The 61,525-nt window shown below is 43.7% G+C and overlaps 1 protein-coding gene across 1 annotated transcript; it reads left to right on the top strand.

Annotated features, from left to right (window-relative positions):
• Positions 1–2,872: 2,872 nt before the first annotated feature.
• ANXA13 (annexin A13) lies at positions 2,873–59,521 on the top strand. The gene is given in 12 exon segments (XM_055348720.2): positions 2,873–2,966; positions 4,418–4,540; positions 27,544–27,619; positions 37,564–37,658; positions 41,743–41,913; positions 44,592–44,625; positions 44,732–44,811; positions 46,544–46,612; positions 47,025–47,126; positions 51,432–51,507; positions 55,644–55,756; positions 59,015–59,521. Coding segments are annotated over 12 exon segments (1,074 nt in total). The 5' UTR covers positions 2,873–2,951; the 3' UTR covers positions 59,135–59,521.
• Positions 59,522–61,525: the final 2,004 nt, after the last annotated feature.

The raw sequence follows: 61,525 nt of genomic DNA, 5'->3' as shown, positions 1-61,525 counted from the left end.
AAGCCCTTTCTTCATTTAAAGCAAAGCACACACACACACACGTGTGCACACACACACATACTCTTATGTGCACACACACACACAGGTTACTCTTTATTCTAGTGTCCTGCTTATCTTCTCCATAGCCCATATGACAATTTATAATTATTTATTTGTTTGTTTCTTGTATAGAAATTTGACTGCAAGTTCTAGGAAGGGAAAATCCATATCCATCCTGTCCGTCTTTCCAACAATTAGCACATCCAAGGCACTCAACAGATAGTAGTTTAAAGAACAAAATAATAACTATATAAAATCAGAATTTAATAAACCTATACAAAATTTTAATTCTATGTTACATAGGAAATTAGCTTTAAATAAAAGTGGCATCTTAGACCAATAGTGGAAAAGTGCATTATCCAGTAACTGTCTAGGATTGACTGAATAACAAAAACTAAGCTGACTCCCTTTGATATAGTTTGGATGTTGGTCTCCTCCCTATCTCCTGTTGAAATGTAATTCTCAATACTGGATGTTGGACCTGGCAGGAGGTGTTGAGTCATGGGGGTGGATCCCTCATGAATGGCTCGGTGCCATCCCTTTGGTGATAAGAGAGCTCTTGCTCTGCGTTCACACATGATCTGGTTGTTGAGAAATGTGTGGCACCTCTGCACTTCCTCTCTTGCTCCTGCTCTTGCCATGAGACATACTGGTTCTCCATCACTTTCCTCCATAATTGTAAGCTCCCTGAGGCCCTCCAGAAAGGAAGCAGCATGCTTCCTATACAGCCTGCAGAACCATATGCCAAAATAAAACCACTTTTCCTTATAAATTACCCAGCCTCTGGTTCTTTCTTTATAGCCATGAAAGAACAGCCTAACACACCCTTCCTTCCTTAATGTATATCAAAATCAATTCCAGATGAATCAAAGATATAAGCCTTTAAAAATTAAGCCATTAAAAGAACTTGGAGGAACACTTATGCAAGAAGATTTAAGCATCTTAATGCAGAAATGGTTTTTCTAAGCAAGTCAAAGAATAAAAGACTGATATATTTGAATACATCAGAGCTAATACTTTCTTCACATATATACCCTCAAAACAAACAAAGACAAAAGATAACAAACTGGGGAAAAATAATTGTTACACTTCACAAAGGCCTAGATTTTATTACAAATAAAGTGTTTTACAAACAAATAATGAAAATACTAATAACTCAAAAGAAAAATAAAGACCACAAACAAGCAAACCACAGAAAAAAAATACACGAATGGCTTTAAAGAAATGGGGTATACAATTTCCAGGATATCAAATGAAAGAAATGTAAATTTAATAAAACACCGTGTTTTTATCTTTGAAGGTGGCAGAAATGACAAAGTTTGACAATATTTAGTGTTAGCCAATATGTAGGGAAAATCACACTGGTATATTCATATAGTGGGAGTGAAATTTTCATTTTTTTAAAGTAAGCCTCGTGGATCAGCTGGTCTTTAAGAGTGGTCCAGCATTTTATGTCAGTGTGGAGGACAACTTGGCAACAGCTATCAGAATTTTCAGTGCACATAGTCTTTAGCCAGCAATTCTATTCTAAGATTTTATTCTACAGATAAGAAAGCACAACAAAGATGTGTATGAGATATTCATGCAAAAGACCAAAAACAATCTAAATGACCTTCAATGGTGGACTGATGAAATACAGTTTGGTTCATATCCATAACAGTTGACTACATAGCCACTGAAAAAAAATGTGCCAGTGTCATATATCTCTTTAGTATATGAAATATACAACCCATGAGACCACTATATTAAGTGAAATAAGCAAGGCACAAAAAGACAAATATCACATGTTCTCCCTTATAACAAATATCACATGTTCTCCCTTATATGTGGGAGCTAAAAAATTGATCACATGAAGGTAGAGAGTGGATAGATGGAGAAAAGAGACTGGAAAGAGTGAGTTGTGGGGGAAGAGGAAAAGTTGGTTAAAGGGTACAAACGCACACTAAGATGGAAGGAATAAATTCAATGTTGGATAATAGAGTACGGTGGCTGTACTCAACAGAAATCTATTGTACTCAGGCAAACACTCTCAATACCCTGACTTGATCACTACTCATTATATGCATGTAACAAAATGTCTTATGTACCACATAAGTTTGTACAAATAAAAAAAGAAACATGTTGTAATAACCTCAGAAAAAAAAGGAAAGACAAGAAATATGCAAGGCATGGAACAGAATACATTGTACAAACACATTTGGTGAGGAAGAAAAGACAAGTTGGATCAAGATAAACAGAGAGGTAGGTAACTAGACAGACAGACAGATGGACATAGCTGAATATGCGTGGACCACTTCAGGAAGGACTCACAGAAAACCTCTGGGGGAAGGAAAAAGGAAGTCAGTAGGCCGACTTTTCACGGGACCTTTATGTATTATTAGAAACAAATTTACCATCTGCACATATTATTTTTAAATTCAAAATGCAGTAAAATTTTTAAAATGATCTAGTGTAATGCAATGTAGCCTTCAAAAAATTCTCTGTAATAATAATAATAACAATGTTAGCAAAAAATAGTAAGATTTTTCTATTTGGTTAATGCTTTCATTATTAAAAGGCATAGTATTTTAAATGAACACCAGAATATGAAAGAATAACTCAACAATTCAGAAGTGAGGCAGGTTTAGTCTTTTAGGTGGGAAGAAGCTATTCAACTTTAAAAGCCTAAACTTTATTTATTAAGAAGTATATTATTTTAAAAACGTGGGTACCAAGGAAACCTGGGCAGTCTAAGTTTATCTGTAGCTAGAGCCACTCCCTACCCATCCCCAACAATGTATTCAAATTCAGTGCCAAAAGTTACTTATTAAACACAAGAGATATTATGTCCGGGGGAAAACTGTTGTAAACTTTGCCTGTAGGAGGACTGATCTCTTAATGAAATACAGAAAAACCATCTCAGAAAAAGGAAAATGGGCAATCGTCATGTAAGTACTCATTGCCTTTGGGAATTGGTTTTAATTTTGGTTAGCATGTGGAAGAATTTAAACTATAAAATCATGACTGATACTTGTATACTTTATCACTATGGTTACCCTTTAATATTGGTTTTAGCAACAGCATACCATGCTTTTAAAATGCATTGAGGCCGGGTGCGGTGGCTCACGCCTGTACTCCCAGCACTTTGCAAGGCCAGAGTGGGCGGATTACTTGAGGTCAGGAGTTTGAGGTCAGCCTGGCCAACATGGTGAAACACTGTCTCTACTAAAAAAATTTTTAAAAAAAAGTTAGCTAGGTGTGGTGGCACATGCCTGTAGTCCCAGCTACTCAGGAGGCTGAGGCAGGAGAATCATTTGAACCTGGGAGGCGGAGGTTGCAATAAGCCGAGATTGCACCACTGCACTCCAGCCTGGACTACAAGAGTGAAACTCCATCTCAAAAAAAAAAAAAAAAAGCACTGGGGATATATTATTCCCTCATTGGCCAAAAATCTCTTAAGAGGGGCTAAAGAGAAAGAAGTATGTAAAATAAGGCAGTAAATAGTGCCTTGCAGAGAGCAAATGGTTAATATGTATCTGTAGAATGTATAACTAAGGCTGTTAGTTTGTAGCAAATTTGTATAAAACTTCATAAACTAAGCCCATTCAGAGTTATGTGGGAAAGATAGGTTCATGTTGCAAATATTAATAGACCAAGGTAAATACTCATGTAAGTCCACACAACTTGGATTGCAAGGTGAAAATATTCCATTATTATTTCTAAACATCCAGATATTTGCAAATATCCATGGAATGGACTTAATATTTTACATTTCTTTTGAAATGTTTAGGCTCCTGAATAGTGTGTCTATAAATAGTTAATGACTAAAAACTGACTAAAACACTACCTTTTGGAACCAACTACACACAGGACAGATCAGAGTTGAATCTTGAATATTTTTTACACTGAAGTATATCTAAAGTTATTCCAATACAAATCTTAATAAGGTTTTGTGTACCTGCTGTAAATTTCCACAGCAAGAATGATGTATTTCATGCACACTATGAGCAGAGAATAAAACTCCAAAACTTTCTGTAAACTGTTACTTTGTCTATAAGGTTTTTCCTTCGCTATATATTCAAGCTGCACTCAGATGTTTACAAACTTACAAATATATTCTTAGGAAAGGCGTTGTTTTTCAAATCATCTACAAATAGCATTTTCATACCAGCAGAGATTAGGAGCCATCCCTTCAGTGTATCTTTCAGAGAAACTGAAGCCTATTTTTCAGTTTTCTATCAGCCTATATTTCTGATAGATGCAGAGGACCCCAGGAATAATCAATGGACCCTGCATTCACAGCTTAGGAGGATAATTTTGTCTTTTGAAAGTCAATCTAGGGGGCAGCTGGCCTTTAGGAGTGGACCAGCATTTTTATGTATTTTTTTTTAATCCTCAGAGCCAGTCGTACACCCTCTCAGAAGGTAGTCAACAGTTGCCTAAAGGGGACTCCCAACCCTCGACAGTCGTGCAGCCTCTCAGCCACCCATCACGGAATGGAGAGCCAGAGGCCCCACAGCCTGTAAGCACTTTATTTTCCCCCCAAATCATAGGTATGACCCCTGCTCTGTCATGGGGCCAATATGAGCCCCCAGTGATCTGTCATGTTGGACCCTCCACCAGCCACCAGCCATCATCAGGTGTGACTTCCAAGCAGGGAAATCTTTCCCTGCAAAAAGTTTGTTACTGTATTTATAGGTAATGTAAAAATGAACTCTTCTAGGGGCTTAGTTTCTGTTCCTAACAGTGTCTCATTAATAACTCCTTGAAATCAAGCACATGAGGCTACACCAGGACCACTATGACATTTCAGAAAATAGTAAAGGAATTCAACATGTGCACAAAGAATGAATACATGTAAAAAAGTAAATACAAAATCTTTTTAAAGAACAAAAAACTATCCCAGTAATGGCTTAATTTATTTGCATTAGAAAGTTACTTGAATATGTACAAACAAAACTAGAATGCTGGTGGTTTTGAAACAGCTACACAACCAAAACAAATATATAAATTAAATGATAATGTTATAATTCAATGCTGTTTAAATGTATGTCATCAACATAGTGTAATAGACAATGTTATTTTGTTGCGATTCAATGGCTGTGCTCAACATGAAATGGTCCCAATGGCTATAATGCTGGGCTTTTTTTTTTTTTTGAGTTTTACTTGGTTTTTGTTTTGTTTTGGTTTGTTTTCTGAATCTCAGCAAATCTAAAATATGATGCGGTATGTGACTTCTGAGTTCTTTTATTGTATTTCTGTATTGAACCTACTGAGACACTTTTGTTTGTAAGCCTCCTTGTAATGCCGTGGGACCTTCTCTCGGCTCACACACATGGTGTTTCTATTAAATCTCCCTCTCTTCACTCTTCTTTCATCATTAGCCTGCAATAATTGAAGTATGGCTGTTTGGCATACAAACAATCGTAAATACAAACACAAATGCAGACATTTAAATCATGAGCCAGGACTTGATCATCTTGATGATCTAGGATGCTTTATATTAATTTTTAAGTTATTATCAGCATGAAATACAAAAGACTCCTAGAAAAGTTTTTATTCCCCCGAGAATATGTCCACAGACCAGGGCCCATAGATAATTGACAACTATTATTGCAGAGCCAGTAGAATATTGGCCAGGAAATTGCATTTTTCAAGGTACTATCATCTGAAATCCTAACCAATCCTGAAACGAAAATTACTTTTGTGCTATCCTCAATTCTTTTGCCACTATTAATGATTTTTTTGAACCAAAGACCTAGTGTTTGTAACTAACCTATGTGGAGCAGCAGTAACCAAGATACTGGGTCATTATCATTTGCCAAATCACACAATGTTCAAAGAATTTCCTTATCCTGGAGGCCATGTCCTTGTGTCCAGTGAGCTTTGCAGATAGAGTGTACACAGAGAGAAAGATCAGATCAGTGGAAAAATCTGCTTAGGTTTAGCTAGATGACTCTTCTATTGTCTGGGTTTTCACAAGAATCACTATCTAGGGACAAATACATAAGTGAGATCAATATTAAGATTACTTTACCATGGGAGTGTGGCTATAGGATATGCACAGAATGACAGAGGGAGGGAGACCTAGTAGAGCCATTGATAAATGTGGAAATAATCACAAACTCAAATGGACTCATGATTTCTGGGAAATTACTTGCAAGGCTAATGAACAGGCAATAGAAAGGACTACAGCCCTGCTACTCAAAGTATGGTCCCTGGATTTGTAGCAGCATCCACATTGCGTGGGCACTTGTTAGAAATGCAGATGCTCAGCCCACTCAGATCTATTGAATCATAGTCTGCATTTTAACAGACTCTTCAAGTGATTTTCAGGCACATTAAAATCTTAGAAGCACTGGACTATGGAACGCGTTGTCAAACTTGCCTGCATTGAGATCACCTGAGGAGTTCTAAAAGCCACCGATGCCTGGGTCCCAGCCCTAGAGTCTGAATTAATTGGTCTGGTGGTTGTCCTGCGTATCAGGGTTTGTAAGTGCTTCCCAGGTGGCTCTAATGTGCAGCAGAGTTTTAGAAACACTGAAGTGTAGAATATGGCTAACCTTACAAGAAGAGCTCTGCACACTGGGGACAAAGGCAGATGGTCATTGCACGTGCTCCTAACTGAAAACCGATTTGTAAATGTTAGAACATCTGTTCAGTGGTCTGCCACGTTGTTTGTGAACATGCCAAGTTTATGACTTGCTTGTGCCAATATTTAGCCAACATAAATATTGTCTCCAGTGGAGAACAGTTTGGGACTTGTGGCAGGTGAACACCAGGCAAGCTCAGATAAAGGTGGACCAAGAACGTCCGAAAGCTGCGTGACAAGTGGGGAAATAGATCCAGATTCCTGAGAAAAGAAGAGAGGCTCTGGAGGCAGGTGAAATATGGCTGAGAATTTGAAATTAAAATAAGTATGGTCTTAACCAAGGGTGTGCATTAAACTGTGATCCCAAATCCAGAAGACCCACGATCAAGCCCTAGCAGAAACCAGTCTAGATCATTTCAAAAGACTTAAATAAATAAATAAGATCCTTATTTATTTATTTATTTAAGATCATCTTAAATAAATAAGATCAGGAAATATTACTTTTTTTTGAGACAGGGTCTTGCTCTGTTGCCCAGGCTGGAGTGCAGTGGCACAATTATGGCTCACTGCAGCCTCAACCTCCCTGGTTCAAGCAATCCTTGTACCTCAGACCTCCAAGTAGGTGGGACTACAGGCATGTGCCATCATGCCCAGCTAATTTTTTTAAAGACAGGTCATCCTATGTTGCCCAGGCTGGTCCCAAACTCCTGGGCTCAAGCGATCCTCCCACCTCAGCCTCCCAAAGTTCTGGGATTACAGGTGTGAGCCACTGCACTTGACCTCAGGAAATCTATTATCCCAGAAAGTTAGTCCTTCAGAATGCCACTGCAAAAGTGTAGGAGGAAGTGAAAAGGGCCTTTGATGTCAAAGCATGACATGCACCAATGCATACCTTCTTCATTTAAAGACAAGTCTCTGAAGGGTAGCTACATTTTAGGTACAATTATGCAATCTTGGCCTTTTGGATGTTTTGTCTATGGTGGATACAAAAAAAAAAGCAAACCAGCCATTATAAGGAGGTGGTAAGAAGTCGGCAGAGGACAGATACACTGATAGAAGGAAGAACATGTTAAATGAAACCTCAACACAAGAATTCTAGAGCCCCGGGAGTCTGGGGCCACTTGGTGCAGGGGAGAGAATGCTGCATGTCCCAGCAGTGTAAGCCCACCTCCCAGTGCTACAGCCACAGCAACAGGAACCAAAACTAAAACTCCCAGTGGTGATGGTTGTAACTGGAAGTTTAAACGAGACCTTCTGAAATGTTAATGATAATAACTGACATTTATAAAGTGCTTACTAGACTGTGAGCTGTTTTGAGGGTGTGAACAGTGACCCTGGAAGTTTGAGTCCTTCACGCCACCAAGCACTTCACATGTGTTACGTCATTTGGTCTTCACAACAATCCTATCAGGGAGATACTATTATTAGTCCCCTTTTAAATATGGGGAAAGTAAGGCAAAGAGAGTTTAGGTAAATTGTTCCTAGTTGGACAGCTAGTAAGAGGTCAAGCACAGATTTGGACTTAGGCACAAATTTTTAACACTATGCCTTGGGTTCAATAAAGCTTCTTTTTACACCAAATAGAAGATTAACCTATTGGGATTTCTGAAACTGTTGAACTGAATCATCACCTCGTCATCTCTTTAGCCACTTCCCTGAGCTTTCTCCATCCCCTGCCCCCCAAGCTGGATTGGATGCTCTTCCTTAAGGCTTCCATAGTTCTCTCTGCATAACTATTACTCCACTCTCATGTGGTTTTAGAACCATCTGGGTTTTTTGTTTTTGTTTTGTGTTTTGAGACAGGATCTCGCTTTGTTGCAAAGGCTGGAGTGCAGTGTCACAATCACTGCTCACTGCAGCCTCAGCCTCTCGGGGTTCTCCTACCTCAGCACCCCATAGCCCCAAGTAGCTGGGACCACAGGCGAGCATGACAACGCCCAGCTACTTTTTAATTTTTTGTAGAGATGGGGGGTCTTCCTATGTTGCTCAGGCTGGTCTAGAACTCCGGGGCTCAAGAATCCTCCAACCTCAGCCTCCCAAAGTGCTGGGATTACAGGTGCGAGCCACTGCGCCCAACAGAACCACCTGTTTTGTATACCTGCCTCACACTGGACTGATGGTTTCCTGAAGGTAGAATTGTATTTTGTTCACCTATATATCCCTGTCACTAACACAATGCCTGCAGCATGGTAGATGCTTAATAAAATTTGGATAAATTCATCAATGCATTCATTACATTTTCTAAATAAATCTTAAACAAATCAGTGTTTTGCCCAGTTGGAGTTCAAATTCTTATATCTATTTACATTCCCAGACCAATTCATGTGCAAGGCCCTGCCATCTGTATATTTTTAAACTCCCCAAATGATTCTAATGTATCCAAAGTTGAGAGCCATGAGTCTAACGTCAGGTATTCTAGCGCAGTAGTTTTCAAATGAGGTCTCCCAGGCCTGCATCATTGGTATAATCCAGGATCTTGTTAGGAATGCAAATTCTGGAGCCCCACCCCAGATCTACAGAATCAAAAACTCTGGAGATGGGATCCAGCAATCTGCATCTGAACAAGCCTTCCACGTGAAACTGATATGTGCTCAAGTTTGAGAATGACAGTTGAAGCATAAGCCTTTCCCATGCCCAGGCTGGGGCTGTGCCTCAGCATTGACTATGGGGAACTCCCACCATTCAACCTACAGAGATGCCCAGATGATGGCATTGAAACCTGGGTTAGCACCACACCTTCCTCCCCAGGCTTCTCACCCTGAATGCAGCCTGTAGAACTCCCCCATTCTGCTCCTTTCCCCACCCCACTCAGGCTTCCCTCTCTCCCTGCTGCCATGTAAGATGTGACTTTGCTCCTCCTTCACCTTCTGCCATAACTGTGAAGCCTCCCCAACCATGTGGAACTGTGAGTCCATGAAACTTCTTTCCTTTATAAATTACCCAGTCTGGGGTATGTCTTTATTAGCAGCTTGAAAATGAGCTAATACAGACAGCAATAATTGGATTTAGGAAATACTCTAAATCCAGGATGATTTCATTTTGAGATCCTTAACTAATTACATCTACAAAGACTCTCTTTCCAAATAAGGTGAATTCTGCAGCTGTGAGTAGACATGAGTTGGGTGAGGGGGTGGGGGTGATACTGTTCAACCTACGACACTAAGGAAATTATATTTTATTTCCTTAGGCTAGCAGTGATTTTAAACTTCAGCACATTAGAGTTCCTTGGAAGGCTTTCTTAAATGGAGAGTTGGGTCCAATCCCCAGAATGTTGATTCAGTAAATCTAAGATGGAGCCCGAGAGTCTGCATTTCTGAGTTCCCTGGTGATGTCGGTACTGCTGGTCTAGGAACTACACTTTGAGAACTGCTGCCTTAGGCATAGGGAAGCCCAAGTCAGAATCAGACAAGGGAGTAACCACTTGAGTGCTGCTTTTAGCTAGACCATGCTGGAAGCTAGTGGAGAAGGGCTTGGAGAGAAACATGACCAGAGGCAAGTCAAGCACTTGGGAAGCAGTGGCCCTGGAGAGAAATGAAGACCCTCTGCCACCCTCCGCCCTCATCGGCTAAAATAGCAACAATGGAATTGGGGAGAAGGTAGATCTGAGTCAAACGAACATAACTTGCTAAGTGGATGTGGGAGGTGAGGGAAAGGAAGATGACAGAGTGACTCCAGGTGTCTTGTCTAGTTTGTGTGCACAGGTGGATGGTGGCACATCCCAGGGATGTAAGGCAGTGACAGATTGAATTTGGTTTGGGGATCTATAGAGTTTGAGATATCTTTGCGAAGTATGAGTTCACAGTTGTTTCTGTTTGTTTGTTGGACAATTAGTATGTGTTTGATCGAAAGTAGCACACCACAGGACTCACTTTGGCTTAAATAACAAAGACATTTAATTGTCAATTCTAACAGGAGCTCTGAATTAAGCTGATTCCAGTGTTGGTTCAGCAGTTCAGTACATCATTAGGGACCCAAGCTATGTCTGCCTTTCTGTCAGACATACTCTGGATGTATTAGCAATGTCTCCCCGCCTAGGTGCAAGATAACTGTCATGTGTTCAAGTTAATGATCTCTCAAGATAGTCACAAGCAAGAAGGAAGCAGATAGAGGGAAAAAATACCTTCTTCCTTATGTACAACTCCCCTATCAGGGAGGAAAATCTTTCTGCAAAGCTCCAAGCAGCAGACATCCCTTTCTATCTCACTGGCCAGAACTGGTCAAAAGCCCAACCCAAGACTGGCAAAGAGGAAGAGGAGAGCCTTGAATCATAATTCATCCCTGAGGCTGAACAAATCATCTTCTCAGTTCTCTCTCTCTTCTTTCTATGTGTTGGCCTCTTTCTCTCCTACTGAAAATAAGCTTTTTGTTTTCCTGGTATGGGAAGCAAAAGGGGCTGGTGAGAGGGAGGCATGGCCATAGATAGTTCAGGCACCAAGAGAACTCCATGGCCTCACATAGCTCCAGATTAGCAGCCTCAAGGAAAATCTCTTCTTTCTTTAAGTATCTATAAGATGTCAGGGAAGAATTCCAGTTGGCTTGGGTCATGGACCTACCCTGTGAATAATCATAGTAAGTAAGGTTGGCCTTATCTTTATCATCACCGCTTTCTTATAACTATTATATTTATTAATATACTACTGCTATTACTACTACCACTACTGATACTAATACTACTAGATGGACTGAAATAGAAAGAGGATGCAAACTTGAAAATCAGATAGAAAGGGAGAAAATAATTCTCTTTCCAAATAATGGGGACTTGGATGGTTGTAGTAGGAATGAAAAGGAAGATAAAATGTTAAAGATAATTTTAAAGAAATAATAGACTAAAAATTAATTAATTAACTAAAAGAATTAATATTTTTGGATCCAATGCATAAACTCTTCTACCAAGGGAAAGAATAACATTCATTGTTTTGATACTGATTGAGACAGAAATTTGCTCAAAGCAAATTTAGCTATTTTACCTTGTTTCCTTTTCAGCAAATCAGAACTTGTCCACATACTGTTGACTGCATCCTGCTACACAGCACATTTGATGCCATGAAGGCCCCGCTCAGCCCCCAATATTCTCACTTTTCAATTCCATCTGCCCACTTATCATTGACTCTTGAGGATTCCAGAGTACACTTGCTACCTTTTTTCCTGCAAGTAATGAATCCCATGTTCATACTCTCATTGAATTGGCAAAAGACGACCTTTGGCAATATAAGAAGGAAATGGATCATTCTTTTCTAATGAGAAACGTGCTTCATTTTTCATAACTCCTGAAAGCATGGTTCTTTTCACGGTTGAGAAATAGCCATCATCTCCCCACAACCACTTTATCCTCCAAGTTCTCTTTTGTTGATGCAATACAGTGGTAATTGGATATCTGGAAGTTTAGCACTCTTCAGAGGTCTCCAACTCCCCAAACAATCTGTGGACAACCTCAAAGCAGACAGTCATTTTCCCCAGGACACAAAATCTTGTTTCCAGATAATGAATGTTATTCTGCCTCTACTAGAAACTCCAAGTTCTCCAGCCCAACACAGCACTCAAGGGCCCCTAAGAATGAGTCAACAGAGAGATGTCACTTGGGCACGTCGCCCTGCCGGTGTAGGCTGGGATGTTCACAACAATCTTGATGCAGACAAAGAAGCAGGAGGTGACAACAGGTTTCTCACTTTGAACTGATCTCAGCTCACACCTTCCTCCTAGTTACCTTATCTCAGCACTCATCTTTCAGATTTGTCATCTGGGTTTCTTTGCAAAAAAATTAAAGAAAGTAAGACATCATGGTCCATTTCTATTCCTCCCTTTTAAGTTACCACAGCAATTTGCCCTTGGTGACTGGAGGCCTTGCTTTAGTCAGTACCTGTGTGCCGTTTACCACCAGAGGCTTGGCCTTCTCCACACTTATTAAAGAGACCCGTTGACAGAATTGTTACAACCATTCAGCCAGGGTTGTGGACCCTTGGCACATTAGTCCTTGGCACTGCTGACATTTGGGCCCAGGTAATTATTTGTGTGTGTGTGGGCGGGGGGAGGGGGGCTGTCTGTTCTGTGCATTACTGCAGGATGTTTAGCAGAATCCTGGCCTCTATCACTAGATATTCCAGTAATACTCCCCTACTCGTGCCAACTGAAAATGTCTCCAGACATTGCCAATTGCCTCCTGGGAGACAAAAATCGCTCCTGGTTTATTGAGAACCACCGCTTAAATGGGAAAACAAGGCTCCAGGGCAGATGTCCTCAGAATGTCTTTATGTCACTGGATCTCCACCAGAAATCACCATTCCTGCCCTTCTGGCCCAGGCACGTCCCTACACTGATTTCTTCTCTTATAACAGAGAAAAGTCAGCTTCTCTTGAAGATTGACCCTTATCCTCCTGTTGATGACAGCAGCAGCCAAGAGGCAGCAGTTTTTCTCAAAACTGTTAGCCCATGAGTAACAACTTCTTCTTTTTAAAAAATTCTTCATTTCTGTAGGTTTTGGGGGAACAGGTGGTATTTGGTTACATGAGTAAGTTCTTCAGTGGCCATTTGTGAGATTTTGGTGCACCCATCACCCGAGCAGTATACCCTGAACCCTATTTGTAGTTTTTTATTCCTTACCCTCTCCCACCCTTTCCCCCAAGTCCCAAAAATCCATTGTATCATTCTTATGCCTTTCCGTCCTCATAGCTTAGCTCCCACTTATGAGTGAGAACATATGATGTTTGGTTTTCTGTTCCTGAGTTACTTCACTTAGAATAGTATTCTCCGATCCCATCCAGGTTGCTGCAAATGCCATTAATTCATTCCTTTTTATGGATGAGTAGTAGTCTATTGTATATATATATACCACAGCTTCTTTATCCACTCATTGATTGATGGGCATTTGGGTTGGTTCCACACTTTTACAATCGCGAATTGTGCTGCTATTAATATGCATGTGCAAGTATCTTTTTCATATAATGACTCCTTTTCCTCTAGGTAGATACCCAGTAGTGAGATTGCTGGATCAAATAGTAGTTCTTATACCAGAGTGAGAAGGGTTTCACTGCAGAAACCCTCAGTAAAAAGGCTGCTGGGCTGCTGGGCTGCTGGATTTCCTGCCTAGATGAGCAGTGCTCCCCTGGAAAGACACAGGCTGGAACCTTCAGGAGCTGATTGGCTCACCTCTCCTCTGTTTGGGTGTAGCCCCCAAAAGGGCTACCCCACTTGGACTCCCTATACCACAGTTCAGTGCATGGCAGGATGACCACATTGTTTACACTCCTGAGGATACCATCAGTACCTTCAGGTACAATGGTGCCCACCAGTTTAAGGCACAACATATTGAAGGGCCTTCAAGTCAGGTCTCCTAACTCCTACCCAGCCCTGCAGTCACCTTTGATAAGTAAATATCACATCAACACGTGTAACCCAGACAGCATAGCCTAAGGAAGCTTGTCTTTCTGGAAAATGACCTAACTATACCAATCTTCATTAAAAGGTGCTGAAATGCCAACATGGAAGCAATCCCAAATGTAATAGAAAGGTCATGTTTTAATCTAAAGAACTGAACTCATTTTTCAGAACATACAGTCAACATATGCAAGCAAATCATGTTGAGCTGTGATCCAAATGGATGTTTTTCTAGTTTTAGTTTTAGTTGTTAAATGATACAAATATTTCTGCCCCTTTAGAGTGATAGCCAAACACTTAGTCATCATGTAAGTCACTGTAATACTGCATCTTGGAAAGGAGGTATCAACAGCAATGAACAACTCTGTAACATTCTAGCACCCTACTAAGGTGGGCAGAGCTCAAGTTTCCTAACACACTTTCCCAACAGCTCTCTGATCAACCCCCACAGATTAATAAACTTCTAATGTGGGAAGAGGTTCTAGGCATGAAGGAATTACCTTGCTTTTAGTCGGTGTGAGATCCTGGAGAATCCTAATGAAAACAGCAATAACTACATGATGAAATACCAAATATTCTTATTCAAACTGTGCTTAAATATACCCAACAGGGTATACTGCCAAATATATTTTTTTCTGTTGGGTAGTTTTACGACTTAATGAAACCAATATGTCACTAATCACCCAAGATTCATGCTTCAGATGTGAATGGCCCCTCTATTTTGTTTCAAATTGCTCATCAATCTCTACTAACCATGTCTGTGGAAACGTCACCAAGATATTTTCTGGCTCTGAATTCATGAGTGTTAAAAGTAAAATAATTTGCATTCATACTAACTGGCTTCAAAGTGCAAATGAGTAACCAGTTAGAGGTAAAAGAACATTGTTCTGAGAGAGATAGGAGATGGGTGTTTCCATAAGGTGACCCTGAGCAGGTGACTTAACAACCAGGCTTCAGTTTCTTTATTTGTAAATGAGGGGATTGGATACATTCAATGTCTCCCAAACTTCAGATTTAAGTACAACCTTCATGATTGTTGCCAAATATATGGGTTACCTCTTCTACTAATTATTCTATTAATTATTTTTAAATATGCACTTTTTAATATAAATTAATCTTAAAAGGAAATTTTATACTGATACCATAAATGGAAAATTAATATCAGTTGACATAAATATAGATAACTAAATGAAAGCAAAAAGAATGTATTAAATTCTAACTAAATTTGATGTTGCCAGCTGAAGGGTAAGGTCCTATTCTCTGACTAAAAAAGGACCTGTCTACATGGTCTACATGGGATACAGCGGGAGTCCACAAAGTAAATAATGAGGCTCTGTGGGCCACAGAACCTCTGGTGCAAGTAGGTAACTCTGCCACTGTAGCGTGAAAGAAGCCACAGGCCAAATGTAAATGAATGGGTTGGCTGTGTTCCAATAAAATTTTATTTACAAAAATAAGTAATGGGCCAGATATGGTCCTCAGTCTGCAGTTTGCCAATCCCTGGATTAGATGAGTGTGAAAGATCCACTATCACTAAGCAAAGACTTAATCAGAAGAGTTGGGAGAGAATTTTAAAAGGAGTTCCTTTCCTAGTTGGAGGTCCAATGGCTTTAATGCTTTCAGTGTTCCATGTCTCCCATTTGGAAAAACCTGGGTTCAATTTTCACTTTAAGATTTCATGCTAAACCTCTTCCCTTTATCTTTAGCATCTTGGATAAGGTCAAGGATTTCTTTCTTGTGTAAACCTTCAGCACATTTCTAAGTTGTCTTCCTCCTTTACTGGGATATCAACAGTGGAAGTTTCTAATTTTTCTCAGACTAACGGTTCTCAACCCTGGCTGTTAGAATTGTCTGGGGAGTTTTAGAAATATTTATACCTGATATATCCCTGTACCTCAGAGATTCTGATTTCGTAGAATCAGACTGGGATCCCAAATGATTTTGAGTGCAATCAGGGTTGAAAGGCTACTAATCTATATCTTGGCCAGGTCACTTTCCTCAGAGTCCATTATTTTCTCCATTTGGTATTAAATTCTAAGAGCCCCAAACTCTATTTAGCTCAAACTGTTTCACACCCGAAGGTCTTAGGACTTCACTTTCATTTGTGATTCCTGTTATTTCTCCAACTGAGGTCTGATTGAGCCCTCCCAGACACCTTGGTTAAATTTACTGTTCTTTTCATTCTCTCTGCTTCATCACCTTAGAAAGCTTGACACTATTCTCAGCTCAAGATTTCTATCCAGATAAGTTTCCTGTTCCATTCTTCTGTCCCCACTACTGCCACTGATTCTGACATTAATACAAACTGGGAGCAAGACCAGGATGCAAAGGAAAGGCATTCAGTGTATTCTGTAACATACAAAGGAAGAAGATTCCTCCTCCCATGGAAAAGAAGATAACATTTACCAAGTACCTACAATGTGTCAAGCATTGTGCTAGGTGCTGGGGATATGAGAGTAAACATGACATAACCTAGCCTCCAAAAGTCTTACAGTCTAGGGAAGGAAATAGACTAATAAAAAGTATGATAATATATCTGTAAAAAGATCTGATAGAAGACTCTAGAGTGGAGGGTAGAACAAAACAGAAAATCAGTGGTGTGCTAGAATATGTCTCACCACCAGCTCTCTAGGAGAAAACAAAAGCCTAATTTGTGGTGCTTGCCAATTTCCATGGTGTAAATACTTTCACCGTGACTGATTTCAGGTTACCAGCATGATCTCACCAAGCAGAGCTGGGAAGAGATCACACAATTTGTTCTTGCCAGCTTGCAAAGTCAGCTCCAGCTAGCAGGGCCAACCATCCTGGTTTACCTGGAACTGTCCCAGTTTTAGTAAAGACCCACATTCCAGGGAACCCCTATGTCCTGGGCAATCAAACAGTTTAGCTTCAGCACACCACTGGAAGAATTCGATTCTTCCCAAGAGGATCAGGAATGGTTTCAGAAAGGGGAGGCTTCAGCTCATTTGCTTAAGTAGAAACACTCTCCACTGTTGCCAATGGAATCAATGGCTCTGTGCTGTCGATCTCAAGTTTCTTTGGTCCTCCAAGGACTCAGGAAGTTGCACGGAGGAATCCACTTGCAGCATCTCCCCTTTTTCCTCCCCCTGCCTCCCACCGATGGGCCCCTTGGGAATCAAACAACTCAGCAATCCATTTGCATAGATTCTGTCAAGCAGGGAGAAGTGATATTTTACCTATAAATATATTTGGCAATTTATCCAGCTGGAAAGCAGGCACCCATCAGAAGTAAGCATATTGGAAACCTTGGCCATCCCACTGGCTTCATGTCTTTTCAGTCTTCAAAATGTGTCTGCTAAAATTCAGCCCCCTCGTACACTGTAGTCCTTTAGCTATGATCCCTCCTCTACTTGAAGGGAAAGATACTTTAGGAAAGGGAGAACTGGAAGATTGGGTGTGAAATGAGGAGGGAAGGAGAAGGAAGAAGCTTCCTAACGGCCTTTGAAGGGCAGAAGGGCCACTTCCTCCCCTGCCAGCCCTGAGTCATCATAATGAAACCTCCCTGTCCAGCGCTCTGACATTGTCTTATTTAATCTTCCTGAGATTCTTCAGGGTGGGCAGGTATTAGTCCCAGTTTACAAATGAGAGGCAGAAAACATGATTCCATTAGCATCGGAAAGAATATTGCGAGCAGAATTTGACCATAGTGCCTCTCCTACATACACACTTTGCTCACTGGGAGATGGCTGTCTGTTTTGCCTTGCAAATAGTGGTGACTTCATTTTTCATTTTACTTTCTATTTTCTCATCATCAAGAATATTTACTGATCCTACAGCTATGCAAGGGGTTCTTGGCTTCTCTGGTCACTGGACAAGTCTCAGGTCTCATCTAGTGTTTCTGTAAAAGACTATCATTCTAAGAGTTGAACTGAGCTTTTCTTTCTTTCTTTTCTTTCTTTCTTTCTTTCTTTCTTTCTTTCTTTCTTTCTTTCTTTCTTTCTTTCTTTCCTTTCTTTCTTTTTCTTTCTTTCTTTTTGAGACAGGGTCTCACTCTGTCACCCAGGCTGGAGTGCAGTAGCGCAACCACGGCTCACTGCAACCTCAACTTCCTGGCCTCAAGTGATTCTCCTGCTTCAGCCTCAGCCTCCCAAGTAGCTGGGACTACTGGCACACACCACCATGCCAAGCTAAATGTTTAAAATTTTTTGTAGAGACAGGGTCTTATTATGTTGCCCAGGCTGGTCTTGAACTCCTGGTCTCAAGCAATCCTCCCGCCTTGGCCTCCCAAAGTGCTGGAATTACTGGCATGAGCCACCCTACCTGGCCCAGCTTTTCTATTATTAAATTAAAAATAATAACTATTATTTAGACAATAACCCCAAAAATCCATTAATGAGAAGTCAATAGTAGAGTTTCTGAATCCAGACTGCATGGGTTTGAATCCCTGTCTCATCATACTTGTGTGTCTTGGTTTTTCTCATCTGCAAAATAGGAGGTAATAATACCTACCCCATAGGGTTGTTGGGAGAATTAAATGAGTTGTTATTTGTAAACTGTCTGGACCCATGGCTGGCACATATTAAGTGCTCTATATTTTGCTGTCATTCTCAATTTTGAGTTTTCCTCCCATACATCTCTCTTAGAACTTTAGCCCCTGCTACTCTTTATCTATGAGTACAAAGTGATTTCTAATTTAGGACAAGCTTTTGTAAACAGTCATTTTGAGCTTGTTATAGTAAACTTCCAATTTTAAAGGCACTACACAAAGCACCATGCAAAGGGCTCACTCAACACTCAGCAGAAATCAGGTCAAGATGGAAGAAAGGAATAAAAATAACACTCAGCACTCGCCACGTGTTGAATATCCTGCCAAGCGCTCTTGATACATATTCTCCTAACAACCCATACGAGGTGGGTACTATTATTACCATCTTTCAGATGGGAAAACAGCCTTGGAAAAGATACGGAGGAAAAAACAGCCTCGTGCCTGGTTCAAAGGTAGATGTCTGTGAGAGAGGAGGCAGAACTTATGTGACCTCAAAGAAGAACCTTCCCCAAACTGGACTCAGTTTCCTTAAATCTGTAGTATTCTTAAGATCTATACAAGGCAAGTTTACAATGGAATATTATTCAGCCTCAAAAAAGAAGGAAATTCTGCCATTTGTGACAACTTGAACAAACCTGGGGAACATTATGCTAAGTGAAATAAGCCAGAAAAATAAATACTGCATGATTCTACTTACATGAGGTACCTAAAATAGTCAAACTCATAGAAGTAAAGAATAGAACTGTACTTACCAGGGACCAGAGGGAGGGAAAATGAAGCACTGTTCAACTGGTACAAAGTTTTGGTTACGCAAGATGAATTCGTTCTAGAGATCTGGAGTACAGCAAACTATACCCTATACTTTATTACACACTTAAAAAATTGTTAAGGTCAATTGTTAAGGTCAAGTGCAGTGGCTCATGCCTGTAATCCTAATACTTATGGAGGCCAAGACTGAAGGATCGCATGAGGCTGGAGGATTGCTTGAGGCCAGGAGTTCAAGACCAGCCTGGGCAACATAGTGAGTCCCTCTTGCTACAAAAATTTTTAAATATAAAGTATTATTTGTTTAATGGGTTGATGTCAAGTTAAATGTTCTTAACACACACACACACACACACACACACACACACACATGCACGGGGACACAAGGAAATGTTCATAGCTGATGAAATACTTATTACCTTGATGGTGGTGATGATGTTATGAGTGTATGCCTATGTCCAAATTCGCCAAATTGTATAATTAAATATACAATATATTTTACAGCAATTATACCTCAGTAAAGATGTTTAAAATATTTTTCAGGAATTTTGGAAAAAAAAAACTACACAAGGCAAGCTTAATCAGAATCACCAATATTGGTGCAAGGTGCCATTAACCAACAGTGGCAATGGTAACAGCTTAAACCGAGGAGAATCAGGTGTGTCTGAGGCTCTCTCCAGCACACCCTTCACCTGCCTCCATTTTGCTCCTGCTTAACAAGCCCAGGCCACTACCTGGTTCTAATCTTGGCCCTGGTATTTAATCTCATTTCATGCCAGCTCAAACAGCAGCTCTCTGTATATCAGTGTACAGTGAGCCCTCTGCCCTCTGCTCCCTGGCTCTTCCTGGGGGCCCTCCTGGCTCACAGCCCAGATACTAAGCAACCATTGTCAAATATTTACTGAGCAGAGTGCAGCCAGCCAAGGCTTCTGAGGAACTGCACTGGAAATATTAAACAGTCCAAATGCCACTCCCATTGCATTTTGATAATACTTTCAGAGTTTACAAATGACCCTTACATCCTATGTCACCCAGCATCCCACCTCCTACGTGCCACCACCTGAGTGCTTACCGTAATCCAGCACTGTGCTACTACATCCCAAACACGAATGCATCTACACCGCACACCACCCCATGCGCAGGTGCATCTCCACTTTAAAGATGAGACAACTAAGGCTCAGAGATGTGAATCAGCTTGCCCAAGGTGGTACAACCAGCAAAGGGCAAAACAGCAATTGAACAGAGTAGGTCTGACTCCCAAGTCCACACTATGTGGACTATTATGTCATGATTAGATGCAATCATGTTAGCACATTGATAGGTCATAGTAAGCACGCAAGTACACAGACTCCCAAAGCATCAGGCTGTGGTCTCTCCCTGGCATGTCTTTCTTCTACCTCCCCTCTCTCTTTTATTTAATTGCTTGTCTAATTCCTACTGCCCTTTGAGAACCAGCACAAATGTCAACTCCTCCTTAAAAATTCCTTTCTCCTCTCAGCTATTTGTACCCAAAAGTGCTTACTGTATCATAATGTAATTGTCATGTGTCATTTACATGTTTATTTCCCTGGGAACAGGGACTATGCTTCATAAATCATGGAGTCCACCTCAACTGGGGTAGTGCTTAACATACAATAGATTTTCAGTACTTGTTTGTTCAAGGAAGATAAGGGAGGAAAAATAAGGAGAAGAAAGAAGAAGAAAAAGAGAAAGAGAAAGAGAGGAAAAAATAATTCAGAGTCTAATTTGCCTGTAACATATTTCTTAATTAATTCACATGCCTCTCATGAGACAATCTATTCTTATTGTCCAGCCTTGAAGCTATTCAAGTAGAAAATCAGGACACAAGGACTGACAAGTATGAATGTACTTAAATGAGTGTATTTCTGGCTGTGTTCTGGAAGATGCTGGTTACTATATAATACTTACAGCAACCAATTTGCAAATCACATCCCTCAGCAAACTCCTTCACACACTCCATCCCCAGAGTTTGCTGCAACCTGGAAGATGTTCCTAGAATGTTCCATTTCTATTATAAGAGTTAAGATTTCCTTGAATTGGACTGGGACAGAAGGCATTTGATCGGGCGTCTGTTTTTCCATTCTGGTTCTTCTGGCTGAGGGTATCAGAATCTGGATTCAAAAGAGCTGACCTCCCTCCTGGGCAATCTGCTCTGTTGCAGCAGGAACATCCCTGAGTCATTTCTCAACGTAGGTGTTTTCTGCATTCTTTCAGCCAAGGTGACACCGCTTCCTAGGATCAGAGCATCTCAGTTTATTTTCTATGCTTCCTCCTTTGAGAAAAATGGATCATTCATGTCCTTGTTTTAGAGGAGGGAACACAGGAACGTAGATACACAGAGAAGGACATGTAGACCTACTAGAAGGAAGAAAAAACCAAAGTGGAAGTCCCCCCAGCACCAGGGCTGCCTTGTTCATGAACCAGGCAGTGCCTTTCATAGAGCTGACAGCACTTGCTTCCATTTTGGACCTGAGGTCCAGGCATGATGGCCAGCACCTCAACAGAAAGGTATCCCAGGGAGAGTCTCACACCCCATGAGGTGTGAATTTTCACACTCGTCAAATGAGACAGTTAACAAGGTGTGATGTTGGGACATCATGCCAGGCCACCTGGACTCCGCAGTGTGACTGCCCGGTGTAAAATACATGTCTGGAACTTCAGATCCAAGCTGCAGGTGACCAATGAGAAATTGATCTTTAGAGTGCCATTTACAAGGTGAAAGCTCCTCAAGCAGGAAAGGGGTTTGAAATATTCTGGAAAGTTTATTGCTGATTTGCCTTCAACAAATATCAATAGTTTGCATTTACAAAGTCCATGCTGTCAGCCAGGCTTGTTTTAGATGCTTGGCATGAATAACTTTAATTCCTCCAGGAACCTTACGTGGTAGGAACTATTATTATCCCCATTTACCATTGTTAGGTTCTAAGTGAGATACGAAAAAAGTCGGTGGGGTGGCGGGCAGCTGGAAAAACACTCGAGGAATCGCAGGGAGTTTCAACATGGCTTTACTCTTTCTCTGGGCGCAAGCGAGCCTGGGTGCGAGCCTGGGCGTGAGCCCCAAGCCAGAGGTACAGCGTTAGCAGCGTAATTGTACCTTTTACAGACAACAGTGGCTCCAAGCCAAGCACGAGCGCATCTGAGTGGTTACTTAATGCGCCTCACGTGGCGTGGTTACGTAACGTGTGGAGTTGTGCATCTGCACTCCAAACCTGCTGAGACACGCCGCGTCAGAAAGCCGCCTCGGCCTACTCCCGACTAGAGCGCAGCCATCTCCCTCACAACCATGAAGAAAGTACAGCACAGAGAGGTTCTCTAACTTGCCCGAAGTCACACAGCTAATAAGCAGTTGTGCTGGGACTCGAATTCACTCTGACAATAAAGCCACATTCTTCAACTTTACTATTATATTTTCAGTGGCCACCTATTATAAATATGATGTTGCTTGGGCATTATAAGATAAATATTTGACAAGTATGGGAGATATCTATCCATCTGGGATCAACATATGTGAATTAGAAACCTATATATCTACATATGGTACATATGTTTGTGTATGTATCTTCATATACATACCTTCCAAACCTGTTAAATCTAAATATGTGGAATTGAAATCTGCTTGGATATCACTTTTATGAAATCTTATAAATATCATAAGGCAAAAAGCCAAGAAATGACCCAAAGAGACAGGGGAAGGACTAACATTTATCTAGCTCCCTGTTTTCTGGCATTTGAAAAGTTATTTCACGTAAACCTCAAGCCTTGCAACACAGAGACTGCTCCCGTTTTACAGATGAGGAAATGGTAGCTTAGAGGTTAATGGCCCAAGTTCACACAGCTGCTAAGAGGAAGATCCTCATTCAAACCAGGATTCCTGCGGGCTCAAAGCCCAGACCTCTAAAATCATTATTATTGACGTTTAATATCTTGTGCTGTTTTTATCTGTCTCCTGAGTGTCAGTGCAAGCACTGTCAAAAAATAAACAAATTGAAAGAAAACAAAACAAGGAATGTTGCCCTGGCTCTACAATGTCTCCTAGTTGAAAACAAGTGGAATATCCGTGTGGTCTCCTAAAGCCTCACAAGCTTGTCAGACCCCATCCTGGGGTACCCTGCAGCCCATTCTGTATCTGACTTGCATTCTCACTGTATGCAGAAGTTCTGCTCAGTTGCTTCAGGTTTCAAAAACTAAATCTCTGGATAGGCAAACAGGCCTGAGGCCCATCGTCAGCTGTCTATCCCATTAACAATGAACAATGGACGTGGAATGTCCGCTCCATATACATTCCCGAGAAGAAGTCCGGTACCCAGCTCCTGGGAACAAGCCATAGGACAGCCGTTCCATCAGCACTGAGCATCGCTGATGAATACAGCCATTGTGGAGGCAGCCCCCACCACAATGAGGGGACAACGCCAAACAGACTGTTTTCTTTTTCTCTTTTTCTTTTAAAATCACATCACATGATTCTTTCACTTCGACATCAAATATCCTGCTGTTACAAGGAACAAGCCTGAATTATCTTCTCAAGCAGATTAGGAAAGATAACCGTGGCTAACAGTGGTTCCTACAGGGAGTCAGGCCACTGGGACCTCAACCTGCCCTGCTGATGGTGGCGCCTCTGATAGAGAGTCCTACCCCACATTATTTGTTAAGGTGGCTCACACCTGTAATCCTAGCATGTTGGGAGGCCGAGGTGGGTGGATCGCTTGAGCTCAGGAGTTTGAGACCAGCCTGGGCAACAGGTGAGACCCCATCTCTACCAAAAATACAAAAATTAGCCAGGCGTAGTGGCACATGCCTGTAATCCCAGCTACTTGGGTGGCTGAGGCAGGAGAATCACTTGAACCCGGGAGGCAGAGGCTGCAGGGAACCGAAACTGCAACACTACACTCTACCTTGGGCAACAGAGTGAGACCCTGTCTCAAAAAAATTTTTTGAAAAAGGAAAAAAGGAAAAATTAAGTCCCAATATTATCTTCATTCATAGCACATGACTCAACACTCTCCTGCTGCACCTCCCAGATATCAGAGATACTTGGGATCAAATGACACTTATTTACTAGGTTTTTTGGTCTTGGGCATGTTGAGAGCATTCTTTTGTCTCACCCCTCAGCTCCTACAACTCTGTGATATTTGTATCATGGAATGGCCTCCCTAAAACGGGAAGGGGATGAGGGGCAGGCATGTCATTTAGATCTGCCAGAATCAGAAAATCTGGTTCTAGCCTTGGCTCCCACTCAACCACTGCCTGGCCAGGTGATCTTAGACAAGTCTCCACACGGTCTCTGCAAGCCCTCACAGCTTCTTTGTGCAAATGAGAAAAAGGTGACCCTTGAGGGGAAGCAGTCCTGCCAGCACCAGGCTTGGCAAGCATGCCCCCAGCTCAGTTCTGCCCCAGTCCCTCAGCCAGGGCCTCAGGCAGGGCATAACCCACACAGCCATTTGCAGAGCCCTACGTCTCTGTTTCAGCGCATTAGTTGTAAAGTGGGACAGATCATGTGTCCCACAAAATTCTCTGCACTGATGAGGCTAACAGGACATAGAGAACAGCTCATGAATTAGCCGAGTGATAGGAGATTTCTGTTTCCCTGATTCAATTCTACCTCACTTCCTGGGCACTCCATAATACTTCGGATGAAAAGCAAAGAAGCCATTACTATTTTGAAGTTGCTACTTCCACACTCAGAGGACCAGCTCCTTCAGAATTTGATCAAAAGTAGGGTGGCCTTTATAAGTGTGCAGCCTCTGCAACTGCATAGGGCCCCATGCTCAGAAGGGCCCTGTGCTTGGCTTAATACTCTGATGTTACCATATTGAAATTCTTGGTAATCTTTGAGGAAGGAGCCCTGCACTTTCATTTTGTACTAAGCCCAGCAAATTATGTAGCTGGTCCTGCCAACAAGCCTACAAAAGCACCAAATAGCTTTCTTACATCTCACAAAAGATTTGGATAAGGAAAACAGGAGGTATCATTCTGCAACTCCAGAGTCATCCGACCCCTCTGTCAGATCATGGAAGCTCTAGTTATAGAATGCGAGGCAGTATTGTGCGCTGCACAGAGCACAGGCTTTAGGAGGCAAATTGAGCTGGGTTCAGTCCTGCATCCTGCCAGGCCTCAAACAAATTATCTAACCTGCCTGAACCCAGGTTTCCTTACCTGGAAGGCACACTAGTAATGCCCACTTTTCCCTATGCATAATGAAGAAAGGTCTATAAACTGCCTGGCACATAGCAGGTGTACAACAATGTCAGTCCCCTTTCTGGCTTGTTTCAGGAACAGATGCTGCAAGATGGGGCATGCCCTCATGTTCCAAAAGGCAGGGAGGTTATAGGTGGCCCTGATGTTCCTTTCGGCTCTAGGAGTCTATGATTCTCCATTAACTAAAGCCTCAAGCCAGCTCACCTTCAGCCCACAGATATTAGCCAGGACACTTTGGATCGCAAGGATGGAAACCCAACTCATATTAACTTAGACCAAGGAAGTTTGCTAGCTAATGAAACTGGGAAGCCCAAGGACACAGGCGCTGCTGTGTCTGAGGATTTGTACAATGTGATTCTTTCTCTCTCTGCCTTTATGTAGTGGACAAAATGGCCACTAAGAGCCCTAGACTCACACACTTTCACTGTAGCAGACTCAGCAGGAGGCAGACGTGTATCTCTCTCAGTATCTATATATCAACCAAGAGAAAGACTCTAATTGACTCTAATCCTGCTTGGATTACATCTTCACTCCTGAACCAATCCTGATTGCCAGAGTCACAGGACATGTGCCTACATTGGTGACCAAGGGCAGGACAAAGGGGCTCAAGCCTCATGACTGACAGCCCCAGTGAGGCCACACAATGGGGGAAGGGGAAATAAGGAAAATAAGGATGCCACGCAGAGAAAGGCAACATACCCACTGAGCTGCATGTGGTTGACTGTTCACTTCCACTGGGTGCCAAAGGATATGAAAGCAGGGAGAGTTGAACTGCGGTGCTACTGCCAGTAGCACTTAAACCAGCCTTCACTGAAGGATGGAAAATATATGGACATGCCGGGCGCGGTGGCTCACGCCTGTAATCCCAGCACTTTGGGAGGCCAAGGCAGGAAGATTGCCTGAGCTCAGGGGTTCAAGACCAGCCTGGGAAACATGGCAAAACCCCGTCTCTACTAAAAATACAAAAAATTAGCCAGGCGTGGTGGCGTGCACCTATAATCCAAGCTATGAGGAGGCTGAGGCATGAAAATCACTTGAACCCAGGAGGTGGAGGTTGTAGTGAGCTGAGATCGCACCACTTCACTCCAGCCTGGTTGACAGAGAGAGACTGTGTCTCAAAAAAGAAAAGAAAATATATGGACACATATCACTTAGGAAAAGCTCCATGAGAAAAGGCAAAGACAGGAAACTCAGGGTGTGTTCCTAGCTACCAGCTGCATAACTACAATTAACCTCACAGGTTAATTGCAGTTTTTAATAGTTATGTGTTTATATTTATGGTTACCTTCCATTTATGCAAGCAATACTGGGTTTCCATTTTTGTGCTCACAAAAATTTCCTTTTTAAGATAACTTTAAGTAAAAACAAATGTCAATTGAAAAGAAAATAATAAGCAAATAATAATTATAAGCAAACAATAATTTGCTTATTATTTAGACATAGGTAACTGTGGATGCAATAGTGCATGTATTGTGCCAATGACTGAAGTATGGGAAACAGCTCAGTACACTATATAAACAGGACTTTACCTTCCCAAGGAGCACTAAAACCAAAACTGTGCTTTTACTGGTTCCTACAGTATCTCCAACAAACCAAATATGTATCTCTCATTGTATGGATGGCAAAGATCCAAGTCACCATATGAACCTGTAATAAGGTCCTAGAACCCTCAGCCTCTGACCTATTCCTTAGACATAGCTGTGTCTCGTGACAAAGCGGGAGAACCAGCACTCCAGTACACTGGCTTACAGTATTATTCTTTGTTTCAGAGGCAGACACACAAAGGTGGGGTTGATATGAAAATCTCTCATTGCAGAGCTGGCCAGGATGATTGTCCTTGAGAACAGAGGGGCCCATTCTCCTGGTCATCCAAGGCCAGCTGGCCCCAAGGAGTACCAGGACCTCTCTGGGGCCAGAGTCTCCCCAGCTGATTTCCGCATGTACCAGTGTGTGAAGTGACAGCTGGTCCCTAGTTAGGATGACTATTTGGTCCTCCAGTTTACTACTGATTTTAGCCAGAGATCATTTAGGAATGCCTATATTGTCATCTCACCTTTTCAATTATTTTCTCCAGGCTAAAGCGAGCAGTCCTCAGGGTTTTGATGTGGATCGAGATGCCAAAAAGCTGAACAAAGCCTGCAAAGGAATGGGTATGAGAGATATTTTGTTGCTAATTTGCTTCTGAAGTTGATTAAACTTGGTCTCATGTCCAACTTCCCCATGATGTTAGGAAGCTGACATCTCACTATCTTGTGTATTCCAAGCTAACGCAAGTCAATCACTTCCACTAACCTCTTTATTAAAGTTCACAAAATTACAGTAGGATCCTATTACTTTTCAGGATTCTATATAACAGCTTGGATATTGTGACGTTTAATTTGAACTTGAGGTGAGAGAAACTTCATGAGAAGCGCAGTTCATGCAATCCTGGTGTATTAGTCTGTTCTCACGCTGCTAATAAAGACATACCCGAGGTGGGGTAATTTATAAAGAAAAAGAGTTTAATGGACTCACAGTTCCACATGGCTGAGGAGGCCTCACAAGCATGGCAGAAGACAAAGGAAGAGCAGTGGGACTTCTTACATGGCAGCAGGAAAGAGAGAATGAGAACCAAGTGAAAGGAGTTTCCCCTTATAAAATCATCTGATCTCATGAGACTCATTCACTACCGTGAGAACAGTATGGGGGAAACTGCCCCCGTGAGTCAATTATCTCCCACCAGGTCCCTCCCACAACATGTGGGAATTATGGGAGCTACGATTCAAGATGAGATTTGGGTGAGGACACAGCCAAACCATATCACCTGGTATGATCCAAACCCCTCTGATCCCTTCCCTAGGAGATGGTGGGGAATTGAGTCTGATGAGAGCTGGATTAGGGACCTGGAAGCAGCATGTAGAAGTAGATCGGCCGGGCGCAGTGGCTCACGCCTGTAATCCCAATACTTTGGGAGGCCGAGGCAGGCGGATCACGAGGTCAAGAGATGGAAACCATCCTGGCCAACATGGTGAAACCCCATCTCCACTAAAAATACAAAAATTAGCTGGGGGTATTGGCATGTGCCGGTAATCCTAGCTACTCAGGAGGGTGAAGCAGGAGAATCGCTTGAACCAGGGAGTCGGAGGTTGCAGTGAGCCGAGATTGCGCCACTACACTCCAGCCTGGGTGACAGAGAGAGACTCCATCTCAAAAAAAAAAAAAAAGAAAGAAAAAAGAACTAGATCAAGTGAGTAACTGGCCAAGATCAACCATCAAGGGTTGAAAATGGAGAAGCTGTTTACATCCTAAGGGTCAGTGCATGGCCAAGAGTGGGGGACTCTGCAGGAAGTCAAAACAAAGGTAGACCAGAGACCAGGGTGGGATGAGGGAGAGAGCATCTAGGTCTAGGGCCATGAAGAGAGGCCCTGGGATCCAAGGAAGCCACTCATGACACAAGGTCTAGTCCCAGCAGCCTGGAAGAGGGTGAGATCCGAAGCACAGATGGAAGGATTTCCCTTGAACAGGACAGGGAGGGAAGGTGCTGACACTGACAGCTGGAGTAGATGCCTTCATAGGTGTTGTCCGGGCAGAAATTGAAGGCATCCATGCCTGGTAACCTGACATTGCTCAGTGAGTGGTAGGTGAGGTTGTCTGCTAAAGAGAAGGGTTTGACAATGGAGTATGGGGCTTGAGTGGTGGCTTGGAATAGCCCTTGAGTAGCAGAGAAGGGGGAGACGACCAACAGAAGACTGCTGATACACACTAAGGGCCCCACTGAGTAGGGAGATCATGGTTTCTCATGGCTCCAGCCCACATGGTTGTGTGACTTCCTCCTGTATCCTTGGAGGTAGGACGGGAAAAATTGATTGACTCTGGGCTTGCTCATCAGGAGTTCCAGAACAACAAGCAAGTGAAATCATTGAAGGAGACAGAGGGGTCAAGGGGCAAAGTGGATTAATTTCCTAGATTTTCTTTTTTACATTTATTGAGAAACTGTTAAACTTTCAGGCATTGGGCTAAGCACTTTATATACAAAATCTCATCAAGTTCTTACAAAAATCCATTTTCCAGCTGAGGAAACTGAGGACCTGACATTTTAAGTAAGACAGCCAAAGTCACCAAGCCAGTAAGTGGTGAACACTGGGATTGAACATATTCTTGTCACTCACTCCAAATGCCACCAATTTAGAGACATCCTAGCTAGGGCACCTCAGCCACATGGCTGCAGTCCTGGAGGGGGTGGGGACAGACTGAGAAGACATTGCTCAGTGTCATTAACAACAGGTAGGAGCCATCTCAGTCCACAGAATGTTTTATTAAATTAATTTTTTGCTTATCGAGATATAATTTGCACACCATAAAACTCACCCTTTTGCAGCATGCAGTTCAGAGTTTTAGTATATTCACAGGATTTTGCGACCATCTCCACTTATTCCAGAATATTTCATCACCCCAGAAAGAAACCTCACACCCGTTAGCAGCCCCTTCCTCCCTTCACCTCCAGGCAATCACTAATCAGCTTTCTGTCTCCACAGATTTGCTTATTCTGGACATTTCACATAAATAGAATCATATGATATGTGGCTTCTTTTACTTGGCATAATGTTTTACAAAAACAAGTGATAGGTTTTTTACATAGAAGTGGATTAGTAGAGATTTACTTTCCTAGAATGGGTGTCATGGTAGAATAAATATGGCCACAAATTTTTTGTATGGCTCCAGAGGAATAAAACTTGGATCCATGGTAGAAGTTCCAAGGAAACATATTTTGCTTTAATATAAGAAACTTGGCTGGGCGCAGTGGCTCACACCTGTAATCTCAGCACTTTGGGAGGCCAAGGCAGGTGGATCACCTGAGGTCAGGAGTTTGAGACCAGCCTGGCCAACATGGTGAAACCCCGTCTCTACGAAAAATATAAAAATTGGCCGGGTGTGGTGGTGCACACCTGTAGTCCCAGCTACTCGGGAGGCTGAGGCAGGAGAATCGCTTCAACCTGGGAGGCGGAGATTGCAGTTGAGCTGAGATGGCACCACTGCACTCCAGCCTGGGTGACAAAGAGAGACACCATCTCAAATATATACACACATACATATATGAAACTTATCTGGCCATAGAATGGTAGCCTGGCCCAAGAAATGTTGAGAAGTCTGCAGGAGTTGGGATTGGGAAGATCTAGTAGGAAAGTGGTACACGGGATGGCTACATATTAAAACCCATTTATGCCTAGTGTTCCATTATTGGGACACTAAGCATGTGGGAGTTATTTATATCCTACTGCTCAAGGTCATTGCCAAGGTCTGATTGCAAAAATTCAAAAAACTGCAACCTCAGGCATCAATGGGTTAAGAATTCTTGAATAAATCAGAGCTAGAGAATGGGGGGAGGAAGACAGAGAAGGAGGGAGGAAAAGAAGATAGGGAGAGAGAAGAGAAAGAGAGAAGAGAGAGGGAGGGAGAGAGTGAAGGAGAGAAAGAAGAGAAGGAGGAAGAGAGAGAAAGAAGAAAGAAGAGAGAGGAAGAGAGGGAGGGAGGGAGAGTGAATGTGCAACCTGTGTTCTCATCTACAAAATGAGGATAACAATGTCTCCTCACATGGAGAGGGATAAAGCAGGCAACGCAGAGCCCAGCACCTCGTTGGCCCTCGTTGAATGTGGATCACCTCCTTTGGAACAATATGCTGGGATCCAAAATCTGCACAAAGCCAGTGAGATCGGTGTGAGCATTGAGTAGGCATGCCTTTGTTCTCCATCACTCAGGGTGAACTGGGTTGAATGGGGGCTCCCCAAAAATATATCCCCCCAGAACCTGTGAACATGACTGTTTAGAAAAAGCGTCTTTGCAGATATAATTAAGTTAAAGATCCTGAGATGTGATTATCCTGGATTACCTGGGTGAGCCCTATATCTAATGACAAGTGTCCTTAGGAGAGACAGAGGAGGAGACACACAGAGAAGGCCATGGGCAGATGGAGACAGAGACTAGAGAGATATGGCCACAAACCCAAGAACGCTAAGGGTTCCTGGCAGAAGCCAGGAGGGGCAAGGAACAGACACTGCCCCGGGGCTGCTGGAGGGACTGTGGGCCTGCCGACACCAGGATTTAAGACTTCCACCCTCCAGAGCTGTGCAGGAATAGGCTGCTGTTGTTTTAAGCCATCAAGTCATCATTGAATCAGCAGCCTCCCCTCCGGAAACCGAGACAGTGAACAAGTGGGAAGCAGTGACTTGCTCAGGCAGGCAGGACTGTGCCCATTCATTACTTCATCTGTCTTCCCTGCACTCCCATTTCCAAAGGAGAAATGAGGGACTGCACGGCCCAGCAGTGCTAGCAGAAGAGAGTGACCCTTAAGCACCAGAGCGGGGGCTGCAGCCTCCTGGGCCCAGCCAGGCAGGCTGGGCTGGCATTGGAGCCCAAGGGAAAGCTGAGCCTCCACCACAGCCCTGATCACTGTTCTGCCACAAGGGCCTGGGGGCTTCCCACCCTGTCTGGAGCCCCCTTCCTGCTGAAATGTGACTCGGTATCTTCCCAGAAAATTTCTCGGAAAAGCAAAACCAAGGAGGCCCGGAGGCACTTCCTGAGGCTGATTATTGCCCTGTCTTTGACCTCTGCTGTGAAATTACAGTGTCCAGTGTGTGGCTCCTTCTTTTCTCATTTTTAAAAAAGCCTTTCCCAGAACCACTGGGGACTGGCCGTGGTGTCTCAAACAATTGTAAGTATTTACAGGAAATCATTCAGCGGCACTGCTTATACGATACACATATTGTGAAATGTAAAGTGAGGTCACTGTTCAGTGACTGGGTAGTAGAAACACCCCCCGGATCAACCTGAGACCTGGACTCAAAGAACTTGGGGGAAATCCAGTGTTGTTTTCATGGCCTCCCCCGACGTCCAGGTTGTTGCTGGGCCGTCTCAGGACTGTTTTGCAATCTGGTTTCTCGCCCTTTTTTTCCTTTTTTAGCTTTAAAATTTCATAGATTTTTATTAGGTTTTTTTTATTATTATTATACTTTAAGTTCTGGGATACATGTGTAGAACGTTCAGGTTTGCTACATAGGTATACATATGCCATGGTGGTTTGCTACACCCATCAACCTGTTATCTACATTAGGTATTTCTCCTAATGCTATCCCTCCCCTTGCCCCTGACCCCCTGACAGGCCCTGGTGTATGATGTTCCCCTCCCTGTGTCCATGTGTTCTCATTGCTCAACTCTCACTTATGAGTGAGAACATGCAGTGTTTGGTTTTCTGTTCCTGTGTTAGTTTGCTGAGAATAATGATTTCCAGCTTCATCCATGTCCCTGCAAAGGGCATGAACTCATTCTTTTTTATGGCTGCATAGTATTCCATGGTGTACATGTGCCACATTTTCTGTATCCAGTCTATCGTTGATGGGCATTTGGGTTGGTCTCTTTTTTTTTAAAGCATTCCCAAAAAGAACATCTAAAAATCACTATTATTTTCAATATTAATTTCATTTTCCTGATTATCCAGTTGTGGACTCCATGTGGCATCAGAGTATGGAGGATTTCTATTGGTCCTCGCTACACAGACCCATCTGAATATCACATACAACTTAAACCACTTCAGAGACAAGGTTCTGTCGTGATGACATGCAAACTTCCTCATTCATCCATTCATTCATTCATTCACCCGTCCATTCATTCATTCGTATGTGCACATGTTTAAGCATCCGTTCATTCAGCAAGTCATCTCATAAATACTGACAGCCTTCTGTGGGAATACCATGGTGAACAAAATACTCTGCTCCCGTGGAATTTGCCGTGTGTCCTGGCAGAAACAGGAAGAGCAGGCAGCATGAGAGACACAGAGGGCGAGATGCCTCATCTGTCCAGGAGTGTGCAGGGAGCTGAGACCTGAAGGAGAAGTAGGAGTGGAGGTGAGGATCGGCGTGTTCCAGATGAGGGGAACAGCCCATGCAAAGACCCAGAGGCAAGAAAGAAAGTGTTGTTTGTTCTAGGAGCTGCAAATCATCTACAAAGTGGGTGGAAAGTAGCCTGGGAGAGGACAGGTAGGAGGATGAGACTTTGAGAGGCCAAAAGGCCCCATAGGTCCCCCTGCAGAGTTGAAGCCTCATTCTGCATTTGAGAGGGCCTATACTGAAAGGTTTGAAGCAGAGGGGTGAGCAGGCCAATCTGCACTTCAGAACGGTTGTTCTGGGGGCAGTAAATGCCAATTGGAAAAAGTGAGAGCAACAGAGGAACTTGCATGTGGGTGGTATCCGTAGTTCTGCTGAGCGATGGGGTGGAGATGAGGATGGAGAGAAATGTGTGCATCTGAGAGGCACTAAGGAGGTGGAATGGAGAGGCCTTAGTCTGACTGAATGTGGGGTGAGGGAAAAGGGACAGCCAGGCCTGAGCCCCAGCTTCCTGGCTGGCCCAGTACAGTGAGTGGGCCTCCTGCGCGCAGAAAGGCTCCTTCTGGGCTTGGCACCTGCCAGGATCCAGGCCTGAGAGGCCAAGGCCCTTGTCTGGGACAGGAGTGGCCTGAATGGAAAGAAAGAGGTAGGCTCAAGAGATATTTACAAGAAAAAGAAATCCCTTTTGAAGTGAGATTTCTGACACTCAGAAGTTTTTTTTAAAAAATCATAATAGTGTCATAGAATGAGTAATTGGATTCCCATGATGGAGGCGAAGCTCCGGGAGGAAATGAAGGAGGACAACGTGAATCCCAGTGTTGAAACCAAGCCAGCACCAGGCAGGCAACTCACTCCTGCTATTTTTGCAAGTGAGCTCCTCCTAGAATTCTGTTTCTCCAACTGAAACCAAACAGCTAAATGTTCCCAGAGCTGTAGAGGTGAAAATACTCTTTGAGGTTAAGTGAACGGTTCAAGGACGCAAAGGTTTGGAACATGGTTGTCACATCAGACCCCTGCTCAGGCCTGTCTTTCCAAGTCGCCTCTCTGTCTTTCCAAAGCTGACTCTGAGGGCTGGTGCTGGAGCAGAAGGAGGGTTAAACAGCTCACATTTTTTTGCCAGGGCTCCTTTTTTTTTCTCTTCCCCATCTCCAGCTAGTTTCCCTCCATTCATTTCCCATCCCCATGGCCTAGATTTTTCCTACTCTCAACCCTTCCATCAAAATGCATCAAAAAGCATTGCACGATCTTGTTCCTTCAGGATCCTGATGGCTCAGCTGGGTGGCAGCCATCATCTAGGTCCACCCACCAATCAGAGCAAGACAGCAGTAAGTGGCACTGTAACAGCACACACTGCCATTTAGTGGCCACTCCCTAGAGCCCAGGTGTCGGGCTCAGAATGTCAGTACTGCAGTCTTGGATAATCACTGCAATGATCCTAGAAACATACATGTAAATAGTGTGCTGTGCCAAAACAGAGGAAGCAGAAACTTAACAAGTGTGGCTGAGATTAGGTGAGTAAGCCTTGGGCTGCTCTGTGCAGAGATGGATCTAGAAGAGTAGCATGACACCAAACTGCAGGAAGTCTCGATGCCATCATAAGGGATTCTGATGTAATTCTAGGAGTCAAGAGGAATCACTAAAGGTATTTAAAGTATGGTGTGAAGTGAACACATGCGAGCTTCCCAGGGTGGACTGCAGAGATCAGAGCCTGGTATCGGGGTGAAGGCTAAAAACACTTAGGGCCTGTTAGGCAGTGACAGTAGGAATGAAGAAGAGGAACAGGTAAAAGAGTTGTCTCATAGGTGAAACAGGCAGGACTTGGTAGTATTTGAGAGTAAAAAAGACAGGTGGGCCCTCAAAGGTGACTTTGGATTTTCTCTAATCCATGTGATGCCATGCACTGAGACAAAGGAACAGGAGGAGGAGTGGATTTAAGGATAGACAAAATGAGTTTGGTTTAAGCTACAGTGGAAGTTGAAATGCCTTGGGAGATCCGTGGGAAGTTGACTACAGGCAGCTGGAAATAAGATCTGAACTCAGAGGAGAGATTAGGGCTAGAGGCGCTGATCCTGGAGTCATCAGTCAAAGGGCGAAAGTCGCCTGGGAAAGGAGTGACTCCAATAGAGAGGAGAACTGAAAATCGAGTTTAAAAGGCCAGTGGAAGAATAAAGGCCAATCAAGAACGCTGAGAGGGAGGTGATGGAGAGGAGAAAGGAAGGACTGGGAAAGGAGGTACAAAGCCATCTAGGAAGGTGTTTCACGCAAAGAATTGTCAACCGCAGGCCGGGTGCGGTGGCTCATGCCTGTCATCCTAGCACTTTGAGAGGCTGAGGCAGGTGGATCACCTGAGGCCAGGAGTTTGAGACCAGCCTGACCAACATGGTGAAACCCCATCTCTACTAAAAATACAAAAATTAGTTGGGCATGGTGGTGGGTGCCTGTAATCCCAGCTACTCGGGAGGCTGAGGCAGGAGAATTGTTTGAACCCAGGAGGTGGAGGTTGCAGTGATCATGCCACTGCACTCTAGCCTGGGTGACATAGCCAGACCCTGTCTCAAAAAAAAAATAATTCCAGACTGCAGAATTCAAATGCTGCAGAACAGTCAGGTACATGCAGGAACCGAGAAGAGGCGCTGCATTGTGCCTCAGCTTCCTCTTCTGTAAATAAGAGCTTGGACTAGATAGTCTCTAACATTTCCTCCAGCTCCAGAGATTGCTGACTGCTGTGCCTTGATCCCACCGAGCTCGATCACTGGGGTGAGCAGTTCATGGAGGCTGGTCCCTGTGCACACCCTGCATGGATGTGAGGCAGTGCCAGGCGCATGGTCATTTACATCCCCCGGTGTCCCGGGTTTCCCACGTGCAGCTTAGGACCACCGCGGACTGGACCCACACTTGGATTCTCGCATTTCATTCTCACAATAGCCTTGTATACTATTACCCTCATCTTAGAGGTGGGAAAACTGAGACTTGGCAAGAAAAATCACTTTCCCAATGTCATGCAGTCGGTACAGGGTGGAGCTGTGATTTGAATCCAACCTGAATAAATCTAATGTGGGATTTGATGGTAAAACAGTCTTTCTTATTCCCACACTGGAAATACCTGTGTCATCTTTCCGATCCTGGTTCCCGGTTCAAACAAGGATATTCTCCCCTTCTTTCTTATTCACTATAGTTTTCAGTACTGATCAAGTTGCTGCCATGAGCTTGTATTACTTTGAGCATCGGGGTAAAAAAGCTTTTAAAAAATAACATAATTTAAAGGTAATAGGAGTTAAAAGGGGCAACCTCCCTTCATGGTTTCAATCAAGACTTCTCTCCTGAGATTAACAAATGTATGGGTGGGGTTAATATTGTAACAGTTTCAGCCTATATCTTAATCTTGTTCATGCAATTGTAAGCACCCAGAGGCCAAGGAACAGGCCATCTTTTTCCTTGTTGTTTTTTAAAACATTTTTATTGAGATATAATTCATGCACCATATAATTTGCCCATTTAAAGTGTTCAATTCAACAGTTTTTATTATACTCACAGATGCATGCAACCACCACCGTAGTCAATTTTAGAACATTTTCATCACTTCAAAAAGCAGCCCTGGACTCCAGCTACTATCCCCCTAGGCAGCCCACCCACCCCCAGCCACTAGTATACTTCCAGCCTCTGTATATTCTCCTGTTCCGGACTTTCACACGAATGGAATTATATAACACGTGATCTGCTATAATTGACTTCTTTCACTTAGCATAATGTTCTCAAGGTTCATCCATGTTATAACATCTATCAGTAATTTATTCATTTTTCTGGCCAAATAACATTCCATTATATGGATACCCCATATTTTGTTTATTCATCTTCAGGTGATGAACACTGCGGCTGCTTCCACGTTTGAGCTATTATGGGTAATGCTGCTATGAACATTCACATGCAATTGTTGGGTGGACATATGTTTTCATTTCCCTAGGAATAAAATTAAGGAACCAGCCATACTCGTTCCTCTTTCCACCACAATGCCTAGCACTGTGTGCCATGTGCTGTGAGGCCTCAATGGCTATTTGTCTAAGTGAATGAAAAAAATATAGTTTTCAGCACAAGGCATCAAAGCTAAGGGTCCGTTGGGTTCCATAGACACCTCCAACCACCTTTAAGCTGTGAGTCCTGGCTTCCTCACCCTGGACTAAAATAAACTTCCATCTTGTTTCTTATTCACTGTGGCTTTGTTTGTTTCTCCTGCATTTTAGGGACCAATGAAGCAGCCATCATTGAAATCTTATCGGGCAGGACATCAGATGAGAGGCAACAAATCAAGCAAAAGTACAAGGCAACGTACGGCAAGGTGATTCCAGGGGTGGTCAGCAAGCGTGCACCCAGCCATGGCCTCAGCCGTCTCGGCTTCCTCATGTCCCCAGGCCACGCAGAATATCTTTATAGCTTTATTGAGTCAGCCCAGGAGGAAAAGTGAAATAACCACTTAAAAGCATTAATGGAGTTCAGAAAAACTGAAATTGCTTTGTTAACTCAATAACCTGTAAAATCAATACTCTTAAACTCTTTTCTTAAATTGACTTCATTTTTCTATTAAGACCCTAGTCTTTTTTTCACTTAATTGGGACTAACTGTACATATGTAGATAGATCAGTAATTTGAAAATCAGTTTCCACAAGTGGGTCTTTATACAGGAATTTTTCATAAGCAATTGTTACAGAAAACTACCAAAAAAAACCCTCCATTTTATTAAGCTATCAACACCGATTTTTCTTTACATTTTCTTTCTTTTCTTTCATTCTTTTTTATTGTTGAAAATAATTTTATAGAGAGAAGTCTTCAAGTATGCATTAGGCTTTCTTATTTCTTTATTAATATATAATGAACACAACTTAAACTTTTCTTAATGTCATTAGAATTATCATTATGCAAAATGAATATCAATTATTATGCTGTATTCTCATTTATATTTTTCAAACTTTTACCATTTCAATCACTGTAGGTATAAATAGATATATAGAAAGATGAAGATGGGTTTTCCTATTTATTTGATACTGAGCAGGTAACAATTGCTTCAGGACTTGGTCTTTTCATGGATAGAAAGAAGATGATAACTTAGCTCCCTTCTCAGGTTGCTGGGAGAATCAGTCAGGATAATGCCAGCATGTACCAATACAGGAAAAAGCTATGATAGCTATGATTGTTTCCATTTTACAAAATCACACACCTAAAAAAAAAAAGAGAACCAGGACTCACATCCAAGTCTCACATCCAAGTCTCCTGACTTCAAGAACAGTATCCATTCCTGAAGGACCCAGTGCCATAAATAGAGCTATTTGCTTGCACACTAAATTGCCCAAATGGCTGTGCTTTTGTGCTTTTTCTGCTTCTCTCCTTACTATTAGGTTCGTCAATGTAACTTTTGATGAAAATAAGTGCATCTTCAGTTCAATTGCATTTAATTGAATGCGTGAAGCTGAATGTGTGTGTGGTTTTTTTTGTTGTTGTTGTTTTGTTTTGTTTTGAGACGGAGTCTCACTCTGTTGCCCAGGCTGGAGTGTAGTGGCATAATCTTGGCTCACTGTAACCTCTGCCTCCCGGGTTCAAGCGATTCTCCTGCCTCAGCCTCCTGAGTAGCTGGGATTACAGGCACGCGCCACCATGCCCAGCTAATTTTTGTGTTTTTAGTAAAATTTTTGTATTTTAATTTTGGTCAGGCTAGTCTCAAACTCCTGACTTCGTGATCTGCCCACATCAGCCTCCCAAAGTGCCAGGATTACAGGCATGAGCCACCGTGCCCGGCCTGAAGCTGAATTTTTATCCCTGTCAACATCCCTAACTCCAGTAGCCTCCCAAGACACATTCACCCTACCAATATGAAAAGTCAGTCCAGGCAAGGTGGCTCACACCTGTAATCCCAACACTTTGGGAGAGGCCAAGGCAGGAGGATCGCTTGAGCCCAGGAGTTGGAGACCAGTTGAGACCTTCATCTCTACCAAAAATAAAAAATTAGCTGGGCATGGTGGTGTGTGCCTGTAGTCCCTGCTACTCAGGAGGCTGAGGCTGGAGGGTTGCTTAAGCCCAAGAAGTTGAGGCCTCAGTGAGCCGTAGTTGCACCACTGCACTCCAGCCTGGGTGACAGAGAGAGACCCTGTGGAAAGGAAAGAAAGAAAAGAAAAGAAAAAGAGAGAAAGGGAGGTGGAGAGGAAGGGAGAGAAGGGAAGGAAGGAAAGAAAAAGAAAGAACGAAAGAATGAAAGAGAGAAAGAAAGAGAGGAAGAAGGAAAGAAAGAAAGAAAAATCAGATACAATGCTTCTTAATCTTTAGTCTTTAGTCTAAAGAAGAGTAAATGGATTCAAACTGAAAGCCTAGGGGCCCTGTTAAAACTTAAATGGGCATGTTCTGGCGCAAAACTTTGTGATACTTCATTTGCCAATCATTTGCTTACTTTCTGGTTCTCAGCTGTGTTTCAGAGAACTGAGACTGCCAAAGAGATAATCTAGAATCCCAACATCGCAAAGCTAGAAGATGTTAGATATGATCCAATCTCAGCCCCGTGTCAGTTGACCTCCAAAGAGAATAACCATCCCATGGTAACAGAGTCAGCAGGAAAACCAGGAGTAGAGCTGAGCTATCCCGAGCCTTCTACTCTGCCCAGACAGAATGTAAGCACACAAGGATTTGTTTTTATGCCTGTGGCCTGTAAGAGTGGGAAGCTGGGATTTTTCTTCTCTGCAGCTGTATATAATGCCCACCTGGCCTGAAAATATATTTCCAATTTTTAGATGACTCCACACCATAGAGTGCTGACCACAGACCTGCCTTCACAAGATGCAGTGTTGGCTGGAGCAGCCACTGTGGGGCGGAGGCATAATATTACAGCCCCCTTGTAGGACTGCAGATCCCAGCACTTTGGACAAAAATACTCCGGGTTTTTCTCCCAGGCCAAGAGCTCACAGCTTCATTTGAAAAATAGTTGATGTGCCTCCTCTTAGAAAATTTTTTTCAGCATGGGAGATTAATGATAAGCATTTGTTGACCGTTTAAAATATGTCAGGCACTAATGCTCAGTATTGACAAGGATTGTCACATTTAATTCTCCCAAAAACCCTGTGAGGTCAGTCTAGCACTGTCTCCATTTTCTAGAGCTGAAAACTGACAGTTGGTGAGATTAAGTACATTTCCAAGGTCACAAAGGTACTGTGGCTGTGTTCTTTGCCACCATGCCACACTGCTGGGGAGCTGCCCACCCTATGCTATAGTTTGTGTCCTTGAAATGCCAGCTTGTCTATGGGCCTCCAATCTGAGCCATCCCAGGCTGTCGCTCTATGTGAAGGTCTTTGGTTTAAGTTAGGGCATTAACTACTCTAGGTAGACTGATGCCCATCCTTGACCATTTCTCCTGTTAAACCACATTGTCAGAGGGAGACAGGGAGAAGGTAGTTAGTTTTCTTGTGAAAAGAGGGTGCTCAAAGAAAAGAGGAAGACAGGTGCTTGTCAGAATAGATGGCAGGCTGGGGTCGTGGTGGCTCACGCCTATAATCCCAGCACTTTGGGAGGCTGAGGTGGAGGATCGCTTGAGCCTAGGAGTTTGAGATTAGCCTGGACAACATGGCAAAACCCCATGTCTACACAAAAAAATTTAAAAATTAGCCGAGCATGGCAGTGTGTACCTGTAGTCTCAGCTACTTGGGAGGCTGAGATGGGAGGATCATCTGAGCCCAGGAGGTCGAGGCTGCAGTGAGCCATGATTGCACCACTGCACTCCAGCCTGGGTGACAAAGTCACCCTGTCTCAAACAAAGAAAAAAACAGATGCCAGTAAGAATTCCATGTACTTCCCCTTCTACATACCTGCATTCTTCTTCACCTGTGTCCCTTCCAGGATTTAGCGAGATAACGGAAGTGACGGTACAGGCCGTCATTCTTCCCATGACAATCCTCTTTATTCCTGTTGTCCTCTGCAATTGCTAATAGTGCCCCCTTTCACACTGAAAGGCATCCCAATTTGGATGACAAATTCTCCGGTCCTAGAGATAATAGCCCTGTATTTCAGCCCTTCCTAGCTGAATATTTGGGGAAAATTCTTCATCTTATCAGGTTCAACAGATCTTGAGGATTTTTTCAGCGATCTTGAAGACTGGCTGAAAAAGCTCTCTGAGCTCTAAATGTTCCACAGATACTGTTGTTATTGTGATTCATCGGTGAGGTCTCCAGCCCTGAGCAGGGAGCTCCTCTCTGCCTCTCTGCCAGCCCTGGGGAAATGTGGATGGGCAGCTGAGAGCAGGTTGCATGTTCTCAGCAGGTTGCAGGTTGGCAGAATTCATGTCCACAGCACCTCTCTTGTCAACTATGAGCACTTGCAATAGTGCAAGCAGACACCTGCCCCTCTCCTCCTGGGCCATTCCCAGCACGTCTCTCACTGTCTTCTGGTAGGAGCTGGAGGAAGTACTCAAGAGTGAGCTGAGTGGAAACTTCGAGAAGACAGCGTTGGCCCTTCTGGACCGTCCCAGCGAGTACGCCGCCCGGCAGCTGCAGAAGGCTATGAAGGGTCTGGGCACAGATGAGTCCGTCCTCATTGAGGTCCTGTGCACGAGGACCAATAAGGTCAGTCCCAGCTGAGCCCGCGAGGGAGCATCACACACCCAGTAGAGATGGTTGCAGCCCCCCAGAAGGGACCCTACTTCCCAGCATTCTATCCATGGACTGAGCAGGTGTCTGGGGAGACATATGTGTGCTTGGTCCATGTGGGAGGACATCTCTTCCAGTCTTCCAGAGGTCAGTCTTGGTGTTGCTGCCACTTAACAGAATCGATCTTTTCAGAAGAGCTGTGTCCAGCGAGCTTCTGCTTTTCTAAACTGATGCTTTTATAAGCAGGAGGCACAATTCTACTTTCCTCCATCCAGCCTGACTTTGCGGCTCTTCTGACATGAAAAATCAACAAGCAGCCCAAGCATGTCTGTGCCACTGCCTGGGCTATGGCGGTCAGCTAGCATAGGGTACAAAAGAGACTATAATGAGGAAGAGAGGTGAGTGGTGCTGGGGGATGCCAGTGAACACCCCAGTGGCTGCCAGTACTACCCTGAAGGGTTGTGTGTCCTTCTGTCATCAGACAGAGGGATGTCCCTCGGCACATGCCACCTTTGCAGGGGCTGAAGAGAGCATTTGTTGAGGCCCCATGGAGAACTATTTGTCTCTGGCTCCAGAAGCCAGGAGAACCAAGGGACTCATCAAGTCAAGAGGGTCCACAAATAATTCACAGGAGAGACCCCTCCCTCTTCAGCAACCACACATGACAGCAGAATGGGGCAGCCCAGCAAGGAAAATGCCAGAAGAGCCCAACATTCTTGAGGCCTCTCAGCAGGAAATAGAAGCAGAAGTTGGAGCAGACAGCAGGCAAAATGCAAACAGTACCCTGACACAAAAATGCCTGGAGAAGGCCTGGGTGCTGGGCCACGTTCACGCTGCTCAGCCTCTTTTCCTGAAGTGCCGCCAGGGTCCAGGCTACAGCTGCAAACCTTTTCCAGAGCATCCCCGGACTTCTTTACTCCCCACAAGATAATAAAAATCCTCCATTTCAAGGAGTCTCAGGTTGGGATGATGCTTCGGAGGAGGGTTAGCACAGGCCCCCCGGGAGTGTGAGTTGAGGCCAAGAGGCACACAACTTCCCCCACTCAGCATCCACCCTTCTCAGAAGCACCAAGGTCCCAGCAGGGAGGCAGCCAACGCCAGGGCGGTCAGCACCTGCCTTTGTGAAAAGGTTAATTTTAATCATATTTTTCAGGCCAGGTACAGTGGTTCATGCCTGTAATCTTAGCACTTTGGGAGACCAAAGCAGGAGGATCACTTGAGGTCAGACGGAGTTTGAGACCAGCCTGGCTAACATGATGAAACCCCATCTCTACTAAAAATACAAAAATGAGCCAGGTGTGGCGCCATGCATCTGTAATCCGAGCTACTCGAGAGGCTGAGGCAGGAGGATCGCTTGAACCCGGGAGGCGGAGGTTGCAATGAGCCAAGATTGTGCCACTGCACTCCAGCCTGAGTGACAGAGAGAGACTTCGTCTCAAAAAATATATTCATATATATTTTTCTAATCTTGTGATCATAGCTTTTTCTCCCTCAGCCTAGTTTCTTTAAGCTCCTGGCTTCAACCAATAAGCAAGGCCTCTCTATCAATCAAATAGATCTGATGGGATGAGAAGAAAAACCTGCAGAGAGTGGGTGCCAGGTTCAGGCAGATCCTGGTCGCAGGTTGGAATGAGAAAAGGGAGGGAGCTGCACAAACACAAGTGATCAGCCTCCCCCAGCACCTGGCCTGCCCTTCCCTCCCACCCAGGAGCGCAGCAGTGAGGCTCCCCACCGCTTTCTCCCCATCACCACCTTCTCCCAATCACCACCTACTGACTTTCATTTTAACCAGCTTGGTGGTGGGGGGCGGGGGGAGCAGGAAGCCTGCTCTTACAAGCTGCTGGTTCAAGTGTAAACTGAGGCAGCTCCTGAGGTGCACCCCTTGGCACCAGACATTGAAATATAAAGCAGTTTCTCCAAGAACACACCCTCAAGAGAAACTAGCACTCCTGCACGCAGCCAGTCTGTTACTGAACGAAGCTTTGAAGGAGAGAAAACTTGGAAACGACCTAAGCCTCCATCAATAGGAGGTTGGCTAAGTAAACCGTAGCTTATTGTAGTATGGAATATTTTGTGTCCCTTTAAAAAACTCTAGGTGACTATCCATGTACAAGCATAGCTGGATCTCCGGGATATTATTATTGAGAGAAAAACTAAGTCAAGGAATGATAGGTACAGTATTCCACCTGCTAAACACATGACACCTATACAATTCTGTTTTCAGTAGCACATATATATACAAATGCAAAACAAAAATCTGTGTATCTTTCTGATACGCACTGAACTTCTAACATGGGTTACCTGAGTGGGGAAGAGAGAGTGAGACCAGGCGAGGAGGTGGTGAAAGAAGGTGTTAGCCTAGCTGTAAACTTCTCACATTTAAAGAAGGAGAATGCATGCATTTGTCACTTGTGTGTTAGAGATGTTTGCAGAGGTGGGTGGAGTGGGGGGGGGGGGGGTGGCCCTTCACATCTCCAGGGACTCACTCCAGGCGTGTGCCCTGGACCTATAGGGATGACCATCTTAAGAGGAAGTCTTGAAGGCACTTTGTGTCCAGACATGGTCTCCCGCCTCTTCTCTCTGTATGTCTCTGTGTCTCTTATTGATTAATCCCTCCTTGGAGTATTGATTTTTTTGTAAATTACCTTCCCTAGGAAATCATCGCCATTAAAGAGGCCTACCAAAGGCGTAAGTAACTTTTCATTCTGGCTTTGGATAAAGTATGTTTCTTTCAAAATACCTCTGGGAAACTAAATCATCTGCTTTCTTCCCTCCTTGTTTACTTCCTTCGAAGTATTTGATAGGAGCCTCGAATCAGATGTCAAAGGTGATACAAGTGGAAACCTAAAAAAAATCCTGGTGTCCCTGCTGCAGGTAAGAGGAAACAGGTGTCACCTGTTTTATCATCTTAGGAAAGAATCCTTGGCAACATGGCACCATGATGAAAAATGGTAATGTAGATAAACATTTCTTTCTTATATTAAAAATATTATCGGGGGATTATCAATCCATGCTCCATCAGCCCAGCTCTGGTGAAATTATATTCGATTGGAATTACTTCCATATAAACAATCTGCCTAGTCATTTGCAGTTTACAATCCCTTTCTGTAAATGAGTCGGCTCATTAAGCATCACTTTGTCATTTTGCCAATGAGGAAATGTAGGCCATGAGAGGGTGGGTAACCTGCCCAGGTTCATGCAGCCAGTAAGAGACAGCCCAGAAGCAAGAACCGGACTATCTGACCCCAAGCAGGGCCGCTTCTACAACACAACTCTACAATTACTTCCAGGATTCACTGGATCCTGGGCCTGTAAGGACTACAACAAGAAACTCAGCCAGGACATCAGGGCTTTCAGAATTGGCCTTGCTGGGACACAGCCCCCCGAGACCTCTAGACAGACACATCTGTATTCTCATGGACACACTCATCTTTACGAGCTCTGTGCATTTTCTCTGTTTTGTTTCTCCCAATGGGATACACTGACAGCAGAGAACAGAAGAGAGAGGCTTCCACTGCAGCAGGAAGAGTGTTTAAGTTTTCTCTTGCTGTATAACAAATCGCCACAAACTTAGCACCTCAGAACAACATAGATATATCATCTCACAGTTTCCATGGGTCAGGAGTCCAAGTAGTATCTTGGAGATCCAGCTGAGTAATATTTGGGTTCGCTGAGTCCTTTGGTCAGGTTCTCAACAGGCTGAAATCAAGGTGTCGGCCAGGGCCGCCATCTCATCTGAGGCTCAGAGTCTTCTTCCAAGCTCATTAATTGTTGGCAGAATTCATTTCCTTATGGCTGTGTTTGATGTCCCCATTTTCTTGCTGTTGACCAGAAGCTACTATCAGCTCCTAGAGACCGCCAGCAGCTCCCTTCCACACAGTCCCCCAAGGCAGTGCACCACATGGCTGTTTGGTTTCTTCCAGTCCGGCAGCAGCTCATCTCTCTGACTTCTTCCATCTCTGACCTTTTAAGAAGAGCTCATTCATTTGGGTCAGGCCAGCCAAGGATAATCTCCCTTTTGGTGGACTCAGCTGATTGGAGACCTGAATTATATCTGCAAAATTCCCCTTTGCCATTGAATATAACGCAATCACAGGAGTGGCATCTCCTCACATTCATAGCTCTCACCCACACTCAAGGGAAGGGGATTATACAAGGATGTGGACCACTGGGTCATCTTAGAATTCTGCCCACCACAAAGGGCTCAAGTTAGACTTCCATGACCTGCTCTCAGGGTTTTTTAGGACTGGGACCTTGAGTGGTGAAATCTGATATTTTGAAACGAAGAGGGGACTCATTCTAGGGAAAACCAGAGATCGCACTCAGTCTGCTCAGAGGTCAGTGGGGTTTGTGGGTGACTCTGGTTTCTACAAAAAGGAAAAAAAAAAAAAAAAGGCAAAACCAAGTGTTGCCACAGAAGCTACTCTGTTTATCCATTGTGCCCAAAAGATGGCAGCAAAGAGCAGGTGTTACCTCCTTGCCAGGCTGAACTGAGCTGAGCTGAGAAAGAATTCACCTCTTTCTCCAGAACTTTGTTTTTTTTGTTAGTTTGTTTTCTGTGGTCAAGCAGGAATGCAAGTTAATAACAATGTGTCAATTTTTCTAGGCTAATCGCAATGAAGGAGATGACGTGGACAAAGATCTAGCTGGTCAGGATGCCAAAGATCTGTATGATGTATGTGTGCAGACATGCCAGTCTCTGCAAATTCTTTTTTTAAATTTATTAGCATTATTTTCAACAAATGTTTATTTCATGCAAAGAGGAGTTACTTGGGAAATAAGAAACAAAGATATGCTTAGATCTTTCTAGATCATATATATAGTCTCCATGAATCTAAATGAATGGTTCCTATTCTTATACTCTGGGGTTGACCACATCAGATCTGTTTTGGAACAAAGAATGGTATAAACAATATAAATAAGTATGTGAAATACATTTGTGGGTTAGAAGCTGAAAGTGCTTAGTCCATTTGACTTCTATTCAATGCATAGTTTATAATTTCCTGTCAGTGAGGCCTAGTCACAGCACTGCATAATCAGTCTTTTCACAAAAGCCTTTTTCAAAGTGTTTGTATTTGACCCTTGAGGCAGGGGAAGGCCGCTGGGGCACTGATGAGCTTGCGTTCAATGAAGTCCTGGCCAAGAGGAGCTACAAGCAGTTATGAGCCACCTTTCAAGCCTATCAAATTGTAAGTCATAAAGTATTGGGGCAAAAGAGTTCACTCTGAAAGTGTCTTAAGTTATTTCCAAAAGAAGCCAAGATCTGCAATAAGGAATTGGGGATCCTTTACAACAGTGGTTCTCAATTGGAGGCGATTTTCCTACCTAGGGAATATTTGATAATGTCTAGAATTATTTGGAGTTGTCACAGCTGGGGGTGGTGGCCCTGGCATCTAGTGAACAGAGGCCCGGGATGCTGCTAAACAGCCTGCAGTGCACAGGACAGCCCACCACCAAGAATCGTCCAGACCCAGATGCAGTACCCAGGCTGGAAACCGGCTTCACAACAGACGCCAGGGAAGCAAGTGTCCCATTCAGGGGAGAAGCTCTAGAGTCCAAGAGCCCAGGTGCAAATCCTGGGTCTACCACTGGCAAGTGACCAAATCTCTCCATCCTGTTTTGTAGAACAGGAGCCATGAACATCATCTTCACACCCTCAGAGTGATTTTAAGGTTAAATAAGATAAAGACTCAGAACAGTTGAGTTGGCATGTGGCGAACATACTAATGTTTGCTACTATTACTCCAGTTTACGGTTGGCTAACAGTGCCCACCATTCTCAAGACAGATACGAGGTACCTCAAAGATAGGCTCCTGAAAAGATGCACATAAATTATATTTTAATCCCAGGATAAATTTAAGCCCACAAGGCGAGTTAGTTATTTCAAGGCCCTTAGCAGTAAGTCCTTCCCTGAAAAGCAGTCTTTACTTGCAAAACGCCTGGAGTGGAATATCAGATTTTTTTTTGGCATCCTATTTTATATGTGTAGAGCGCTTTTACCTGCTCAAAGCACGTCTATGTTCTGTGTCTCATTCAGTTTCACAACAACAGCATAACTATAATGTAGGCCGAACAACTATTGTGACCCACAACTGCTGGACAAGGAAAGTCTGTTGAGTGAGGAACCATCTGTAACTTATCAGGACCACACAGCAAGTCGGTAGCAGAGAGTGGATGAGAACTCAAGACTCCCCGGCCTGAGCTCCTACCTCAGCTGAAGCTGGCCACTCCTCACTCCAAATAGCATTTCCTATGTGTTGCCAGCAGATAAAAAGACAATAAAGCTCTGGAATTTTATCATGACTGTATATAAGCCTTTAGGGCCTGCTCCTTTCAAATCGTGCCCAGAGTCATGATCAAAGACAGCTGACCCTGCACTCCCCTGGTCTCTTGTTCCTGGAGCTGCGTAGCCTCTGAGCTGGAGGACTTCTCTATGACTGAGATCCTCCTCCCACACTACAGAGCCCACAGATGGAGTTTCTGGGTACGTGTGTGTGTGTGTATGAACTGACTACCTGAAAGTACACTCTCCAGGCTAATATCTCAAAAGTTGATCCTGAAACAGCACCATCAGCATCACTTGAGAATTTGTTTAAATTGAGAATTCTCAGTCCCCACCAGACCTACTGAATCAGATTCCCCGGGGCTAGGGCCTGACCATCTGTGTTACAGCAGGTGTTCCAGGTGATTTTAATGTATATTACAGTTTAAGAAGTCAGCTTTAGGCTACAGCTGTATGTCCTTGTGCAAGTTATTAAGGGTTCTGTGCCTTGGTTTCCCAAACTGTAAAATAGGGATAATAGTACCTACTTCATAGGGTTAATAAGGATTAAATGAGTTAACAGAAATAAGCAGTTAGTCCCTGACATGCAGTAGGCGTTCAATGAACATTAGCAATTGTCGGGCGTCTCCCTGGGTGAACAGACAGTGCCAAAAATCAGGGCTAAAGCTTATATGTACAATAAGGTAATCTATGGATTTGATGATTCTTTACATGAAACCAGCTCTAAAATGCTATCTATTCACCCATTTCAAAAGCCTTGCTCAAGTGTCATTCTTGATATTTATTGCTGATGTTTTTAGAGTTCAGCCTGCTCTTAGACCCTGGTTCTATGATTTTTCTGATGGCTTCTGACCAAAAGCACAGAGATGCTAGTCTGAGATCACTGGAGTTTCTTATGTGGCATGAGTCGTCCTGGCTTAGGGTTGAATTTTAATTTTCAGCACAAAAACTCAGGGTTTTGCCATTTTTTTATGCTGTAAGCCTGAGTCTTAACTTCTGACACTCCCAGCAATCCCAGGCCACGCAACAGTTTCCCAAACTTCTGCACCATGAAAGATTATTACAGTCCCCAATGTTACCAAATATGAAAGACTTATATAGCTATAAAACCAAAGTAAAGTCCCCAAACAGGGCTCAGCATAAACAGTAGGTATGCATACCCATAGCCCACTTTGCTGCCACCTCACTGCGTGCCTCACCCTTTGCCCCTCCCCTGTACATGTTCCTCATTCCACGCCAGAGGCTTCAGCCCTCTAACTGCTATAGTCAGTGCCAGAGCACAGAGGACTCTGCTGTCAGCGTGCCGTCCATTTGGGGAAACCGATTTTCAAAGAAAGAAATGTCTCCCCTGCTCCTCTAATAACCTCCCTGCAGGCATTGCTGCCTGTTTAACTAGAGTCTTAGAGACTTGTTTGGAACCTACCCTTATAATGTGTTTTTCTACCGAGATCAGAAAATCTGCTTCTGTACAAAGAGCCCCTAAGAATCATGTTGAAGTAACTGAAGTGAGAAGTATCCAAAGTACAGTCCCAACAGCTTGGGCCAGACCATTGTTTCAGATTGTGTCCCACGGAGATGCCTCAGCAGCTACCAGGAGTAGGGTGGGGCAGGAAGCAGACAGGGCAGTACCTTCTTGTTGCAGTGTGCGAATAGCGCCTCCTGGAGTTGTGCAAGGAAAAAACCTGAGAGGGCAAAAACATGGTATAGATGCCAATGGCGAGGGAAAGGAGCCCACCTCCCGCCTCCCAGCACAGCTCTGCTTTCTGCTTTCATCTGTTTTGTAGGCTGAGATTCTACAGAAAATTTAAAATCCCTGCTCTAGCCTGGTATTAACAATAGAAATGGAAAATGGTTTAATGTGAGGATTTTTTAAAGTAAACAAGACCTGTGTGAACAAAATGTTCTCTTGAAGTATGATCTCAGTCTACAGAACAAGAACCTTGTTTCTGGGAAAGGGATACCAATCCCTTCCAAAATAATGACTCCCACATCAAACCCAGAAAAGACTGGGGGCAGCTAAGGAAGGGAGAGTTCCCCTACTCTTCTAATCTGGTTTCTATTGCCACACACCAAGGCCTCCAGATATGCAAACAATGACTAGGAGATCAAGCAACAGGGCTTCATTAAATCTGGACACAGTTCCTCCCCCGACATATATTGTGCTTACATCACAAAGAACATTTTGTTTACCTGTGTTTTCAAAATAAACCACATAAACTCCACTGGTGCATACTCAAAGTCCCCAATTATTTATAGAATCAATTGTGTCATATCCTCAAAAGATAATTTCTAAGAAAGAAATTTCAGTGTTTCTAATGCTTAATTGCATTTCTCCAAAGCCAGCAAAGCATTCTCCTTTCTCTTTATGTGCCTGCCCTGAGCTTGGCCCGGGCAGTATTTGTGTTAAGGATAGTCACAATTTACTCTGAACTTCAGCTTCTGTAAATATTTAGAAAGAAACCTAATGTGTAATGCTGCACAGAGCAATATGTGAGCCAGTGGTGAATATAGGATTATTTGGAATCACCCCAGAGTGAAGACAAGTGGCATTTTGATGTGGTCAGCACCCCCGGCTCCCAGCCCTTGCAGACCCACCCTCTCAGGAACTTTAGATCAAGTTGTTATCATAAACTTCACCATGCCTACTTATTTCACTCGAACTGTGACTAAGTCCCTGGTCCCAAGACAAGGGAGAGGATGGAGGTGCATGTCAGATGATCATAACCACAGCCTCCTGGGAAATTGAAACTGGAAAGGGTGAAGAACACATGGGAACTAAACTATACATCAATGTTAAAAAAAAATCTATGATTATAGTATATATTATATATTAATTATATATTATAATATATATATATTAATTATATATATTATAATATTATATATTAATTATATATATTATAATATATATTATATATTAATTGTTTCTCCACTCCCAAATTTTACAGATGAGGAAATTGAGGTTGAGGGAGTGGCACTAAGGTCAAATCCATTAGGAGTCAAATCTAGACTGACTCCTCAGCAACGAGAGCCCTGTCTCGAATGGGTGGCAAACACCCCAATCCTACAAGGCGAGAGTCAGGATAGGAGTTCCCTGAAGCCACAGGACTAAATCTGGAAAACTTCAGTGCTTTTTGTAGAGGAACAACCCCAAGAGTACTAAGGTCAAAGGCAAACCTGGAATAACAGTTGATTTTGGTTTTCGCTGCAGCTCATTGGCAAAGACATAGAAGAAGCCATTGAAGAAGAAACATCAGGCGACTTGCAGAAGGCCTATTTAACTCTCGGTAAAGTAAAGTTAGGAGAGCTCCTGTCTTAGGTTGGGCTGCCTGGAACCAGACTCAGACAGAGGTTTGTGTGTAGGAAGATTTGAGGGAATAGCTTTTGGGGGTCAACACGTCTAAGCAGCACTGAGCAAGAGAGAGAGTGACTGTGACGTAGTTGCAACAGGGGCGTTGCTGATCCCACAGGAAGCTTGGAAGCTGAGATGTCCAAGGTGGAGCAAGGGGGCCAGGCTTTTGCACCCAACATCAAACAGTCATGTAACACTGGCTGTACCAGGGGAGCAGTGCAACTTTGGGCAAGCCAGCTCTCTCCCTTGGAGGGAGATTCCTGGGGAGGGACTCAGCTGTGAATGACTGCCTCGATCCTGAATAGGGCATCTGAGTGGCACACCACAGCATCCATTGCAGTCCTGCTGTATTAGTCCGTTTTCATGCTGCTGATAAAGACATAGCCAAGATGGGGTAATTTATAAAGAAAAAGATGCTTAATGGACTCACAGTTCCACGTGCCTGGGGAGGCCTCACAATCATGGCTGAAGACGGAAGGCACAGCTTACATGGTGGCAGACAAGGCAGAATAAGACCCAAGCGAAAGAGGAAACCCCTTATAAAATCATCAAATCTCGTGAAACTTATTCACTACCATGAGAACCGCATGAGGGGAAACCACTCCCATGATTGAATTATCTCCCACTGGGTCCCTCCCACAACATGTGGGAATTGTGGGAGCTATAATTCAAGATGAGATTTGGGTGGGGACACAGCCACACCATATCACCCACTAACACCATGGGTCCCTGAGGGCACCTGTCAACAACCTAGACTGTTATCCAGTTTCAGGCAGCCTGATAGCTCACAGGTTTCCTTTTCCATTTGGTTCCTTTCAATGTTTTCAAAGAATGAAGTTTGTTTGGAAAGAGAGGGGAGGGAGATCAGATCCTGATTGTGCCAACCAAACCCCAGGACCTCCTCTCCAGGTGTTGCCCAAAGGCAGGAAATAGCAGAGAGATGGGCATGGGGTTGTGTCTGACAGGCTCCTTCTTTCTTTCTGCAAGCCCTGGAATGAAAGCATTGTCCATTGTCCACAGTCCTGTGGTGAGGAATCCAGGGCACCAACCCAAATGGCAGAAGGAATGGAGAGACCTGTTCTCAGAAGAGGAAGAACCAAATAAGCAGCCCTGGAAGTTAAAAAATGTGCTCCAGTTGCCAAACTCTTTTGTTTGGTTTCTTTGGGGTTTTTTTGAACAATGTCAGCAATTGATTTTTTTTTAATCCATCCTTATTTTGTATTCAATGAGCAAGACCTCTGCTGTGATATCCGGAGGCCTAAAAATCCCTGGTGTTACTCATGACCCACACTGGATATATACACGAGCCCTGGTATAAGTGACTGTGCTTAGGGCCTTAAGCCATTTATGCCGGAGGTTGCAATTTTTTGAATTGCAGACATGTGTGAAAAATTCAGACCTTGGCGATGACCTTGAGCAGTAGGATATAAATAACTCCCACAAGCTTAACATTCCAATAATGGAACACTAGCATAATTAAGAAGAGTCTTGAGTAGATAATAGGATCTACTCATGGCCTGGTTCTGAGGCTGTACGTCCTTGCTTGCTATACTTGCAGTGTGAGAATCGGGAAAACACCAGAGTGCAGTCAGAAGATGGTATTACAACTATTCAATGATTTAACATTTACTCAGCACCTGCCTGGGCCCAGGGTTTGTGCTGCGTGTGGGAATAAGAGGTAAATAAGGCCAGTTCTTGCTCTTAAGGAGCCTAAAGCTCATGGTGGATTTTAAGCTGGTGGGTACAAATCAATAGATTAGGCTAAAGATAAAGATAAAAAAACAAAGAGCAAAGATGGTACAGATGACAGAAAAGCCAAGTCCCTGGGGTTGAGGACCACACAGTCTAAGAGAGAGCTGTACTCCAGTGGTAGCGAAAAAAAGTGATTAGAAAAGACCTTGAGAATAAGCCACACTAATAACAGAATACAGCTTCATGACTATTTTCTAGACACTTCCCACCCAGCTGCCACCTAATTTATAGCGATGCCAGTTTATGACTAACATCTAGGAGCAGGGGGTGAGGTCAAATGGCTCCCACCACGTCCAGCCTCTGGAGCAGCATTTCTCAAAGTGAGGTCTATGGACCCCCTACCTCGGAATCACCTGTTACAATGCAGGTTCCTGGGCCCCACTCCGGGTTCCCATTGAGAACCTCCAGGAAGGGAGCCTGGGAAGCCACACTTTTACAAACTGTCCAAGTGACTGTGTTATACTCACTGAAGTTCAGGAACTCGCTCTGAAGGCAAAGGGGAGCAAGATATAGAGCACCGGGCTGGCTGCCCTTCCTGCCATTTGCTGTGAAGAGGTTTTTTTCTTTCTTTTTTTTTTTTTTAAGACACAGTTTCACTCTGTCACCCAGGTTAGAGTGCAGTGGTGCAATCTTGGCTTACTGCAACCTCTGCCTCCCGGGTTCAAGTGGTTCTCATGCCTCAGCTTCTCAAGTAACTGGGATTACCAAGCCGAGCTAATTTTTATGTTATTAGTAGAGACGGAGTTTCACCATGTTGGCCAGGCTGGTCTCGAACTCCTGACTTCAAATGATCCACCCACCTCAGCCTCCCAAAGCGCTGGGATTACAGGTGTGAGCCACCATGCCTGGCTGCAGTGAAGAATTTTATTCCACATCTTCTTTGGCTATCCCTGCTCAGCCTTTTGAGAGATTCCTGCTGCTGCTAACAACAGAGGTTGTTCCCCAAGCAGAGATTATAGACAGGAGAAATGTTGAGAGTTTTCTTCCTGAAATATCAGGTAGAAGGAATGTCAAGGGAGAAGACCCCTGTGCAGGAGTGGAACACAGTGACTTCAGGCAGACAATGATCCCCACATCAAGCCGCGCTGTATGGAAGAGGATTTTCAGGAAAACTTTGTGGTGCTCATTAGCTCAAATTGTCTGGGGATCACAGTAAGTCTTGAATATGCTACTCCCCAGAATAGCGTTCAAGTTTCCCCTGAACCACCAATCCAGCAGCTTTTGGGTTGTTCTCAGGAGAAAGAGGCCAGACATCGTTTCTTTTCCAGTGCGATTTTCTTTTCCACTGAAACTGTGGCAGCTGCCACATGGCCTGTAAAAGGCGGCTGGTCCCCAAACTAGACTCTCCTTCCCGAACTCTGCTCCTCTCCCCTGCTTATAAGCATCAATCACACAGACAGTCCCCTAGACAACAACAGCCCCATTATGGGACATAGTAAGATTGCACATTCCACATTTATGCTGAAATAATCACTTACTGTTAATCACTAACATCATCAAGTGTTCTAGAGAAATGTTAACAGCCTAAAGGGCAAATATTTTTTTTTTCCTCTAACGTGTTAGCCATGATGGATCCATATGAGCCTGGGAGGAGGGGAAGGAATGATTTATTCCCAGGAGAAGAGATGCACCCTGTCACTTGCTTGATGAATAGAGACCACGCTTCATTAAGCTGTGGATAGATCAAAGCTGGAAGGCAAGGGGAAGCCAGGAAAGAGCAAATAGCAGCATCGTAGGAAAGTGATCTTTAAAAAGGATCAAACACTTCATCAAGTCCACATCCCGGATTGCAAACCGAAAGATCGTGGGGAACCTGGAAAAGGTTCAGAGATGAGGCTTACAAAACAACCCCAGTGAGGAAAAACAAAGAGTAGGGAGGTTGTTGAGCATAGGAGAGCAGGCGGCTGTCCAACTGGATACATTGTCAAGATGATGAAGTTTTGTTCCAGAAGGTTGCTGGCCAATCTGTTTCCCTTCAGAACCCTAGGACAGGACCAGAGATTTCACTCGATAGGGAAAGTTATTTCTGCTGGGAAATAACGAGAATCATGGACGTGGCCGGGAGGGCCCGAGGATGCCACAGCTCTCCTCTAGAGGGTCTTCAGGGGACAGGAGGGGAGCTATGCTTGAAGATTCCAGGTGCTCTGACCAGGGAATCTTCCAAATCTCATTTCACAAGGGTGTCAAGTCAGCTCCTTTCACACCTCTGCCTCACCATCCAGTCAGCTCGAAGGGCAGCCAGGTGACATTTAGGGGGGTCCCAAGGTCATTCCACAAAACGTGAAAGCCTCACATTCTCTTTTCCTTTGTCCTGCCCAGTGAGATGTGCCCAGGATTGTGAGGGCTATTTTGCTGAACGTCTGTACAAGTCGATGAAGGGTGCGGGGACCGATGAGGAGACGTTGATTCGCATAATCGTGACCAGGGCCGAGGTAAGACACACTCCGACTCCAAAGAGGCGGCTGCAACTTCTCTTTTTTCCACCACTGATGTCATCAACAAATAGTTTCTATTAAGGGCCTATTTACAGAAAAAGTAAAACAGAGACGGCCCCTTGCCTTCCCAGAATTTGCAGAAGACATTGTGCTCTGCTTCAATCTGTTTCTTTTTATAAAAATACAATAATGATTGTTGCTTCTTTTTTTGTCCTCTGTGGCTCTGGAGAGCTAGTGGAGGGCGCAGAGGCAACCCTGTCGAGTGGTTCTCAGGGGCTGCAGCTATGCATGGCTCCATGTTAAGGAAGACAAAACAAACACACTTGAAAGAGGTCAACCAGCAGCAGGAACAAAAAGAGAATGATTTCTGAATTCCTGAGTGAGGCCTTTCCTTAACTGAACACACTGCAGAAGCAAGCACATCAGCATAAGGCAATGGTTCTCAATCTTTTTAAAAACTATTGCTGTTCTAAGGAACCTTTTTAGACACATGTGTTTCTTCATTGCCATCCCTTCCCCCCAAGAAATGTTAACACCAGAGATAATACTACAAATCTGTTTATATACCATGTGGATATCAGTGCTTTATACATAAAAAAATAAGGGCTTTTTCACCCCCTAAAAGCCAATTTGTGCTTGCTCTCGGAGAATGTGTGTGTATAAGAAAGAGAAGGGAGAGGAAGAGCCAACGGCTTGGGAGCAGCCGTCAAGATCACAGCTGGTCGGGTGCAATGGCTCATGCCTGTAATCCCAGCACTTTGGGAGGCCGAGGTGGGTGGATCGCCTGAGGTCAGGAGTTCGAGACCGGCCTGGCCAACATGGTGAAACCCCGTCACTACTAAAAATACAAAAATTAGCTGGGCATGGTGGCACACACTTGTAGTCCCAGCTACTCAGGAGGCTGAGGCATGAGAATTGCTTGAACCCAGAAGGTGGAGGTTGCAGTGAGCCAAGATGGTGCCACTGCACTCCAGTCTGAGTAGCAGAGCGAGACTCGGTCTCAAAAAAAATAAATAAATAAATTAAGGTCACAGCTAACACTTTGGGATATGGGGCCACAGATAGAAGGTGGTACAAAATAAAGGGGAAGTGGCATTTCATCAGCAGCAGGAGAAGCCTTGGGGAATGAAGTGGAACTAAGCACTTGAAAACCACAGACATCTTCCCTCAAAAAAAAAAAAAAAGTAGTTAAATGAAGGGGGAGGTGAAGGGGGAGGGACACCAACCCAAATTCTGATCCATGGCTTCTTAACAAATAATGCTTAACATCTGACACTGTTTTTAAATATAACTTTGCAACAAGACGGTTCTTGCTTTTCTATTTCTATTCCTGGAATTTCTCCTCCCCTCCTTTCTCCTCCTCCACAACTCATCTTTTTCTATTGAAGGCCATGTCTCTCTCTCTCCCCTCTTTCCCTTTGCCAGTCTCTCTGCTCTGCTCCTGCCATGCCTCTGCCTCTCTCCTCCATGGCTCCAAATCCCTCTCCCTCCTTTGTCTCCAGGTCTTCTGCCTTGTCCGTCCCTCTGTCTCTTAGCAACTCAACCTCCAGCCAAAGTCACTGAGAGATGAGAGATCTTGAGGGACTCAGAAGGGACAGGTTGAACACAATGAAGACCCAGGATTCCAAATGACCCCCAGAGAGACTGGATCCATCCGAAGGGCTTGTGAGGGTTCCGTGATCACTCCGACATGGCCCACGGAGTGTTTTATTCCAAGAAGCTCTGTCCCATCTCAGAATCAACCACACGTCCTGGGCCATCTCAACATGTGGGCAGTTCCCTCAGAAGGCTTCAGGCCTGGCTAGATATAGTAGTTTGGCCAGATTTCCTAATCTCCCAAAGCCACAGAACAGAGCCCTGTGCACCCCATCCCCACCCACCCTCCACCTTCCTGCCCGTGTCCCAGCACGGGGCAAGGAGCCAAGCAGCGGAGCAGGGGGACACACAGGCTGGGGGAGAGACAGACACCACCTGTCTCCTGTAGTGTCTGCCACCTGCTCCGCATCCACTGCAAACCCTCCCTCACTCCCCCACATACTCCCATCCTGATCATTTCTCTCACTGTCTCAGCTCAGCCCTCTCACTGGGGCAAGAGAAGAAAGAATCAGATCCCTGAGCCACACTTTTTGCGTCTGGAGTACAAGGTAGGGTCTAAGACAAAAAAGAAAAGAAAAGAAAGACTCCTGGTTAAAAAGAGTTCTCTGCTTCTTTTACGAGATCCATTATGTTCTACCCGGAATTACATCTTTTCTGGTACAAGTATCGTCTCCTTTGCTAGGCTGTAAGAATCTTCTGGCAGAGCAATCTTTGGATTTATTTTTCTCCTGGGTCCTATCATCACTTCTAGCACCTGGGTTTTTCAACCTTCCAATAAATTAGATTCAAAATAAATCCTACAAGTTGCTAGTGATTTGAGTTGTGTTGACTGTTACTAATATCCTTGCTAATCAGGGTATGAGTGAAAAACTGCTTAATTGCTTAATTCCACATCTCTGTGTTGACAATTTTCTTAATTTTATACCAGGGGTCAACCAACTACAGCCTGCAGGCCAATTCAGGCTCACTGCCAGGTTGTGTACAGTCCTGCTAGCTTAGGGCAATTCATTTTCAAATAACTGTTAAAACTCAAAAGAAAGATAATACTTTGTAACATGTAAAAACTGTATGAAATTCAAGAGTTTTAGGGCCAGGCACAGTGGCTCACGCCTGTAATCCCAGCACTTCGGAAGCTGAGGTGGGTGGATCACCTGAGGTCACGAGTTCGAGACCAGTCTGGCCAACATGATGAAACCCCAGTCTCTACTAAAAATACAGAAAAAAATTAGCCAGGCATGGTGGTTGACTGTAATCCCAGCTACTTGGGGGGCTGAGGCAGGACAATCGCTTGAACCCAGGAGGCGGAGATTGCAGTGAGCCAAGACCGCACCATTGCACTCCAGCCTCGGCAACAAGAGCGAAGCTCTGTCTCAAAAAAAAAAGAAAAGAAAAAAAAAAAGAAATTCAAGAGTTTTAGTGGAACACACACACACGTGGACACCTCTGCAACCTTTGGGGAATTGACCTCTGCCTTCCCTTTCCTGATCACAAAATTGAAATAATGTGATAAAGGAAATAATGATAGGAAATAAAGCCCTATCTCAAGGGCTGTTTTAAGGCATGAATGAGCAAATGAGTATAGCATGTGTAGAACAGTGCCCACTGTTTGTGAACACACCATAAATGTTCTTATCTCCATTGCTGTTATTTTTTCTACAGGTGGACCTTCAGGGAATCAAAGCAAAGTTCCAAGAGAAGTATCAGAAGTCTCTCTCTGACATGGTTCGCTCAGACACCTCCGGGGACTTCCGGAAACTGCTAGTAGCCCTCTTGCACTGAGCCAAGCCAGGGCAATAGGAACACAGGGTGGAACCGCCTTTGTCAAGAGCACATTCCAAATCAAACTTGCAAACGAGACTCCCGCACGAAAACCCTTAAGAGTCCCGGATTACTTTCTTGGCAGCTTAAGTGGCGCAGCCAGGCCAAGCTGTTTAAGTTAAGGGCAGTAACGTTAAGACGCGTGGGCAGGGCACCTTGAACTCTGGCTTAGCAAGCATCTAGGCTGCCTCTTCACTTTCTTTTAGCATGGTAACTGGATGTTTTCTAAACACGAATGAAATCAGCAGTTGATGAAAAAAACATGCATTTGTAATGGCACATTTAGAAGGATATGCATCACACAAGTAAGGTACAGGAAAGACAAAATTAAACAATTTATTAATTTTCCTTCTGTGTGTTCAATTTGAAAGCCTCATTGTTAATTAAAGTTGTGGATTATGCCTCTATCAGCTGCTTTTCCAAAGATTGTCTTGATAAGTTTGGGCTCTTCTCTTGGAAATGTATGACTTGTGAAATTCAAACCTACATTTTTTAGTGGTCACTAATCAAGGCTAGTCATAAGGAAACAATTCACTTGCTTTTGTAAACTGTAACTAAGGGTAAAATTCCCTAATCTGCTACCTGGTTTAACTGGGTTTTCTTCTCTAGACATTTGACCCACTTGAGTCTTCCGTCTGATCTTCAAATACAATTAAGCTGAGCAAAGTGCCAACAAGATCAAGATCAATGGTCTACCTCTGAAGTGAATTGGTTCCACACCAATAGATTCTGTGTTCCAAAACTTTAGTCTCATAGCCATGTGTTGCTAGACATAGAGGGATCTGTCAAGAGAACCTGGACAGTTTGGCCCAATAATCATAGTTGTCATTCATTGGCTGATTATTTGTGCCTGACACTGAGTAGTCCAATTTCATTCTTAATCCTCCCCACAGCTCTATGTGGTTAATATTACTCCCAATTATCAGTTGAGGAAACTGACACATTAAGTAACCTATCTAAATTCATTTACAAGTGCTGTTTTCACACTGCTATAATTACCGGTAAAAAATTACCAAGACTGGGTAATTTATAAAGAAAAGAGGTTTAAGTGACTCACAGTTCCGCAGGGCTAGGGAGGCCTCAGGAAACTTACAATCATGGTGGAAGGGGAGGAGGCACGTCTTATGTGGCAGCAGGAAAGAAAGAGTGGTGAGCGAAGGGGGAACAGCCCCTTATAAAACCATCAGATCTCATGAGAACTCCCTCACTATGACGAGAACAGCATGGGGGACACAGACCCCATGATCCAATCACCTCCCACCAGGTCTTTCCTGGGGATTACAATTGACACATGAGGATCACAATTTGTGATGAGATTTGGGTGGTGACATAGAGCCAAACCATGTCAACTAGCATTTCAATCCAGGGCTGGCTGACACCAGGAATCATGCTACTAACTGCCTTTATTGGAAAAATCAGTTGAAGTACATGGGAATGGGTCTGTATTCATTCATCTGCTTAATTCCCTACTATCTGCCAATCACTGTGCTGTGCTCTGAGGATACAAAGACAAGTAGAACACTGACTCCCCTTGGTGCAGTTCATTCCCAGGTCAATAATGTCTCTTTTATTCAATAGAATGCTATAAGTGCATTAATAAGAGCAGTATATTTGTTCATTTTCACACTGTTCATTTTCACACTGCAGTAAAGAACTACCTGAGACTGGGTAATTTATAAAGAAAACGAGTTTAATTGACTCACAATTCCACCTGGCTGGGGAGGTCTCAGGAAACTTACAATCATGGCAGAAGGTAAAGGGGAAGCAAAGCACGTGTTACATGGTGGCAGGAGAGATGGGGGAGGGGAAGTGCCACACTTTTAAACCATCAGATCTTGTGAGAACTCACTCACTATCATAAGAACAGCATGGGGGAAACTCCCCCCATGATCTAATCACCTCCCGGCAGGTCCCTCCCTCGACACATGGGGATTACAATTCAAGATGAAATTTGGATGGGGACACAGAGCCAAACCATATCAAGCAGGTAAAGGGCTCTACCTATGAGTAAGAAGAGAGAACACACAGCTCTGCATGGGGAACTGGGGAACACTTCCCAGAGGTTCATTTGTGCTGGGTTTTAAAGAATGCATAGAAGCTCTCCAGAAAAATAAAGGAAGAAGGGTACAAGCAGAGGCTGGAGAAGCCTGAGTGGGCAGGGTGTGTTCAGGGAGAGGTGAAATCCATTCTCCTGGGGCACAGATGTGTGGAAAGAAAGGAATGGCCCTGGCAGGCAGGCAAAGCAGCTGTGAAAATAGGTTTGAACCACATCAGCCATGGTTCTGCCTGCCAAGCACGAGTTTGGTCCTCTGGGCAACAGCAGTCGTTGGAGATGTTTAAGCGAAGAACATG

This window comes from Gorilla gorilla, chromosome 7, assembly GCF_029281585.2.
Source record: "Gorilla gorilla gorilla isolate KB3781 chromosome 7, NHGRI_mGorGor1-v2.1_pri, whole genome shotgun sequence".
Classification (NCBI taxonomy): Eukaryota; Metazoa; Chordata; class Mammalia; order Primates; family Hominidae; genus Gorilla; species Gorilla gorilla.
This window is presented reverse-complemented; position numbering and strand designations above follow the sequence as displayed.